The following is a 72089-nucleotide window of genomic DNA, read 5'->3' as shown; positions in this document are numbered from 1 at the left end:
AGCATTACCTTGCCTCTTCAAAGTTCACCGTGTACACGGATAACAACCCGTTGACACACCTGGACACTGCAAGACTTGGTGCCCTGGAGCAGAGATGGATGGCCCGCCTGTCCAACTATGAATTCACCATCAAATACCGGGCGGGACGCTCAAATGCCAACGCGGATGCCCTGTCCAGAATGCCAAAGTTACCGGACGTAGGGGAAGATCCAGAAGAACTGGAAGAAGTCGAACTCCCTGCGTTCCACCGTCATGGGATTACCCTGTATTCCCACCGTGTAAGGGACAAGCGCTCTGCTACGTTCAATCCCTTACCCCACTATAGCTGGGCGGAGACACAAGACCGTGATCCCGCAGTCCGTCTGGTGAAGGAAATGCTGACACAGGCTGATGCCCGTCTTGACCCAGATGCTCCGGAGGAGACCAAGCAACTGTGGAAGGAGAAAAGTAAACTGTTTCTTTACAAGGAGAAGCTGTGCCGGAGAATGGTCAACTCTAGAACACATGAGCTGACCTGGCAGGTAGTGGTCCCAAGACGAGACGCGGCTATGGTTCTGGAGGCATACCACGACAGAGCAGGACACTTCGGATGGAAGAAGCTGGAGTTCTTGTTGCGTGGACGGTTCTACTGGGTAGGCATGAGAGGAGCCACGAGAGGTGGTGCAGAGACTGTGGCCCGTGCAGCCTAAGGAGAAGAGACCATGCCAGCCAGAAGACTCCCCTGCAGCCCATCATCACCAGGCAGCCACTAGAACTGGTAGCCCTGGACCATGTGAAACTGGCTCCAAGCAAATCTGGGTACGTCTACGCCCTCACCATCGTAGATCACTACTCCCGGTTCCTGGTGGTGGTCCCTGTCAAGGACTTAACGGCTCAAACAGCAGCTAGAGCCTTCCAGCAGCACTTCTGCCGTCCACACGGGTATCCGGAGCAAGTGTTAACTGACCAAGGGCCAGCCTTCGAAGCGGAGGTCTTCCAAGAGTTCTGCAATCTGTATGGCTGCAGGAAGATAAGAACAACGCCCTATCACCCTCAGACCAACGGACTATGTGAGAAAATGAACCAGGTGGTGATAGACTTGCTAAAAACGTTGCCCCTGGAAGAATGCGGTCTGTGGCCTGAAAAACTGCCTGATCTGGTGGACTTGTATAACCACATCCCCGTAGGTTCTACCAACTGTACCCCGGCTTACCTAATAAGAGCAAGACCTGGTAAGCTGCCTGTTGATCTGGATATGGGAGTACTGACACCTGAGGACACCTCGCCAGAGGCAGACTGGGATACAGAACGGCAGCAGCAGTATCAGAAAGTACAGGAGAGCGTCGAGCAAAGTCTGTCTCAAGCAAGAGAAAGGCAAGAGAAGACTTATGACCAGCATGCTCCCGCTGTTCCCCTGGTACCTGGAGAGCAGGTCTTGAAGAGAAAGAGGCGGCTCCACAAGATGGACAACCAGTGGGAGAAGGACCCGTACACAGTACTGCCCTCAAGCCATGATAATCCAAAAGTCTGCATAATCAGTAAGGATGGAGGAGAAACCACAGCCATTGTTTCCAGAGACCACCTGAAAAAGTGTCCCGAGCAGCTGCAAAGAGCTGACGAAGATCAAGAGAACCCTCAACCCGCAGAGGAAAGAGAAGAAATGATCAGTACCGTACTCGGAGACTTTCCCCGGTCCTGGACTCAAATCAACAATGCAGTCGTGGTACCCGTCCTCACCTTTCTCCAGCCAGCCCCTCAAGGGCCTACAGAAGAACAGGGAGTGTCAGAAGAGCAGCCGGCCCAGGAGGCAGAAGAATCCATACCAGCAGCCCAGGAGAATCAACCCTCTGCTAGTAGTGAGCCTGCCGTGCCCCTAGTAAGCCAAAGAGTACGCAGAAAGCTGCCAGGCCTACCCGCAACACCTTCTACACCCTGTAGTGCAGAACCAGATAGTGGGTTACGTAGGTCCACCAGGAGCACTAGAGGACAGATGCCCGCTCGCTGGAGAATCTAAACTGTAATGTGAATTTACCTGTAAACTGCAAATGTTGAAAATGGTTTATGTTTGCTGCCTGTTTATTAATTATGTTTCTCTAGTTACCCTTCAGGTTTATTTGGACTGACAGGTTATGGACGCTGAATAACCGGAACTACATTGTAGATAGTTACACTTGGTGCTTCTTGCGAAAACGAAGAAAAACCTGTCTGGCGTGGCCTCCATGTGGCCCAAAGTAGTTAGCTTTGCCTTGCAGCCACGCCCAGGGCCAACGTTCGGGGTTTGCTTTGGACAGGTCCCCTACTCTATTCTAAAAAACTTCACCTTGGGTGATATGGACACCCGGTTACGGAAATGCCGTGACCATCAATACAAAATGTACTTTTCCTGTTATTGTTTTACCCTGTATTTGTGTTTTCTTAAAAATGTGTTTAGTACCGGAGTACTAAAATTTACTAGGGGGGAATGTGGCACCCCAGGGGTCTGGTTACCACAGTAATAGAAATATTACGTCTGAGAGCAAGTGGGAGGTTTCCTGGTCAGGAGCCCTTAAACATGCAACACCTCCTGTCCAGTCCTGGGAGGGGAGGAATCTGCCCTTATAAACTGGGTCTGGGGCGGGGTTAGGGAGAACAAGCAGACACAGGGAAAGTAACAGCAAGGAGCTCTGTAGGAGCAGGAGCTGAAGACCAGGGGCTGGAGCTGAGCAGAGCTCGCCCTGGCAGAAGAATCTAAGTACCGGACACCGGAGTCCGAGGCTGTAAGGATCTCTAAGTCCAACAGCAGAACCCAGCTGACAGGGGATTCCAGGTCCTCTGGCCATAGAAGCCCGGAGGCTCAGTCACAAGCAAGGGACCAGCACCGCCATCGAGGAGCGGAGGCTAACAGAAGGCCCCAAGTCACCAGCCATATGGGTGAGCACTACACGGTACACTCAGGGACGTGGGCTACTATCACCCGCTTATAGCAAGGTAGCCAGGAAGAGTGCAGACAGACGGGGAGGCCTACAACTCCACCTGGCCACGGGAGCTCCTGCTTGCTCACAGACTGACCAGGCCTCTTATGCTAGCCAGTACTCCCGGGAGGGTCTGCCTTATTATCATCAGTAAAGACCCTGAACTGCACTGCAAAGACTCTGAGTCGTTCCTGTTACGCTCGTGCACCATCACTCCCATCATCCACACTCATTGCCCTGAGGCTATACTCCTCCCGTGGGGAGTCATCCCATTCTCTGCTGCTCATACAACACCAGCCTCAGCGGTCTGCCTCGCAGCAGCGGTACACCCTGACCGCAATCCACGGGTGGCGTAGTCGGACAATTAACCTAAAACCTTACAAATAGACTGCCACTGGTTTGACCACCCTGAGCCACGGGACCGGGTCGCCGCCACGGTGACTACAACTCCCAGCATCCCACGAAAGGCCCAGTTCCGGGTTCCCCACTCGGCCCAGGGGGCGCGTCAACTTCAGAGGTGAAAATCTCACCAAATGCCAACTTGCTTTCTCTGGTGAACCTCTGTAACTGCATCTCTGCTGCTGTGTAATAGTCACAGGGCAGGGAGGAGTTAAACATCCAAGTATTTAATATCTATTGGAAATAAAGAGGTTTCCCCTTATTGATATCAGGTAAAACAAATGACCAACCACAATCCACTCTACCAAGATCAATATCAGGGCAATGAAAAACAAAAAAAGGGCTTTCGGTAAACTTAAACAAGAAGGCAGCGAGGAAGCGCTAATATCTTATAGGGAAAAAAACAAAATCTGTAAGAAACAAATAAGAATAGCAAAAGAGGAGACAGAGAGACTAATTGCGAAGGAAAGTAAAACGAATCCCAAACTGTTCTTTAACTATATAAACAGTAAAAGGATTAAAACTGATGGAGTTGGCCCATTGAAAAATAACCTGGGTAAAATCATAGAGGGCGATGAGGGTAAAGCAAACCTACTCAATAGCTTCTTCTCCACTGTTTTCACAAAAGAAAACAATTTATCGAAGGAAATGCAGAGTGATAAAGTAAACCCTCCGCTAAATATCACCCACCTAACCCAGGAGGAAGTTCAGAAACGCCTAAATAATATCAAAATAGACAAGTCACCAGGCCCAGATGACATACACCCCCGGGTACTAAAAGAATTAAGTAATGTGATAGACAGACCGCTGTATCTTATATTCAAGCACTCTTTATGGACAGGGACTGTCCCACTAGACTGGCGCCAAGCAAATGTGGTACCAATATTCAAAAAGGGGTCTAAAAGTGACCCTGGGAACTATAGACCAGTCAGCTTAACGTCTGTTGTGGGTAAATTGTTTGAAGGATTTCTTAGAGATGCTATTGTAGAATATCTTAATAATAATAACTGTCTAACTCCATATCAACATGGATTCATGAGGGATCGCTCCTGCCAAACAAACCTGATGGCCTTCTACGAGGAGGTGAGCTCACAGCTGGACCGGGGAGAGTCAGTGGATGTTGTAGACCTTGACTTCTCCAAAGCGTTTGATACCGTGCCACACAAAAGGTTGGTATATAAAATGAGAATGCTTGGTCTGGGGGATAATGTGTGCAAGTGGGTAAATAGCTGGCTGAGTGATAGAAAGCAGAGGGTGGTTATCAATGGAGTAAGCTCAGGGGGTGTCAGGGTTACTAGCGGGGTGCCTCAAGGGTCTGTCTTGGGCCCTATATTATTTAATATATTTATTAATGATCTAGTGGAAGGGTTGCATAGTAAAATAGCAATATTTGCAGATGATACTAAACTTTGTAAAGTAGTTAATACAGATGAGGATAGGGCACAGCTACAGGAGGATTTAGATAAATTGGGGAGTTAGGCCAAAAAATGGCAAATGGGGTTCAATGCCGATAAATGTAAGGTCATGCACATGGGAAAGAAAAACAGCAGTCACCCACACATATTAAATGGGAAACCGTTGGGGAAATCTGACATGGAGAAGGACCTGGGCGTCTTGGTTAATAGCAAATTAAATTGGAGTGCCCTGTGTCAGGCAGCAGCTGCGAAGGCAAATAGAGTCATGGCATGCATCAGAAGAGGAATAGGGGCATATGATGAGAACATTGTTCTTCCTCTGTATAAAGCGCTGGTAAGGCCGCACTTAGAATATTGTGCACAGTTCTGGGCTCCGGTGCTCAGGAAAGACATATTGGAGCTAGAGAGGGTACAAAGGAGGGCGACTAAGGTAATAAAGGGAATGGAGGGACTAGAATACCCAGAGAGGTTGTCAAAATTAGGCCTATTTACATTGGAAAAGAGAAGGCTTAGGGGAGACCCCATAAACATGTATAAATACATCAGGGGGCAGTACAGAGATCTTTCCCATGACCTGTTTATACCAAGGATGGTGACAAAGACGAGGGGGCACACTATGCGTCTGGAGGAAAGGAGGTTCCTGCACCAGCATAGAAGGGGATTCTTTACGGTCAGAGCCGTGAGACTCTGGAACTCTCTGGGAGAGGAAGTGGTGATGTCCAACTCACTTAATGAGTTCAAGAGAGGCCTGGACGCCTTTCTTGAGAACAATAAAATTACATCTTATGCTTAGTTAATTAATCCAGGGATTTAATCTGACTGCCAGATTAGTGTCGGGAAGTGAATTTTTCCTCAATGATGTAAACTGGCCTATACCGCATAGTTTTTTGTTGCCTTCCCCTGGATCAACGCTGCGGAATAGCTGCAGTGCACAAGAAATAGGCTGAACTGGATGGAAGCTTGTCTTTTTTCGGCCTTATAAACTATGTAACTATGTAATATTACCAGATAGAAGGAAGAAATACCACCACACCGTGACCAGATCACATATTACCACCACATAGTGCCCAAATAATGCCACATACAAGGCACAAATACCGCCACACCATGACCAAAGCACATAATACCACCACATAGTGATCAAATGCTACCAGATACAAGGTATAAATACTGACACACCATGAGACCACATATTACCACCACATAGTGACTGAATAATGCCACATACAAGGGACAAATATCGTCATGTCATGACCAAAGCACATAATGCTACCACATAGTGACAAATAATGCTAAAATAATAAAAATGTAAAAAAGCTCTGTATATTGGGTCAGTGTACAGGTTATACAGTGATCACCAGTGACATTATACACAGGAGCTCTGTATATAGTGTACAGGTTATACAGTCATCACCAGTGACATTATACACAGAAGCTCTGTATATAGTGTCAGTGTGTGTGTATAGGTAATACACATACTCACCAGTGATGTCTCTAGGTGAAGTTCTTTATCTGCCGCAGACCGATATATCACATCTTCTATGCAGGACTTATCTATGCAGAAAATAACATAGTTAGCTATAACTGATCACTTCCAGAGCACAATCCACACTTTTCCCAAGATTTCTACACTGCATGAAATGACAAAAAAGCAACATAGTGCCGCACTACACAGTAACAGTGCTCCAGTGTCATTCTGTGCCTGCTCATTTGTCAGCAGACATATTTGTCTGATGGCAAAGATGTAGCAGAGCTGAAGACAGAAGACCCATGGATTACGTCAGAGCGAGGATTTTTTTTTTATATTAAAGATAGAGTCCCTTAGGCTACGTTCCCACGCGGAGTAATAGCCGCATATTCCTGCTTTTATGCGGCGTTTTAGAGCGCTCGCGTAAAAGCAGTGCCAAAGAAAGCTGGAAACGGCTTCCAGCAAAAGCTATGGCTTTTACTTAAAAGCGTTCAGACGCCGCGTTTTGCCAGGTATTTTTGCGCGGGCGCTTTCACTGCAAAAGCGGCCGTGCAAAAAGAATTGACATGCCAATTCTTGGCGTTTTTTTCGGCACGATTTCCCCATAGGCTACATGTTAACATGGCTTTGGGAAAAGCACGCTGAGAAAAGCGCAACGTCGGCATGCAGTAGCGATTTTTTGCGCCGCGTATGAACGTAGCCTAAATGTGTTTTGTGTTTTATTTTTAATAAAAAAAAAATTTCTGTGTTTTTTTTCTGTTTACTAGAAATTCATGGTGGCCATGTCTAATTTGGCATGACAACATGAATTCCGGGCTTAGTATCAGCTGATAATACAAAGCTGGCCTGGCACTAACCCTATTATTACCCAGGGTACTCACCACCAGGGCCGCTAGAAGAGCCAGCTAAAGAGCCTGGAAATTTTCAAGGGTGGCTGCGGGCTGCGATTTTCAGCGTGGGGGGCCAAGAACACTTGGGCCTTACCATGCTGAGAATCCCAGCCCCCAGCTGCCTTGTTTTATCTGGCTGGCGATCAACATATGGCAGGAGCACACACCTTTTTCTAAAAAAAAATATTTAAAATAAGTTTAAAACAAATATTCGGCTTCTCTGTCTTTTGATCGCCAGCCAAGGTAAAGCCAGGCAGCTGGGGGTGGCAGGCCGTAGCTGTCCGCTTTACCTGCGGTGAGAATCAAAAATTCTGCAGAGTGCTACATCATGTTTTTAAAAATGATTTCTTTTCACACTTCTATATGTCACAGACCCAACAGCCAATCACAGATGCTGTCAAAGAGGATGGACGTCTGTGATTGGCTGTTCGAGTAATGTACAATCAGCCCATACATTCTAGTATGGTACTATGTATGGGCTGCTTTCAGGTTACTCAAGCAGCCAATCACAGACGCCCATTTTCTGTGTCAGCGTCTGTGATTAGCTGTTGGGCCTGTCACACATATAGAAGTGTGAAAATAAATAAATAATAAAGCAAAAATGACATAGCGCTCCGCAGAATTTTTGATTCTCAGCGCAGATAAAGCAGACAGCTACAGGCTGCCACTTCTAGCTGCCTGGCGATCAAAAGTCAGGAAAGCCCAATGTTTTTTTTTAATTATTTAAAAAAATAATTTAAAAAAAAATGCGTGGGCTCCCGCCATATTTTGATCGCCAGCCTGGTAAAAAAAACAGGCAGCTGGGGTGTGGGATTCTCAGCATGGTAAGGCCCAGCATTCTGGGCCCCCCACGCTGAAAACGGCAGCCCGCAGCCACCCCTGTAATTGGCGCATACATCGTAGCGCCATTTCCAGGCACTTTATCTGGCTCTTACAACGGCCCTGGTGGGGGGTGGCACGCTGGGTGATAATGGGGTCAGTACCAGCCTTGTATTATCAGCTGGCACTAAGCCTGAAATTCATGGCGTCACGCCAACCTAGACATGGCCACCATGAATTTCTAGTAAACAGAAAAAAAAACCACAAACACAGAAATTTTTTTTTAATAAAAATAAAACACAAAACACATGTAGGGACTCCATCTTTAATAAATAACAAAATCCTCGCCCTGACGTAATCCACGGATCTTCTGTCTCCAGCTCTGCAACATCTTTGCCATCAGATCAGACAAATATGCCTGTTGACAGAGATGAGCAGGCACAGAATGACACTAGAACACAGTTGTCAGAGAAGTGCTCAGCTGGCCTCCAGCCGCCGACCATGTTTTCCTGCGCGTTGCAAATAATGCATACTTTCAAATGCATGCCTATTTTTGCAATGCAAGTCTACGGTACATTGCGCCTGCGCTGATTTACAACGGATCCGTTTTAACGCACAGCATAAACGCAATGTTAACCCATCCTAACAGCAGCGAGAAGGGGAGACGGAGCCCTGGAGACCGCCTAGTCAGTCTACTGGTGGTACTATCATGCCCATTGCCCAGTATGTACTGCCAGCCTCTGTGGTACTAGCATTCAAGCTCACATGGCATGTCCTGCCAGCCAGCCACTGGTGTTAGTACTAGCATGATAGTACCACACCACCAGTGGCTGGGCAAGGGGCATGCATGATGGTACCACCAGTGGCTGGCAGGACAGGACATGCTGGGCATGATAGTACACAGAGGCTGGCAGGACATACTAAGCATGATTCATGCCTAGTATGTCCTGCAAGCCTCTGTGGTACTATCATGCCCACCCGGCATGTCCTGCCAGCCAGCCACTGGCGGTAGTAGTACTAGCATGATAGTACCACAAAGGGCCGGATCCAGGTTTTTCTGGGCCCCGGGCGAAAGAGTCTCAGTGGGCCCCTTTAACACATACCACGATTCATGATGCACAGATACTGCAGAGAGATAAAAGTATAGTACAATGCAAAGATTTCACTTCTTATATTATATGAGTGATATCTATTTTAAATTCTACAATAGCTCAGAAACCGGCGAATCGCTCCACACAGTGTACTGGCCCCCAAAAAATGCTCCATACAGGATATTGGCCCCCAAATAACGCTCCATACAGGATACTGGCCCCCAAAAAAATCCTCCATACAGGATACTGGTCCCCATATAACGCTCCATACAGGATACTGGCCCCCCAAAAATGCTCCATACAGGATACTGGCCCCCATATAACGCTCCATTCAGGATAATGGCCCCATATAACGCTCCACACAGTATACTAGCCCCCATAAAATGCTCCATACAGGATACTGGCCCCCCCATATAAGGCTCCATACAGGATACTGGCCCCCATATAAAGCTCCATGCAAGCTGTTCCCCCCACATAATGCCCTATGCAGGCTGTCCCATCCCCCCCTTATAATGCCCCATGCAGGCTGTTCCCCCCCCATATAATGTCCCATGCAGGATGTCACCCCCCATATAATGCCCCTTGCAGGATGCCACTTCCCCCCATATAATGCCCCATGCAGGATGCCACTTCCCCCCATATAATGCCCCATGCAGGATGCCACTTCCCCCCATATAATGCCCCATGCAGGATGTCACTCCCCCCCCCATATAATGCCCTATGCAGGATGTCCCTTCCCCCCCCATATAATAACCCATGTAGGATGTCCCTTCCCCTCCATATAATGCCCCATGCAGAATGTCACTCATCATATAATGCACCATGAAAGATGTCACTCCCCCACATATAATGCCCCATGCAGGATATCACTCCCCCCCATATAATGCCCCATGCAGGATGCCATTCCCCATATAATGCCTCATGCAGGATGTCACTTCTCCCCCCCATATAATGCCCCATGCAGGATGTCACCCCCCCTTATAATGCCTCATGTAGGATGTCCCTTCCCCCCATATAATGCCCCATGCAGGATGTCACCCCCATATAATGCCCCATGCATGCTGTCACCCCCACCCCATATAATGCCACATGCAGGCTGTCACCCCACCATATAATGCCCCATGAAGGGTGTCATCCCCCCATATAATGCCCCATGCAGGCTGTTACCCCCCCATATTATGCCCCATGCATGCTGTTACCCCCCCATATAAAGCCCCATGCAGGATGTCACCCGCCCCCAATATAATGCCCCATGCAGGCTGTCACCCCCGCCCATATAATGCCCCATGCCTCCATACATAAAAAAAAAAAAAAAATCAAATATTCACCTCCCTCCTCCTCACCTGCTGCCGCTGCTCAGGTCTATACTCCTGCGTTGCCGGCGTCTTCCCGCTCTGCGCTGCCTGTGATGGCTCAGGGGAGGACGCAGTGGAAAGTCGTCACCGCACCCTCTGACCTGAGACGTCACAGGGAGCGCAGACCAGGAAGACAGCGGATCTGCGAAGGCACGGGGAGAGGTAAGTATCCGGCTGCCGGGGCCCTGAGCAAGCGGGGGAGAAGGGCGGGCGCTGGCACTGCTCTCCTCCGCCCATAGCCCGGCGGGGAGCCCGACGGCAAGTGGACCTCCCGCCTGCTCAGGGCCCCGGCACTTGCCCGGGAGCTGACGCCAGCACTGACTACCACTCCACCAGCCTCCTTGGTACTATCATGCCCACCCAGCATGTCCTGCCAGCCCCTGGTGGTAGTACATGCTGCTAGGCATAGTACCAGTAACCAGAGGCTGGAAGCAAGACATGCTAGGCAATGGGCATGATGATAATCATGCCCACTGCCCAGTAGTATTTACTGCCAGCCTCGGCCAGGGGTCCTCCCAGTCACTCCCACCGATCCCTCCCCCCGTCCCGGCCCCTGCTTTTCATACTCACGCGTCGAGATGAGAGGCAGGCCTGCAGCCGCTGCCTGGAGCGACGCCGGGTCCGTCAGCGCGCACAGGAAGCAGTCCCAGGGCGATGACGTCATCACCCTGAGACTGACCTCCTGCGCACGCTCCGGCAGTGTCGCGCTGCGCACGGGAGGCAGAAGGCCACTGCGGCAGCAGGCAGAGCAGGGAGATCGCTCTCCAGAGGGCCCATCACTAATCATATCGGCAGTGCTCCGACATGATTAGCGAACCGGGGGGCCCTCTGTTCTCTGTACAGGGGGTGTAGGGGGCGGGGCTTGATGGAGACAATAGGGACAGAATGGAGGCAAAATGGAGACATGGGGGCCAGGATAGAGACATAGGAAGCGGGATGGAGACATGGGGGGCAGAATGGAGACATGGGGGGCAGGATGAAGACATGGGGGACAGGATGAAGACATGGGGGCATGATGGAGACATGGGGGAGAGGATGGGGGGCAAGCTTGAGACATTGGGGGCAGAATGGAGGCAAAATGGAGACATGGGGGGGGAATGGAGACATGGGGGACAGGATGAAGACCTTGTGAGGGGGGTCATGTTACTGTGCAAGGCGACACTAGGTTGCTTTATTTTCTTTATCTTGTGCAGTGTAGAAGCTGGGGAAAAATTGGGGAATGTGCTCTGGAAACTGTTCTTGATAACTGTGTTATCTTATGCAGAGATGAGTCCTGGCTGGAAGAAGTGATGGCAGTCTGCGCTGGATGAAGAGGAAAAGCAAAGATGAAGGACTTCAACTAGAAATGTCACCGGTGAGTCAATGTGTTATCTGTACATTTACACTATACACTGTGTACGTTGTACAGAGCTCCTGTGTATAATGGTACTTATGGTAATATTAGTTTTCTTTTTTTTATTAATAATCAGTATTGTAGTATTCGGTCACTATGTGGTGGTAATATGTGATCTGGTCATAATGTGGTGGTATTTGACCCTTGTATGTGGTATTATTCGGTCACTATGTGGTGGTATTATGTGATCTGGTCATGGTGTGATGGTATTTGTCCCTTATACGTGGTATTATTGGTCATTTTAAAAAATATATGTAACACATTCCCATAAATAAAAATATACCTAAAAAGAATATTGGATATTATAAGAAATTTTTAATAGGTTAGCGTAGAGTATGGCCCGGCCAGAAGAGTCTCCTTGCCGTGGTGGTGACTTAAAATATCTTTTGGCAAAAACAAAAGCTGCTGGCTATATATGTGATCTGCTGTTCAATGGGAAATGTTAATGTGTGATTGGTGAAGATGTGGTGCAGAAAGTAGAGTTTTTCCAGGAGTGGGCGGTGGGACTGTGGAACGTTTGAGGGATGGAGACAGAGCTGGGGTGGAGGTGGAGCTGGGATGGAGCCTGGCTGGAGTTTCAAGGGGGCCCAAAAATTTTGTCAGTATGGGGCCCCCAAATTACTGGTGGCAGCCCTGCATCTGATGGATGGCTCTAGGTTTGGTGAATGCCAGGAGAATGTGACCTGCCTGAATACATTGCAGGGCTGCCTCCAGGAATTTTAGGGCCCCATACAGCCAAAGTTTTTGGGCCCCCCTGAGACTTCACCCCAGGCTCCACACCAGCTGCACCCCTCGAACCTTCCACAGTGCCACCGCTCACTCTTGGAAAAACTCCACTTTCTGCACCACGTCCTCACCAATCACATAGTAACAGTTCCATCGAATACCAGATCACCTACATAGCCAGCAGCTTTTGTTTTGGCCAAAAGATTTTTTTAAGCTGCCACCACGACAAGGAGATTCTTCTGGCCGGGCCCTACTCTACTCTAACCTATTAAACATTTCTTATTTTACCTAAAACTCTTTTTAAGTACAGTATATAGGAGCTCTGTGTATAGTATGTAATGCATAGTGTAAATGTACAGGTAACACACTGACTCACCGGTAACGTCTCTAGTTGAAGTCCTTCATCTTCGCTTTTCCTCTTCATCCAGCACAGACTGCCATCACTTCTTCCAGCAAGGACTCGTCTCTGCAGAAAATAACACATAGTTATCTAGAGCAGTTTCCAGAGCACATTCCCTAATTTTTCACCAACTTCTACACTACACCAAATGAAGAAAAAAAGCGACATAGTGCCACCCTGCACAGGAACAGTGCCCCCTCCCCACTGAAAACAGCATTCTCAAAAATAAAATACATCACACTTGTAATAATGTCCTTTTATTAGCCCCTACAGTAATAATGTAATAATGTCCCACATCCTGCTTCCATATGTACTCCATTCTGGACCCCATATGTCTTCATCTTGCCCTGATATGTTCTCCCATCCTGGCCCCATGTGACTTCATTCTCCCTGCATATTTCTCCATTCTGGCCCCCATGTGTTAGCTCGCATTCTGCCCTGCATGTGTCAGTTCCCATTTTGCCCCCCCATGTCTCAGCTTCCATTCTGAACCCAATTCTCAGCTTCCATTCTGCCCCCCAGGTCTCAGCTCCCATTCTGCAACAATGTATCATCTCCCATTCTGCCCCCCATTTCTCAGCTTCCATTCTGCCCCCCAATGTGTCAGCTCCCATTCTGCCCCCCAATGTGTCAGCTCCCATTCTGCCCCCAATGTGTCAACTCCCATTCTGCCCACCATGTCTCATCTCCCATTTTGCCCCCCGTGTCTCAGCTTCCATTCTGCCCCCCATGTGTCATTTACCATTCTGCCCCCATGTCTCAGCTTCCATTCTGCCTTCATTTCTCAGCTTCCATTCTGCCCCCCATGTCTCAGCTCCCATTCTGCAACCATGTGTCATCTCCTATTCTGCCTCCCCCCATGTGTTAGCTCTCATTCTGCCTACCCCCATGTGTTAGCTCTCATTCTGCCCCCCTTGTCTCATATTCCATTCTGCCCCCCTTGTCTCATATTCCATTCTGTCCCCCATGTGTCATCTCCCATTCTGCCCCCCATGTGTCATCTCCCATTCTGCCCCCCATGTGTCATCTCCCATTCTGCCCCCCATGTGTCATCTCCCATTCTGCCCCCCATGTGTCATCTCCCATTCTGCCCCCCATGTGTCATCTCCCATTCTGCCCCCCATGTGTCATCTCCCATTCTGCCCCCCATGTGTCATCTCCCATTCTGCCCCCCATGTGTCATCTCCCATTCTGCCCCCCATGTGTCATCTCCCATTCTGCCCCCCATGTGTCATCTCCCATTCTGCCCCCCATGTGTCATCTCCCATTCTGCCCCCCATGTCTCAGCTTCCATTTTGAACCCAATTCTCAGCTTCCATTCTGCCCCCATTTCTCAGCTCCCATTCTGCCCCCCATTTCTCAGCTCCCATTCTGCCCCCCATGTGTCAGCTCCCATTCTGCCCCCCATATGTCAGCTCCCATTCTGCCCCCCATATGTCAGCTCCCATTCTGCCCCCCATATGTCAGCTCCCATTCTGCCCCCCATATGTCAGCTCCCATTCTGCCCCCCATGTGTCAGCTCCCATTCTGCCCCCCATGTGTCAGCTCCCATTCTGCCCCCCATGTCTTATCTCCCATTCTGCCTCCATGTCTCCTCTACATTCTGCCCCCATTTTTTTGCTCCATCCAGCCTCCATGTGTCTCCTCTCCATTTTGCCCCATGTGTTATCTCCCATTCTGCCCCCCATGTATCATCATCCATTCTGCTTCCATGCCTCATCTCCCATTCTTCCCCCTGTCTCAGCTTCCATTCTGCCCCCCCCCCCCCCCCCCATGTGTTAGCTCCCATTCTGACCCCCATGTGTTAGCTCCCATTCTGACCTTCTTGTCTCATCTCCCATTCTGCCCCCATGTCTCATCTCCCATTCTGGCTCCCATGTCTCATCTCCCAGATTTCCAGTGTGTAGTCCCAGTCAATGTATAGCAGTCATCACCAGACAATGCAGATCAGGCTCTAGAATAGCTTACAGCCGTTGATCTTTGGGGATACAGTATATCACAAAAGTGAGTACACCCCTCACATTTTTGTAAATATTTCATTATATATTTTCATGGGACAACACTGAAGATATGACACTTTGATACAATGTAAAATAGTCAGTGTACAGCTTGTAAATTTGGTGTGCCCTCTAAATAACTCACACAACCATTAATGTCTAAGCCACTGGCAACAAAAGTGAGTACACCCCTACTTGAAAATGGCCAAATTGTGCTCATAGTGTCAAAACTTTGTGTGGCCACCATTATTTTCGTTTTGATTTAAATTATTTATTTATCATGAATCAAAAAAGTAAAGACAAATCAGAGATACAACAATGGTGGAACAACATCTGGAAATAAGATATTACAGGAAGATCAAAAATTAGAAATCAAACAGAAGTGCCAGTTGAGTAGAGCTAAAGGTGAGGATTAGTTCCGACAAGAGGAAGAGAATTAAATAGATGATTCGTGGCCACCATTATTTTCAAGCAGTGCCTTAACTCTCTTGGGCATGCAGGTCACTAGAGCTTCACAGGTTGCCACTGGAATCCTCTTCCACTCCTCCATGATGACATCACGGAGCTGGTGGATGTTAGAGACTTTGCACTCCTCCACCTTCTGTTTGAGGATGCCCCACAAATGTTCAACAGGGTTTCGGTCTGGACACATGCTTGGCTAGTCCAGCACCTTTACCGTCAGTTTCTTTAGCAAGGCAGTGGTCATCTTGGAAGTATGTTTGGGGTCATTATCATGTTGGAATACTGCGCTTTGGCCCAGCTTCCGAAGTGAGGGAATCATGCTCTGCTTCAGGATGTCACAGTACATTTTGGCATTCATGGTTCCCTTAATGAACTGTAGCTCACCACAGCCGGCAGCACTCATGTATCCCCAACCATGACACTCCCACCAGCAGGCTTGACTGTAGGGAAGACACACTTGTCTTTGTACTCCTCACCTGCTCGCTACCTAACACACTTTACACAATATGAACCAAATAACTTTATTTTGGTTTCATCAGACCACAGGACATGGTGCCAGTAATTCATGTCCTTAGTATGCTTGTCTTCAGCAAAGTGTTTGCGGGCTTTCTTGTGCAGCATCTTTAGAAGAGGCTTTCTTCTGTGACGACAGCCATGCAATAAAAATTTGATTGCAAAGTATGGTCTGAGTACTGACAGGCTGACCCCCCACGCCTTTAACCTCCGAAGCAATGCTGGCAGCACTTTTACACCTCTTTTGAAAAGACAGCCTCTGGATATGACGGTGAGCACGTGTACTCAACTTCTTTGTTCGACCATGGCGAGGCCAGTTCTGAGTGGAACCTATCTTGTTAAACCACTGTATGGTCTTGGCCAGCATGTTGAAGCTCAGTTTCACAGTGTTGGTGTTATGATCTGCTACAAGAACTAAGGAAAGATAGGAAAACTGTCCCTACAATAGGACTAAGCTGATTCCCTACGATGCAGCGGGCAACCTGTTCCTTGTGAACAGACCCGCCTTCATCCTCAGCTAGTCTGAACACAGGGAGGGGTCCCTAAAAGTACTAAGGACTGGGACAAAATTGGACACCTCCTAGCAGAAGTTGTAGCGGAGCAAAAAGACAAACAGACAGAAATACTCAGAGGTCCAAGGACCAAGCAAACTATAGAGATAGGTACAAAGCACCTGGCTAGATTAAGAGTCAAAGTAACACTGAAGTCCAGCAAAGCCAGAAGGGCGGAGCTTGAATAAATAGGCAGCAGGTCACGTGACCACAAAATAGAAAAAAAACTAACAGGAGGGTTCTAACAGTACCCCCTCTTCTATGAGGATCCTCCGGATCCTCCAGGCCCAGGCCTATCAGGAAACCTCCTGTGAAACGCTCTGATAAGTCTAGGAGCAGAGACATCATCTGCCCTTACCCAGGAGTTATCCTTAGGACCGAAACCTTTCCAAGCGACGAGATACTGCAATCTCCCTCTATGCCCTCTGGAATTCAGGATACGAGAAATTTCATATTCACCGTCTTCCACCACCGGAGGAACTGTGACAGTGGCGTCCCTATCCCATACATCAGCTTTTTTCAACAAGGAAACATGAAACACCGGATTAATCTTCCAGGAGGAGGGAACCTCCAACCTAACAGCAGACTGGTTAACCACCTGAAGCACTTTAAATGGTCCCACAAACTTCGGACCCAATTTCTTAGAAGGAATCCTCAACCGCAGATTCTTTGAGGACAACCAAACCATGTCACCAACCGTAAACAAAACCTCTTGACGTTTCCTGTTAAAATACTTCTTAGACTTTTTGTTAGCCTCTTGAAGGTTACAACGTACATCAGTCCAAACTCTCTCCAAATCACCGGAAAAATTCTCCTCCTCCGGCACAGCCGACACCAATTTGGAGAACGAACCACCGACGGATGTCTCCCAGTACAACAAAAAAACAGAGAACACCCAGCAGAAGAGGATGTATGGTTGTTAAGAGCAAATTCAGCAAGTGGCAGAAACTCAGACCACACCTCTTGATTGTCTGCGACAAAACAATGCAAAAACTGCTCAACATCCTGGTTCTTTCTTTCTGTCTGTCCATTAGACTCAGGATGATACCCAGATGAAAATGACAAATGGACTCCCAACCTGTCACAAAAATCACGCCAAAAATGAGCCACAAACTGAGGTCCCCTATCAGAAACAATGTCGGTGGGAACGCCATGGAGTCTGACAATTTCCTTGACAAAAGCCTTAGCGAGTGTCTTAGCACAGGGTAGTTTAATGAAAAGAACCAAGTGACACATCTTGCTAAAACGGTCCACGACCACCCAGATGTCAGTGAAACCCTCGGACACAGGAAGGTCAGTAATAAAATCCATTGCAAGATGCGTCCAAGGTGCACTAGGAACCTCCAGAGGGCAAAGCAACCCCGCAGCAGGAGCGTGTGAAGCCTTTGATCTGGCACACACAGTACATTGACGCACCCATTTAATGATTTCCTTCTGCCACCCAGGCCACCAAAAACTGCGACCTACCAGTCTCTTAGTCTCCGAAATTCCTGGATGACCTGCCAACCGAGACTCATGGTACTCCACAAACAACTCTCTCCTAAAGGTTCTAGGTACAAACAACCTCCCATGGGGAGTGTTAGATGGGGCATCCTCCTGGGCTTTCAGAATCCCATCTTCCAAAACGGAGTCCAATGCTGCTATCACAACGCCTTCCTGTAAAATGCTCTCCTCCTCCTCGGTACCAACCATGGGAGAAAAGCTGCAAGATAAAGCATCAGCTTTAACATTCTTAGTACCCGGGATGTAAGTAACAGAAAAATTAAACTGTGAAAAAAAAAGAGCCCACCTAGCCTGACAGGCATTCAAGCGCTTGGCAGCATCTAGATAGATCAGATTCTTATGATCAGTGAAAACCTGAATGGAAAATTTAGCACCTTCCAAGAAATGACGCCAATGTTCAAATGCGAGTTTGATAGCCAGCAATTCCCGATTACCAACATCGTAATTAAGTTCGGTTTCAGAAAATTTTTTCGAACAAAAAGCACAGGGATGTACTCCATCCTTGTTCTCCTGAGACAAAACCGCACCGACCCCCACCGAAGAAGCATCAACCTCGACCAAAAAAGGCTTGGTCTCATCAGGCTGCATAAGGATGGGGGCAGAACTGAACCTCTCCTTGAGATACACAAAAGCTTCAATGGCCTCAGTAGTCCACTGGACCGTATTCGCACCTTTCCTGGTGAGATCGGTCAGCGGCTTAACAATTATAGAAAAATTCTTAATGAATTTTCTGTAATAATTGGCGAAACCCAAAAATCTCTGTATCGATTTTAAACCAATAGGCCTAGGCCATTCTTGCACAGCCTGAACCTTCACCGGGTCCATCTCAAAGCCCTCGCTGGAGATAATGTAGCCCATAAAACGAATTCTCTGCACAGCGAACTCGCATTTCTCCAGCTTAGCAAAAAGTGAATTGTCACTTAATAACTGCAATAACTCACGTACACTCTGCCAATGAGACTCCAGATCTGGCGAATAAATCAAAATGTCATCCAAATACACCACCACATTCTTACCAATGAAAGGTCTCAGGATGTCATTAATAAGATTCTGAAAAAACGCTGGTGCAATGGTAAGACCAAAAGGCATAACCAGATTCTCAAAATGACCCACCGGGGTGTTAAAAGCAGTCTTCCATTCATCACCCTCCTTCATTCGCAACAAATTGTATGCCCCCCGGAGATCAATTTTAGAGAACCACTTGGCCCCCACTAACTGGTTAAACAAGTCAGGAATTAACGGCAGTGGGTAGGAATTCCGTACGGTAATTTTATTAATTTCGCGAAAGTCCAGACATGGACGTAAACCGCCGTCCTTTTTTTTTACAAAAAATAATCCAACAGCCACAGGTGACTTAGAAGGTCTAATGTGACCAGCAGCCAAGTTCGTCTGTATGTATTCCTCCAAGGCCTATCTTTCAGGGATAGTAAGATTAAATAAGCGACTCTTGGGAAGAGTAGCTCCAGGAACAAACTCAATGGTGCAATCATAGTCCCTATGAGGAGGTAGAATTTGTGACTCCTCCTCTGAAAAAAACTTCCAAAAATCCTGAATAGATACAGGTAATTCCCCTCTTTCCACAGCAGCAATGCGACCGTTACAACATTTATCATAACACTTAGGACTCCAAGACTTAATCTCATTAGTAGACCAGTCCAGTAAAGGATTGTGCAGTTTTAACCAAGGCAAACCTAAAACTACTGGAGAAGGTAAATTATTTAATACCACTAAATCCAAATTCTCTTGGTCAATACCATTAATAGTGAGGGGAAATTCAAAAACCTTGTGAGTAACACATTTCAAAGGAGTGTTATCAACAGCAACCACAGAAATAGGAGATGACAAAGGTTTGGGTTCCAATTTAAGTTTTTCCAAAAATCCCTTATCAATCACATTCAGTGTAGAACCACAATCCACAAATACTTGAAATTCAATCAATTCCTCCTGCAATGAGGTACTCCCTGCAAGAAATACTCCCTTAGTGTTTAAACAAGCAATACGGCGTAACTGACCTTTTTTTTTGTTTAACAGAAGCGCACAGTTCTTAACAAAATGGTCAGATTTACCACAATAAAAACACAATCCCTTGGAAAACCTGCGGTCTTTTTCCTGAGAGCGGAGTGGCATCGCCCCAATCTCCATCGGTTCTCCGTCGTCCGAGCAGACCCCCTGATGACTAGGAGCTGCCATAGCAGGAGTTTTCTCCTCATTAACCCTGGCACGCAGTCTCCTGTCCACCTGAATAGCTAATTGCATGGCTTCTTGCAAGTTTCCAGGTGCAGGGAAAGCAATCAGCAGATCCTTAACCCTTTCACTTAAACCAGCAAGAAACAAACATTTTAACGCCGAATCATTCCATCTCACTTCAGAAGACCACCTTCTGAAGTGTGTACAATAATTTTCAACATCACCTGACCCCTGCTTTAAACGTCTCAGTTGTGTCTCAGCAGAAGAGACTCGACCAGGATCGTCATACAACAACCCCATAGCAGAAAAAAAATCTTCCACCGATCTAAACCACGGATCATTAGGTTGGAGAGAAAAGGCCCATCCCTGTGGTTCCTTGCGCAAAAGTGACATGATAAACCCAATGCAATGTGATTCATTCCCAGAGGACCTGGGTCTCAAACAAAAATATAATAAACAAGCATTTTTAAAGGAAAAAAAATCTTGTTGTTTACCATAAAAAAAAATCAGGCAGTCCTACCTTCGGTTCAACAAAATGCACTCCAGGACAGCTACTCACGTGTTGCTGGAGCTCGGCCACCTCAAGAGACAATCCCAGCAGGCGTTGAGCCAATTTCTGAACAGACACCATGCTGATCTCCGGATCTCTTTCCTTAGGATTTTTTATTTTATTTTGGGCTGGACTTACTGTTATGATCTGCTACAAGAGCTAAGCAAAGATAGGAAAACTGTCCCTACAATAGGACTAAGCTGATTCCCTATGATGCAGCGGGCAACCTGTTCCTTGTGAACAGACCCGCCTTCGTCCTCAGCTAGTCTGAACGCAGACCTATAGATATAAGGGAGGGGTCCCTAAAAGTACTAAGGACTGGGACAAAATTGGACACCTCCTAGCAGAAGTTGTAGCGGAGCAAAAAGACAAACAGACAGAAATACTTAGAGGTCCAAGGACCAAGCAAACTATAGAGATAGGTACAAAGCACCTGGCTAGATTAAGAGTCAAAGTAACACTGAAGTCCAGCAAAGCCAGAAGGGCGGAGCTTGAATAAATAGGCAGCAGGTCACGTGACCACAAAATAGAAAAAAAACTAACAGGAGGGTTCTAACAGTACCCCCTCTTCTATGAGGATCCTCCGGATCCTCCAGGCCTATCAGGAAACCTCCTGTGAAGCGCTCTGATAAGTCTAGGAACAGAGACATCATCTGCCCTTACCCAGGAGTTATCCTAAGGAACGAAATCTTTCCAAGCGACGAGATACTGCAATCTCCCTCTATGCCCTCTGGAATTCAGGATACGAGAAATTCATATTCACCGTCTTCCACCACCGGAGGAACTGTGACAGTGGCATCCCTATCCGATACATCAGCTTTTTTCAACAAGGAAACATGAAACACCGGATTAATCTTCCAGGAGGAGGGAACCTCCAACCTAACAGCAGACTGGTTAACCACCTGAAGCACCTTAAATGGTCCCACAAACTTCGGACCCAATTTTTTAGAAGGAATCCTCAACCGCAGATTCTTTGAGGACAACCAAACCATGTCACCAACCGTAAACAAAACCTCTTGACGTTTCCTGTTAAAATACTTCTTAAACTTTTTGTTAGCCTCTTGAAGGTTACAACGTACATCAGTCCAAACTCTCTCCAAATCACCGGAAAAATTCTCCTCCTCCGGCACAGCAGACACCAATTTGGAGAACGAACCAAACGACGGATGTCTCCCAGTACAACAAAAAACGGAGAACACCCAGCAGAGGAGGATGTATGGTTGTTAAGAGCAAATTCAGCAAGTGGCAGAAACTCAGACCACACCTCTTGATTGTCTGCCACAAAACAACGCAAAAACTGCTCAACATCCTGGTTCTTTCTTTCTGTCTGTCCATTAGACTCAGGATGATAGACGTTGTAGTGGAGCAAAAAGACAAACACACAGAAATACTTAGAGGTCCAAGGACCAAGCAAACTATAGAGAGAGGTACAAAGCAACTGGCTAGATTAAGAGTCAAAGTAACACTGAAGTCCAGCAAAGCCAGAAGGGCGGAGCTTAAATAGGCAGCAGGTCACGTGACCACAAAATAGGAAAAAAACTAACAGGAGGGTTCTAACAGTTGGCAATATTCTTATAGCCTAGGCCAGGGGTCATCAAACTTTTTAAACAGGGGGCCAGTTCACGGTCCCTCAGACCATTGGAGGGCCGGAATATAGTTTTTTAAAAAAACTATGAACAAATTACTATGCACACTGCACATATCTTATTTTGTAGTAAAAAAAAACAATACAGGAACAAATACAATATTTAAAATGAAGAACAAGTAAAGTTAAATCAACCGGTATTTCAATAGGTAGGTAACTGTACCCAATAGGAAGCATAGGTCCTCAATAGGCAGTTAAATATCCCCAATAGGCAGCATAGGTCCTCAATAGGCAGTTAAATATCCCCAATAGGCAGGTAAATGTCCCCAATAGGCAGCATACGTCCCCAATAGGCAGGTAAATGTTCCCAATAGGCAGCATAGGTCCCCAATAGGCAGGTAAATGTCCCCAATAGGCAGGTAAATGACCCAATAGGCAGCATAGGTTCCTAATAGGCAAGTAAATGTCCCCAATAGGCAGGTAAATGTACCCAATAGGCAGCATAGGTTCCTAATAGGCAAGTAAATGTCCCAAATAGGCAGGTAAATATCCCCAATAGGCAGCATAGTTCCCCAATAGGCAGGTAAATATCCCCAATAGGCAGCATAGGTTCCTAATAGGCAAGTAAATGTCCCCAAGAGGCAGGTAAATGTTCCCAATAGGCAGCATAGGTCCCCAATAGGCAGGTAAATGTCCCAAATAGGCAGCATAGGTCCCTAATAGGCAGGTAAATATCCCGAATAGGCAAGTAAATATCCCCAATAGGCAGGCTGTTTCCCCCTTATAATGCCCTATGCAGGCTGTTCCCTCCTTATTATGCCCCATGCAGGATTTCCCTTTCTCCCACCATATAATGCCCCATACAAGATATCACTCCCCTGTCTTTATAATGCCCCATTCAGGATGTCACCCCCCCCATATAATGCCCCATTCAGGATGTCACCCCCCCCATATAATGACCCATGCAGGATATCACTCCCCCATATAATGCCCCATTCAGGAAGTCACCCCCCCATATAATGCCACATGCAGGATGTCACCCCTAATATTATGTCCCATGCCTCCATACATTAAAAAAAAATATAAAAATCCAATACTCACCTCCCTCCTTGCCTGCTGCCGCTGCTCAGGTCCGGACTCCAGCGTCGCGGCGTCGTCGTCCCTCTCTGCGCTGCCTGTGATGGCTCAGGGGAGGGCGCGGTGTAAAGACGTCACCGCACCCTCTGACCTGAGACGTCACAGGGAGCGCAGACCAGGAAGACAGTGGATCTGCGAAGGCACGGGAAGAGGTAAGTATCGGGCTACCGGGGCTCTGAGAAAGCGGGGAAGAAGGGTGGGCGCTGGCACAGCTCCCCTCTGCCCACAGCCCGGCGGGCCGGATAAAAATCCTCCACGGGCTGCATGTGGCCCGCGGGCCGTAGTTTGAGGACCCCTGGCCTAGGCCATCTTTACATAGAGCAACAATTCTTTTTTTCAGATCCTCAGAGAGTTTTTTTTGCCATGAGGTGCCATGTTGAATTTCTAGTGAGCAGTGTGAGAGCGATAACACCAAATTTAATGCTCCTGCTCCAAATTCACATCTATGACTTTGTAACGTTAATGAGCCACATGAAATCGGTGAAGGAAAGTACCTAATTGAGCACAATTTGGCCATTTTCACTTAGGGGTGTACTCCCTTTTGTTGTAAGTGGTTTAGACATTAATGGCTGTGTGTTGAGTTACTTAGAGAGCACACCAAATGTACACAGTTATACAAGATGTTCACTGACTACTTTTGTGACTTTAATGCGCTTTAACAATATTATTTGTTATATCTCCAATCTATATAGGATACCACCGATACCACCACCTGCCTTGATACCACCACCTGGCTTGATACCACCACCAGCCTTGATACCACCGATACCACCACCTGCCTTGATACCAACGATACCACCACCTGCCTTGATACCACCACCTGGCTTGATACCACCGATACCACCACCTGCCTTGATACCACCACCTGCCTTGATACCACCGATGCCACCACCTGCCTTGATACCACCGATACCACGACCTGCCTTGATAACACCGATACCGCCACCTGCCTTGATACCACCGATACCACCACCTGCCTTGATACCACCGATACCACCACATGCCTTGATACCACCACCTGCCTTGATACCACCACCTGCCTTAATACCACCGATACCACCGCCTGCCTTGATACCACCGATACCACCTCCTGCCTTGATAGATACCACCACCTGCCTTGATAGATACCACTTTTTTATTTTTTTACTGGCAATTTTGGATGACAGCCCAATAAACTTTGTTTTTGATTTCTACCTTTCATTACTCCTGAATTTCTTTTTATTTGCTGCACCCTGTTTACATGCTGCTCTCCAGACTAGGTTGTGCTCCCTGTGCTTTTTTTTGTAGACTCAGAACCAGAGCTAGCACTGCCTGGCTCAATTGTCCAGCACTTGCTTCTACCCGCCCAATACTCACTCATTGGCTGTTAGTAATCCGCCCCAGCACTGACCTCATTCATTCCAGCATTGGAACTGACTGAGCAGTGATCCTGTGCTTTTATCTGTGGCAGTGCAGCACCGATCACTTCATCTCACACCCCATCCACAATGATGTCAGTATCATCCCATGTCCCCTACATTACCCAGGGGCATAATGATTGCGGTCTCATAAAGTGCAACTGGACCCATATGACTACTTCAGTCGGATGTGCACCTCAGGACTGAAGTGTGTTGCGGTGCAGAGAATCGGAGTCCCTGGACTACAATACACGCTGCCGGCCAATCAGAGGGCAGCAGCTGACGTTGATGTGCCAGGGATTGGCGTTTCATGGCAGTGACGTTAGCCCACACACATGGTCTAGCCTATGCTTGGGTGACACGAAGTTTGGTCACAACATAGGTCAAGCTGCCAAACTTCGTTCTATGCCGCTGCTGCATGGTAGCGTGATGCAGGTGAGTAGGGTCACATTGCGACTCCTGCGGTGACAAGCTTTAGTCTGAATACCAGCCGAAGAAGTTTTACAATAGATCCTGCCGATTTTCTCGAGTCCGTATATTCTACTCTAATATATATGAGGACAAATCTATGCAGTTTTTGTTTTACATATAAAAATGTAACCATATAACTAGAGATTCATATAGATATTTATTTATAGTGAAATACAGCAAGAAAATGGCAGCACTCCATCTGCGAGATAGTAAAAACACTGATCTTTATTCACCCGTGTAGGTGCGACATTTCAGCTCTTTATACTGTGAGCCTTTCTCAAGCCATGAACATTCACAGTGCATAAACAAGGTATATATAAGATCTACTCCATAATCAGTGATTAATCACTGTACATCAGGAAATCATACTGCAATAATATTCATCTCCTCATATAACAATAATTCATTTTTATTCTGTACCACTTCACATGTATTTGCATATAGTGATAAAAAGCCTTAATTGCATCAGAATGATAATGTGCCAACACTTGTGTTATAATTAAAAACTGCTCACCCAACTGCTGAAGTATAAGTAATATACATAGTATGGCGTCCCAGGGACGGCCTTGCATGTGCTCTAGGCTCAGCTGTGATGTCAGGGACCCCAGCTACTCACTGCACCAGGGGCGGACATATGTCTGATGCAGCTGGAGGGGGCCCGCCGATACCAGCGACTATTTCAGCTTGATGTGCATCATCGTACACACATTCAGCTGAAATGTATTACGGTGCAGGGGACCCGCCGAGTCCCTGCGCTGCAATACATGCCGGCAGCCAATCAGTGCGTGACTGGAGACACAGGTCCTCTGTTGTTGTATTATGTTTTGCATATACACATACATTCATATACAGTTAGGTCCATATATATTTGGACAGAGACAACATTTTTCTAATTTTGGTTCTAGATATTACCACAATGAATTTTAAACAAAACAATTCAGATGCAGTTGAAGTTCAGACTTTCAGCTTTCATTTGAGGGTATCCACATTAAAATTGGATGAAGGGTTTAGGAGTTTCAGCTCCTTAACATGTGCCACCCTGTTTTTAAAGGGACCAAAAGTAATTGGACTGATTAAATAATTGCAAATAAAATGTTCATTTCTAGCACTTGGTTGAAAACCCTTTGTTGGCAATGACTGCCTAAAGTCTTGAACTCATGGACATCACCAGACGCTGTGTTTCCTCCTTTTTGATGCTCTGCCTGGCCTTCACTGCGGTGGTTTTCAGTTGCTGTTTGTTTGTGGGCCTTTCTGTCTGAAGTTTAGTCTTTAACAAGTGAAATGCAATTGGGTTGAGATCAGGTGACTGACTTGGCCATTCAAGAATATTCCACTTCTTTGCTTTAATAAACTCCTGGGTTGCTTTGGCTTTATGTTTTGGGTCATTGTCCATCTGTAGTATGAAACGACGACCAATCAGTTTGGCTGCATTTGGGTGGATCTGAGCACACAGTATGGCTCTGAATACATCAGAATTCATTCGGCTGCTTCTGTCCTGTGTCACATCATCAATAAACACTAGTGACCCAGTGCCACTGGCAGCCATGTATGCCCAAGCCATCACACTGCCTCCGCCGTGTTTTATAGATGATGTGGTATGCTTTGGATCATGAGCTGTACCACGCCTTCGCCATACTTTTCTCTTTCCATCATTCTGGTAGAGGTTGATCTTGGTTTCATCTGTCCAAAGAATGTTCTTCCAGAACTGTGCTGGCTGTTTTAGATGTTTTTTAGCAAAGTCCAGTCTAGCCTTTTTATTCTTGATTCTTATGAGTGGCTTGCACCGTGCAGTGAACCCTCTGTATTTACTTTCATGCAGTCTTCTCTTTATGGTAGATTTGGATATTGATACGCCTACCTCCTGGAGAGTGTTGTTCACTTGGTTGGCTGTTGTGAAGGGGTTTCTCTTCACCATGGAGATTATTCTGCAATCATCCACCACTGTTGTCTTCCGTGGGCGCCCAGGTCTTTTTGCATTGATGAGTTCACCAGTGCTTTCTTTCTTTCTCAGGATGTACCAAACTGTAGATTTTGCCACTCCTAATATTGTAGCAATTTCTCGGATGGGTTTTTTCTGTTTTTGCAGCTTAAGCATGGCTTGTTTCACCTGCATGGAGAGCTCTTTTGACCGCATGTTTACTTCACAGAAAAACCTTCCAAATGCAAGCACCACAGCTCAAATCAACTCCAAGCCTTTTATCGGCTTAATTGAGAATGAAATAATGAAGGGATTGCCCACACCTGTCCATGAAATAGCCTTGGAGTCAATTGTCCAATTACTTTTGGTCCCTTTAAAAACAGGGTGGTACATGTTAAAGAGCTGAAACTCCTAAACCCTTCATCCAATTTTAATGTGGATACCCTTAAATGAAAGCTGAAAGTCTGAACTTCAACTGCATCTGAATTGTTTTGTTTAAAATTTACTGTGGTAATGTCTAGAACCAAAATTAGAAAAATGTTGTCTCTGTCCAAATATATATGGACCTAACTGTATATACCACCGTCCAAGGGCGGACACTAAAAGGTTGGGGCCCCTGTTTAAGAAATGTGTCTGGGCCCCCATCCTTTTGTGGTGACAAAGCTATATACACGTAATATAATTTTATATAGTGTCCTCTCTTGTCCTTTACATGTCAAATTCTCAATATTTTGGTGCCCTGTCCTTATTTCATTGCGTTCACTCTTGTTAGAAATAAATTAAAATGACGGCTGATGGAGCATGGGAAAGCTTTTTTTCTAATGGAGGCGGATGATGGACTGGTCTCCTGGTCAGATGCTGCTTCATCAGCAGTCATTATATATCTAACAAGTGAGAACCATGTGATAAAGAGAGGGCGCAGTGATTATCAAAACTAACAAGAATATGCTATGTAAGGGACGGTGCTATACATAATAAGATGCAGGGATTGCCTAACAAACAGGCAATCCCTGCATGTGTTGCAGCTGTGTAACAGCCGCGACACATGCAGCCGTAGCGACTCGAACATAGTTGTTGAGCACTCCGAAAATTCTCGGTCAGTATCCGAGCGTGCTCGGTGAAAGGGTTAACTGAGCGAGCTCGCTCATCACTAGTTACGACCACTAACAGCTGACTAACAGTCACTATGTGTGTGGCCATTTGCTAATATTACTACACTTACTACATATTAGGATAGGAACTTAGAGATGGGAATACTCCTTTAATGACTGTGCTATACATAATAAGGGAGTACACTATACAATAAGGGACGGTGCTGTATATAGTAAGGCTACATTTCTGTATCAGTGTGCTGCTCAATTTTCTTTTTCTCTCGAACAGCACACAGACCCACTGAGTAAGTCCTATTCTGATCTTCAAAATCAGATCAGAAACAGGACATGCCCCGAGTCTCGCAGACCTCATTCTCGGATCCATGATTTTTACTGATAAGTGAATGGATCTATGAAACCCTGAGTCCATGTGCCAACCAATAAAAAAATCTGGCAGCTCACAGACATTTCACACAAATGTGAGAAGTGGCCTAAGGAATTTTACAAAGAACAGTATTACTCCAAGTCATACACATCAGAATAAATACTTACATCTCGTCTGATTAGAGCCATTTTCTGTTGTTTCTTCTCAATCTGGTCAGACCTTCATGTCGACATCTTCCACCCACGACGCGTCTTGTCACACTGATCACCGCAGCCCTGAAAATAATAAGGTCACATATATCATATGTATATATATACACACACACACACACACACACAAACGTCTCCATCACATTGCTCCTTAAAAATATAAACTGATAAGTAATCTAGCTCTGTGCCCCCCACCCCACATTAACTATAATTTTCGAAGCCCAATAAATAAATATTAGTCAGTGTCTAACATTCCCCCAACTAATTTCAAGGCTATGTGCACATGTTGCATCAAATACGCATCATTTTACTGTATCAGCAAATTGAATGAGAATCCTGAAGTCATGCACACGCTGCCTATTTTTTCCTTACAGATTTGCAGCAGATTCAAATCTGCATAATGTCAATTCTTGCAGCATATTTCACCCATTCCAATGAGTGGAGAAAAATCTGCAACAAAATCGCCTTTTAAAAGCACAGCAAAAAAGCGTATTTTATGCAACGTTTTTCCTGCCAACACATTAGGATTTGCAGTAGAATTTTCTGCTGGAAATCCTGAATGTGTGCACATAGTCTTAGTCCCTGCCCTGCATCCATCCCCCCATTCATTATACATACTGTTCAAAATAATAGCAGTTTAATATGACTAACCAGATTAATCACTGTTTTTGATATAAATTATATTACCACATATCAAACAATTTACCAGTTGGTGCAATAGATTCTAAGAAAACCAACAGACTCAGCATTCATGATCTGCATGTTTTTGAGTCTGTGTATTTGAATAATTGAAAGGGGGTGTGTTCAAAATAATAGCAGTGTGGAGTTCAATTAGTGAGGTCAATCATTCTGTGAAGAAAAGGTGTGAATCAGTTGGCCCTTATTTAAGGATGAAGCCAGCACTTGTTGTACATGCATTTCTCCTTGAAAGCCTGAGAAATATGGGTTGTTCTAGACATTGTTCAGAAGAACAGAGTACTTTGATTAAAAAGTTGATTGGAGAGGGTAAAACTTCTAAAGAAGTGCAGACAATGATAGGCTGTTCAGCTAAAATGATCTCCAATGGTTTAAAATGGATCGAAGAATAGCCATAATGGCAAAGGTACAGCCAATGATCAGCTCCAGGATGATCAAAGACAGTCTCAAGTTATCTGTGAGTAGACACAAAAGACAATTTTCAAAGTCATGAAAATACATAAAAATCTTTAAATGAGAAAGTGTGTCCAAACTTTTGGTCTGTACTGTATATGTGATCCGTGTGACGGAGAAAACAGAGTTTTAAATACCTGGCCTGTAGGTAACTAGTTTGAACAGCAAACTGGTGTGAATTGCTTCACTGACACACTGAAGGAAATTTTTAATGGAGTCCAGAAATGGCAGTGTTTTCTGACAACGTATATGTGATCCGTGTGACGGAGAAAACAAAGTTTTAAATACCTGGCCTGTAGGTAACTAGTTTGAACAGCAAACTGGTGTCAAAAACTTTGCTGACACAGTGAAAAAAAATTGGAATGGAGGCCAAAAATGGCAGTATTTTCTGAATACGTATATGTGATCCATGTGACGGAGAAAACACGGTTTTAACTAGCTGGATTTCTAGCGCTGTAATATGGAAAGGACCTGACTGTATTCTGCAGTGCCAACAAGCTAATGGCGCAGAAAAAAATGGTGTTCTCTGGATTGCTTTTTAAGCAAATAATGAGGATTTAAAAAAAAAAAAAGTATTCCTGGCCCCTGAGACCTGGGCCTTTGTATAGAAATATCTAACAGCAGCAGAAGGCAGAATTGGAATGGAGCCTCTTGTGCTATATGCACTGCAGTCTGCTATATACACTGCCTGCCAGCCTATGTACACTGCCTGCCTGATATCTCTGCATATGGATTAGTCAGTGCTCAAAATGACTGTTTGTTAAGATGGATAAGTGTAATGTACGGTTTTTCTCCCTACACTACCTAATACACAAGCAAATCTCTCCCTGAAGCAGCAGCACCTCTCCCTACTCTGCCTGACTCCGGAGTGACTGTGACGAGCACAGCGGCGCCAGGTCTGATATAGACCTGATGACGCTGTGCGGCCATCCAACCACTGTAATGCCACAACCACCATGGCTGCGGCATTACAATGAGTGGCAGGCAATCCCTGCATGTTGATTGGCGCTCTAAAGAGCGCCAAACATGCAGGGAGGGGACCCGAGCAACCCCGGGAATACTTGGCGAGCGCCGAGCATCTCGAGCAGTGAGATGCTCGGGCGAGCACCGAGCAGTAGCGAGCATGCTCACTCATCACTAATAAAAAACAGACTCGACAATACAACCTCAATGTAATCACATTGTTCAGCTCCTGCACCTCCTCCTTCTCATCCTCCTCCTGTTCGGCCTCCATTTCCAAAATGATCAGTCACAAGCTGGAAGCACTGCAGCACTTCCTTGGCCAAGCGGCAACAGGCTGTGCCAAAGATAATATGCTTATGTTTAGGTGACAAACCACACACCGCTGCAGAGTTGTTGAAAGCTGTAACACAGCAGGCAGATCTGTGGCTTTCACCGCTGAACATGCAGCCAGACATGGTCGTGTGTGACAATGTCCGGAACCTGGTGGTGGAGAAATGACAACCGGAGTGGATAAGGTTTCCCTGTATTCCAGTCCTTTCATCTGACCTAAAGAATATGGATGTGGTGAAATACAACTCTCTCCTAGAAGCAGCCCTGGCTAAGAAAAGTATGTGTGAAGGTTTCCGGACACTCTATGGCTGCTTTTTTTTACTGTGGATTGGACGTGCTTATGCACGTTATTTCTCAAAACGCATTGCAGATCAGGCCATTGCCCAACTCTGTAGTCATGAAATTCAAGTCACAAAGAAAGATCTTTGTATGTTGAAGCACCACCCAGAAGTGGTAGCTGATGTTGGACGGGCTGCCATTGCTTATGCAACAAGCTGCATTAGAGGACTTCCTGGGAGAAATGACAGCTGGAGTAGATACGGTTTCCCTCTATACCAGTCCTTTCACAGAGCTAAAGAATATGGCTGTGGTGAAATACAACTCTCACCGTGAAGCAGTGTGAGACTGAAGAACATTGGGCCCACCAGAGGATTTGATTCTCTGAGGGTCCACCTTTCTCTCTCGCTCAAGAGCCCCATAGCAGCTGTAAGGTTTGCACTATGAACTATTCAGAAGGAGAAGCCAGGGCCCACCGGAGGAGTCTCTGATTCTCTGGTGGGCATGTCCAACCCTTCTGAGAAGCAGCCCTGGCTAATAAAAGTCTGTGTGAAGGTTCCCAGACACTCTATGGCTGCTTTTTTTTTTTTTACTGTGGACTGGCTCCAGCAATCTATAAGATTGCAATCTATAAGATCCCTTCACTGGCTCCCAATTGCCCAGCATAACCAGTTCAAACTACTAACACTGACCTACAAAGCCATCCACAACCTTTCTCCTCCGTACATCTCTGAACTACACTGTGTTCCAAATAATTATGCAAATAATATTTTCTCAGATTTTCCCAAATTACCTACAGTACAGACCAAAAGTTTGGACACACCTTCTCAGTTAAAGATTTTTCTGTATGCTCATGACTATGAAAATTGTACATTCACACTGAAGGCATCAAAACTATGAATTAACACAAGTGGAATTATATACTTAACAAAAAAGTGTGAAACAACTGAAAATATGTCTTATATTCTAGGTTCCTCAAAGTAGCCACCTTTTGCTTTGATGACTGCTTTGCACACTCTTGGCATTCTCTTGATGAGCTTCAAGAGGTAGTCACCGGAAATGGTTTTCACTTCACAGGTGTGCCCTGTCAGGTTTAATAAGTGGGATTTCTTGCCTTATAAATGGGGTTGGGACCATCAGTTGTGTTGTGCAGAAGTCAGGTGGATACACAGCTGATAGTCCTACTGAATAGACTGTTAGAATTTGTATTATTGCAAGAAAAAGCAGCTAAGTAAAGAAAAACGAGTGGCCATCATTACTTTAAGAAATGAAGGTCAGTCAGTCCGAAAAAATTGGGCAAACTTTGAAAGTGTTCCCAAGTGCAGTTGCAAAAACCATCAAGCGCTACAAAGAAACTGTCTCACATGAGGACCTCCCCAGGAAAGGAAGACCAAGAGTCACCTCTGCTTCTGAGGATAAGTTTATCCAAGTCACCAGCCTCAGAAATCGCAGGTTAACAGCAGTTCAGATTAGAGACCAGGTCAATGCCACACAGAGTTCTAGCAGCAGACACATCTCTACAACAACTGTTAAGACGAGACTTTGTGCAGCAGGCCTTCATGGTAAAATAGCTGCTATGAAACCACTGCTAAGGACAAGCAACAAGCAGAAGAGACTTGTTTGGGCTAAAGAACACAAGGAATGGACATTAGACCAGTGGAAATCTGTGCTTTGGTCTGATGAGTCCAAATTTGAGATCTTTGGTTCCAACCATCGTGTCTTTGTGCGACGAAGAAAAGGTGAACGGATGGATTCTACATGCCTGGTTCCCACCGTGAAGCATGGAGGAGGAGGTGTGATGGTGTGGGGGGGCTTTGCTGGTGACACTGTTGGGGATTTATTCAAAATTGAAGGCATACTGAGCCAGCATGGCTACCACAGCATCTTGCAGCGGCATGCTATTCCATCCGGTTTGCTTTTAGTTGGACCATCATTTATTTTTCAACAGGACAATGACCCCAAACACACCTCCAGGCTGTGTAAGGGCTATTTGACCAAGAAGGAGAGTGATGGGGTGCTACGCCAGATGACCTGGCCTCCACAGTCACCAGACCTGAACCCAATCGAGATGGTTTGGGGTGAGCTGGACCGCAGAGTGAAGGCAAAAGGGCCAACAAGTGCTAAGCATCTCTGGGAACTCCTTCAAGATTGTTGGAAGACCATTTCCGGTGACTACCTCTTGAAGCTCATCAAGAGAATGCCAAGAGTGTGCAAAGCAGTCATCAAAGCGAAAGGTGGCTACTTTGAAGAACCTAATATAAGACATATTTTCAGTTGTTTCACACTTTTTTGTTAAGTATATAATTCCACATGTGTTAATTCATAGTTTTGATGCCTTCAGTGTGAATGTACAATTTTCATAGTTATGAAAATACAGAAAAATCTTTAAATGAGAAGGTGTGTCCAAACTTTTGGTCTGTACTGTATATGAATTGCAGTCATTGTAATTTTCCAGTCAAATAACTATTAGAGTACAATTGAAAGGTTTTTGTACAAACTGCCTATGATAACAGTATATTTTTTAAAAAATAAAACACTCGAACTGCACTCAAAATGCATGTTCCAAATTATTATGCACAGCAGAATTTTAAACCTTTTCATTTTAATAAAGAACAAAAAAATGGTCATTTTTGAAATTATAAGCATTAGCAGGTTATTACAAACTAAAATCAAACAGTTTTCAACTCAAAACTTTATTCTAGGTGATGTTACATTTGCACATAGGACCCCTTGTTCGAAAGGAGCTTCTGAACTCTCTCATTCATTGAATTTGTCAGGTTTTGGATGGTTTCTGCTTCAATTGTTTTGCATGAGGACAGAATACCCTCCCAGAGCTGTTGCTTAGATGTGAACTGCCTCCCGCCATCATAGACACTCCTTTTGATGATGCTCCAGAGGTTCTCAATGGGGTTGAGGTCAGGGGAGCATGGGGGCCACACCATAAGTTTGTCCCCTTTTATGCCCACAGCAGCCAGAGATGCAGATGTGTTATGTGCAGCATGAGACGGGGCATTATCATGCATGAAAATGATCTTGCTGCGGAATGCACGGTTCTTCTTCTTGAACCATGGCAGGAAGTACTGTTTGAGAAACTCAACATACATTATGGAGTTCATCTTTACCCCTTCAGGGATCCTAAAAGGGCCGACAATCTCTCTCCCCATGATTCCAGTCCAAAACATTACTCCACCTCCTCCTTGTTGGCGCCGTAGCCGTGTTTGCATGGGGTGTCCATCAACCAGCCATCCTCCACTCCATCCATCTGGACCATCGAGATCATTTCATGCATGATATTGCCCCGTCTCATGCTGCACATAACACATCTGCATCTCTGGCTGCTATGGGCATAAAAGGGGACAAACTTATGGTGTGGCCCCCATGCTCCCCTGACCTCAACCCCATTGAGAACCTCTGGAGTATCATCAAAAGGAGTGTCTATGATGGTGGGAGGCAGTTCACATCTAAGCAACAGCTCTGGGAGGGTATTCTGTCCTCATGCAAAACAATTGAAGCAGAAACCATCCAAAACCTGACAAATTCAATGAATGAGAGAGTTCAGAAGCTCCTTTCACCTAGAATAAAGTTTTGAGTTGAAAACTGTTTGATTTCAGTTTGTAATAACCTGCTAATGCTTATAATTTAAAAAATGACCATTTTTTTTGTTCTTTATTAAAATGAAAAGGTTGCAAGGTTGAAAACTCTGCTATGCATAATAATTTGGAACATGCATTTTGAGTGCAGTTTGAGTGTTTTATTTTTTTTTAAAAATATACTGTTATCATAGGCAGTTTGTACAAAAACCTTTCAATTGTACTCTAATAGTTATTTGACTGGAAAATTACAATGACTGCAATTCATATAGGTAATTTGGGAAAATCTGAGAAAATATTATTTGCATAATAATTTGGAACACAGTGTAATCTCTCCTGATATATTCCCTTACGTAATCTCCGGTCTAACATACTGAAGAAACTTGCCACTCAGTATCTTCAGCTCCTTTATGAAAAACAAATGTATTTGGCCAGCTACTCATTCTACCAAATAAAATTCCTGAGAAGGAAATTGTGGATGGCTTCGCTACTGGTACTGGGGGCAGTGCTAATACCATGGCGTCGTGCCATAATTCACTGAAAATATTTCAGGCTGGTTGGAGCCAAGCTGATTCCTGCAGAAAAGTACCACCAGCAAGCTAAGGAGATAGTGGCCTCTATCATAGGCGCATTATAATGAAGGCAATCTGGGCTACCGCCCGGGGTCCGGAGCTCCGGAGGGGCCCTTGGCCAGATCGCCCTCATTATAATGTGTGCGCAGCTGATGTGGCGCACATATCCCGGTGGGTAGGGGCGAGCTGGACGGCGAGGAAGGGGGAGGCGTGCCACTCCCCCAGCAGCTGCGCAGGGCCCCTGCTTCTTCTTTCGGCCGGGCCAGCACTGCACCTGTAAACTTTCTTGTGTGCTGGACCGGCCGCGTCATAGCTAGGAGACACGGCCCTGTGACGTCAGGCAGTGCGCCTTGCACTGCTGCACCGGAGAGGAGTTGGATGACAGGAGCCGAGCAGAGGGATGGTGAGTGACGTGTGTGTTTGTGCGCATGTATGATTGTGTTTATGTACATAGGCTACAACACATATTAATGAAATGAATCTTCATTTATTAAAAAAAAATAATGATAACAGGCAATGGAAGAAAAAGTGCACAGTGCAAATCGCTATGTGAATAAAGGACGCGCAGCCGTGGAGACATAATTCATGGTAATATCAATAGAACAATATCTACTATATAATTGTCTTATCCCGTCTGTCTGTCTGTCTGTCTGTCTATCTGTCCAGGAAATCCCGCGTTGCTCATTGGTCCGGCAGCCAATCAGCGCCGCGGGATTTCAGAAAAAAAAATGGCAGCCGTTAGCAGCTCATCTGCGGGACGGAGCTCAGCGGCGTTGCAGCCGGGAGATGAGCGCCGCGAGGCGCTCATCTCCCGGCCGGTACCAGCAGAAGGACCCCGACCGTCGGACCCATCTGCGGGACGGAGATGCAGCCGGGAGATGAGCGGCGGGAGGCGCTCATGTCCCGGCCGGTAGCAGCGGAAGGACCGCCGGCGTCGCTGACATCCATGCGGAAGGGAGGACCGAGGAGCGGCGCTGCGGGTCGGGATACTTCTGCTGCGAGCGCCCGCTCATGTCCCGGGTTCTCGCAGCGGAAGTAGCCGCACAGGCAGCGCCGCTCCCCGGTCCTCACCAAGACGATTCGATGATTGGTCACGGTCTTCGGACCCGACCAATCACTGATCTTAGCGCAAAAGTTAAATACCGCTGTGCTGATTGGTCGCGGACGCTGCCCGCGACCAATCACCGATTTGGGCGCCACATTTAAATAGCGGCCGCGACCAATCACCGATCTTGCCGCCACATTTAAACACTGCTGTGCTAATTGGTCGCGGACGCCAGCCGCGACCAATCAGCGAGCTTGGCGCCAAATTTAAACAACGCTCTGCTGATTGATCGCGGTCGCTGGCTGAGATCAATCAGCAGCATTGGCGCAAAATTTAAACAACGCTCTGATGATTGGTCGCGGCCTAACGCGATCAATCAGCGATTTGGGCGCCAAATTTAAACGCCGCTCTGCTAATTGTGCCCCGTCGGCCGCATACCTATTCTAGAATACCCGATGCGTTCGAATCGGGCCACCATCTAGTATACATATATGTGTTTATCCCCTTCATATCATGAAAATTATGACCATGCTAATACACAATAATGCAGCACATGTATACATATACCTGCATGTCACCCCTATCAAAAATATTGTTATATTATTATTACCATGAGTTATGTCTCCAGGGCTGCGCATCCTTTATTCACATTTGTAGTGTGCACTTTTCTTCCATTGCCTGTTTATTATTATTACTAGATGGTGGCCCGATTCAAACGCATCGGGTATTCTAGAATAGGTATGCGGCCGACGGGGAGCAATTAGCAGAGCGGCGTTTAAATTTGGCGCCCAAATCGCTGATTGGTCGCGTTAGGCAACCGCGACCAATCAGCAAAGCGGTGTTTAAATTTGGCGACAATATCGGTGATTGGTCGCAGGCGGCGGCCGCGACCAATCGGCGAAAAGTGTTAGTGAGGAATGGAGAGCGTGTTTAAATTTGGCACCAAAATCGCTGATTAGTCGCGACCGCGACCAATCAGCAAAGAGGTGTTTAAATTTGGCGACAATACTGCTGACTGGTCGCGGCCGGCGACCAATCAGCAGAGCGTTGTTTAAATTTTGCGCCAATACTGCTGATTGATCTCGGCCAGCGACCGCGATCAGTCAGCAGAGCGTTGTTTAAATTTGGCGCCAAGCTCGCTGATTGGTCGCGCTCTCCGCACGCGACCAATCAGCGAATCGTATTGGTGAGGAGCGGGGAGCGGAATCGTATTAGTGAGGACCGGGGAGCGCCGCTGCCTGTGCGGCTACTTCCACTGCGAGGACCCGGGACATGAGCGACTGCTCGCAGCAGAAGTATCCCGACCCGCAGCGCCGCTCCCCGGTCTTCCCTTCACACCCTAGCCGCTGATGTCCCCACAGTATCCGCATGGTGTTACAAAGGTCCAGACATTTGTGTTAAAAATCGCTGATATTGGCTCCACGTTTAAACACCGCTGTGCTGATTGGTCGCCGACGCTGGGCGCGACCAATCAACGATTTTGGCGCCACATTTAAATAGCGTCCGCGACCAATCAGTACAGCGGTGTTTAAATGTGGAGCCAAGATCGGTGATTGGTCGCGGCCGATATTTAAATTTGGCGCCCAAGTCGGTGATTGGTCGCGGGCAGCGCCAGCGACCAATCAGCGATTTTTAACACAAATGTCCGGACCTTTGTAACACCATGCTGATACTGTGGGGACATCAGCGGCTAGGGTGAGAAGGGAGGACCGGGGAGCGGCTCTGCGGGTCAGGATACTTCTGCTGCGAGCGCCCGCTCATGTCCCTGGTTCTCGCAGCGGAACTATCCGCACAGGCAGCGCCGCTCCCTGGTCCTCCCTTCACACCCTAGCCGCTGATGTCCCCACAGTATCCGCATGGTGTTACAAAGGTCCGGACATTTGTGTTAAAAATCGCTGATTGGTCGCTGGCGCTGCCCGCGACCAATCACCGATTTGGGCGCCAAATTTAAATATCGGACGCGACTGACTCGCCCCCTGGGCCTGCGCTGTGCAGGGGATACCCGGAGCCGGATCGCTGGGGGTTGTAGTCTCCGTGTGGCGGTGACCCGGTCCGTGCCCAGGGTGGTCAAACCAGTGGCAGTCTATTGGTGTTATAATAAGTGTCCGACTACGCCACCCGTGGATTGCGGTCAGTGGGGACCGCCGCTGCAAGGCAGACCGCTGGGGCTGATGGTATACGCAGCTTAGGTAGTGTGACTCCCCACGGGAAGAGTGCAGCCCCAGGGCAGTTAGTGTGCGAGATGATGGGAGTGATGGTGCGAGCGTCCCAGTACTAATGGTGCTGGTGCGGCGATGAAACACAGAGACGTGCGGTTGCAGTTTCCAATGCTTTACTCACAGTTGTTATTCGTGTCAATGCTGCAGGCGATGACTGCCCAAGCCGTGCTGCGTCCACCAGGTGAGGGACTCGGTCAACTCCCAGGCAATTCCAGAGTGTGGCACAGAACTCCCTTCTCTTCCCTTCTCTGGCCGTCCCCACCAGTGACCCACCTTTGTCCAGCTTCCTCGGGCCTTCTGTTGGCGAAAACTCTCTCCGGTTTCCCTGACCCTATGTGGTATGCTTTCCTGGTGGATGTAGTGAGGGGTCGCACCAAGATGTGGTCACAACCTCCGGTTTTGGCTGAGGATTAGTCGCCTCCACCAATTTGGGTTCCGGTACCCTGCTCTGCCAACCCTTCACCCGTTATCTCGTGGGTTCTTAAGGTTCCTACTTCACTCATGTCTCTGGGCCTTTCTCTGTGTTCCTGTTCCTTGCTTACTGTCCTTTCTGTTCCTTCTCCTTTCTCTCTCTCTCAGGCTCCAGCCTCCGGACAAGGCCAGCCTGCGGAGCAGAGCCCATGCAGAGGCTCTGCTTCCTGTCTTCCCCTCTGACTCAACTCACTACTGTCCTAAGATGGTGCCCACCTTATATACCTCCTTCTAACACCCGAGCCCAGGTGACTAGCAACCAATGGGCCCCTACCTATGCCCAGAGACCCACCCCTATCTGCTCCTACACCACTGGGTGCACTCCCCCCCCCCCCCACTCCAGCCAGGGACAGATGCTGTCGTGCCTGCACTTCTGTCTAGTGGGAGCACCGTTGAGCTGTCCCTCGGAAATGGGGTGTATGTGGTGCATGCAGCCTACCGAGTCCTGGTCCACACTCCATCCTTACCCGGGAGTGGAATACCACACCTCTGGTTTGAGGTGCAATACCCCTGTAGCAGCCGAGCCCTCGGGGTGCTACACGACCAATCACCGATCTTGGCTCCAGATTTAAACACCGCTGTGCTGATTGGTCGCGGCCGATATTTAAATTTGGCGCCCAAATCGGTAATTGGTCGCGGGCAGCTCCAGCGACCAATCAGCAATTTTTAACACAAATGTCCGGATCTTTGTAACACCATGCGGATACTGTGGGGACATCAGCGGCTAGGGTGTGAAGAGAGGACCGGGGAGCGGCGCTGACATCTAATTGGTCGCGGCCGCTATTTAAATGTGCCGCACAAATCAGTGATTGGTCGCGGTCTTGGCCCGCGACCAATCACTGATCTTGCGGCTAAAGTTAACCACTACTGTGCTGATTGGTCGCGGCCGATATTTAAATTTGGCGCCCAAATCGGTGATTGGTCGCGCGCAGCGTCCGCGACCAATCAGCACAGCGGTATTTAACTTTTGCGCTACGATCAGTGATTGGTCGCGGTCTTCGGACCCGACCAATCATCGAATCGTCTTGGTGAGGACCAGGAAGCGGCGCTGCCTGTTCGGCTACTTCCGCTGCGAGAACCCGGGACATGAGCGGGTGCTCGCAGCAGAAGTATCCCGACCCGCAGTGCCGCTCACCGTTCCTCTCTTCTGCATGGAGGTCAGCGACGCCGGCGGTCCTTCCGCTGCTACCGGCCGGGACATGAGCGCCTCGCGCCGCTCATCTCCCGGCTGCATCTCCGTCCCGCAGATGGGTCCGGCGGTCGGGGTCCTTCTGCTGGTACCGGCCGGGAGATGAGCGCCTCGCGGCGCTCATCTCCCGGCTGCAACGCCGCTGAGCTCTGTCCCGCTAACGGCCGCCATCTTTTTTCTGAAATCCCGCGGCGCTGATTGGCCGCTGCCGGACCAATGAGCGACGCGGGATTTCCTGGACAGACAGACGGGATAAGACAATTATATAGTAGATTATTATTTATTATTATGATCTGCCTGTATTTTTCAGCATTAAGGACTCCATCATACAATTCCATCAGGGAGGCGTCTGATTGCCTCCAACATTATTCTGCAGCAGCAAAACGACCACAAATATACAGCCAATGTCATTAAGAACTGTAAATGGCATAAAGAAGAAAAAGGAGTCCTGGAAGTGATGATATGTCCCCACAGAGCCCTGATCTCAACATCAAGTTTGTCTGGGATTACATGAAGAGACAGAAGGTTTTGCGAAAGCCTACATAGGATCTGTGGTTAGATCTCCAAGATGTTCGGAACAATCTCCCTGTCGAGTTCCTTCAAAACTGTGTAAGTGCATCCAGAAGAATTGATGCTTTGATGATGTATTGTGTTCATTCACTTTGTATTTTGTTAATTGATAAAAATAGACACTTCTACATTTTAAACCATTTTCACTGTGCAGCATTTCTCCACACCTGCCTGTCTAGTTGATTGGAGGGGTTTCGGTCCTGAGGAAAGGTCTTGGGAGCCTGCCGACAACATCGTTCTCCCCCCTCTTCCCCCCTGCGATTTTTGAGCAGTTTCTCCGTCGGGTTGGCCTAAAGAACAGTGGGGCGTCAGGGGGGTGCTGTCACAGCAGTAACTCACGTGCCTCCTCAGCGTCGTCCTACTCTCCATCGTCAGCGTTCGGCGTCTCCTCCCATCAGGGCGGCTCGCTGAGGTTTGCCTCTTGCAGCTCTCCTCTGCACAGCTGCAACAGCATGGTGTTTTCCATTTGGCCTTAGGGGGCGTGGCCGGTCTCTGCAGGAATTTAACCCTGCTTTGTCCTGCAGAGATCAGGAGTGGTACCTGGCGAATACCTGTGGCCAAGACTATCCTCGCCACCAGAGGCTCTAGTGAAAACCAGTTAGTTGCTTAGTCACGCCACTCCAGGGTCAGCCCGGCCCCAGGAGCAGTGGGTCCACACCCAGCCGTGTTACAGGAAGTTTCATCAGTTTTTATTTTAAGTACATTAAGACAACTTTTTCTGTTGAACAACTTCCTTTGTAGAGAAGCTGTCACTTGACATAAATGTGTAATTTTTTCCGTTCTTATGAATCTGCGTCATTTAGTTTTTCTTTCCTGTGCCCCTTCGTTTCTAAAAGATGGCACTTTACGCCTTGTGTAAAGTAGTCTTTTTAGCCAACTCGGAGTGGTCTTTAACCCCTTACTGGCCAGGGGCGTATTAGTACACCCCAGGCCATCACCCCTGGTTCAGCGCTGGCTCTGGCGCTGAGCCCGCACTGAACCAGGCACATGTCAGCTGATTCTTACAGCTGACATGTGGCTGCAACAGCCGTTGGTGGAATTGCGATGCACCCGCAGCTGTTAACCACTTAAATGCCGCTGTCAATCTGCAACAGCGGCATTAGCCCCGCCCATCGGTGACCTGTCACGTGATCGCGGGTTACCGATGCGTGGGCATGGCAACCCGGGGTCTGCAGCAGACCCTTGTGGTTGTCATGTCTTGCTTGCTATGAGCGCCACCTAGTGGTTGGCGCTCATAGCACATGAGCATTTCTGCTACATAGAGGCAATCTGCTCATCGCCTTTCTGAAGCCGAGCCGATCAGGTAACTGCAGCTTCTGGTCTCCTGTGGAGACTATTGAAGAGGCAGAAAGTGGAAAAAAATGTTTTTAAAAATATGAAAAAGATAAAACAATATATAAAAGTTTAATTCGCCCCCTTTCGCCCCATTCAAAATAAAATAATAATAAAGTAAAAACACATATTTGGTATTGCTGCGTTCAGAATCGCCCATTCTATCAATATAAAAAAAAGAATTAATCCGATCAGTAAGCGGTGTAACGAGAAAATTCTAGACGCCAGAATTATGTTTTTTGGTCGTCACAACATTGAAATAAAATGAAATAACGGGCGATCAGCTCGACACGCAAAAAATAAGCCCTCACTTGGCCCCAGATCCCGAAAAATGGGGACTCTACGGGTCTCGGAAAATGGCGCCATTTTTAGCAAACTTTGGATTTTTTTTTCACCACTTAAATAAAAAAGAACCTATACATGTTTGGTGTCTACAAACTCGTAATGACCTGGAGAATCATAATTGCAGGTCAGTTATAGCATTCAGTGAACGTGGTAAAAACAAAACAACCGTGGAATTGCATTTTTTTTGCAATTTCACCGCACTTGGAATTTTTTTCCCCGTTCTCCAGTACATGATATGGTAAAACCAGTGATGACGTTTAAAAGTACAACTTGTCCCGCAAAAAATAAGCCCTCACATGGCAATATTGACCTAAAAATAAAAAGGCTATGGGTCTGGGAAGAAGGGGAGCAAACAATGAAAATGCAAAAATGGAAAATGCTCCGGTCATTAGGGGGTTAAAAAGCCTCCCATGTAGAGGAGTTTTGTATCACTACCACTTAGCTAAAGGGACAAGATTAATATATAAGTAAGAGGAGTGGAGTGGCCGATGGAAAAGGGAATAAAACCAACCCCAGATTCAGAAGAACAGCGGCATTTACACCAAATAAATGTTACAGATTTATGACAAGTGACAGATCCTATTTAATGTGATTGTTTCTGTGACAAAACAGACATTTTCTGATGTTCTATAACTCCTTTCCATATAAATGTATTGTGGGCTGTAGATGGCACCGTGTATGCTATCATTGTAATCTCCATTACTGGATAGAATTAGAGAAGAAAGACTAAGGCCAGAAGCTGTGACAAAAAATTATCAAAAGTGACTGCAGATTTTATTTGTATTTTTTTTAGGCAAAAGGAGTTAATAACAGCGACCACCTGACTGGGGTCTTACATCTTCAAGCAACTATTCCCAATCATCCGGGGAATCTACAAGAAGAAATGTCTTGTTTGCAGCCACTGATTTCTCTGCCTCCATTCAGTCCACAGTTGTGGATTTGTCCGGCTGAATCTTCCATGAGGCTTTTCCTCTCCATCACTGACTGCGAGGATCCATCACATAACTGCCATAGATTCAGCTTATGTGCTCAGACATCACTGGGAGCCCCCCAGCAATGTATACATGACACTGCCAGAACAGACCACCCCACTGTATCCCCAGCTGATCACTCCGTACTAGGACCCTGTAATAGAAGTGGACGGCCTCCACACACAGGGGGCAGCTGTGGACGTGGTCCTGTGCCGGCTTCATTAGGGCAAGGTATATAGAGGATCTCATCTGTACCGAGAAGCCGGACGAGCAGTCCTGCAGCAGAAGTGACCGAACACTGCGAGGGTCAGTACCTAGGACCACCTCTTGGGAGGAGGAGGATGTTTTAATGAAGTATAAAAACTTAGGACACTATAGTCCTGATTGATCAATGCAATTATGCCAGAATACTGGTGTAAATCACTTTGAAAAGTCACAATTTTTGTTCATTGTTGAGTTGATCAAAAATGTTGTGACGTTTGGTGTTTTCACGTCAGTTTTGCCCAGCTTCACCAAAATGGGCAGAGTTGGGGCAGGATGGAAGTGTGGCACCACAGCTTGTCTAATTCATAGCGAACTGTGGCTTCCCTTACACCAGAAATCTTACTCCAGTCCGTGACTGGAGTAAGATTTGTGGCAAGGTGCACGCACCACTTGTCAGAAGCGCATAATTCATGCGCCACTTAATGAATCTGGACCGTCTGACTCCAGCACGCTCCCTCATCAAGAGCAGCTTGAATATGGCCAGTCTTAATGAATCCGTGTCCTAAGTGCTTTATTAGTTAAAGAATAACCGTTGTTTTAATTTTTGTTTTGTAAATTAATATTACACATGAAAATAAGTAATTTTATAATCTTATCAGAGAAGTCTTCTTTTTCCTGCTGGATTGATCTTTCAGTCTCAATTCACGGTAACATCTGTAAAATCTGTATTCAGTGAAGACAAACTTTCCTATTAGTGAGATAGATGACAGTTAGTGCTATTAATACTCTTTAAAGAAGGAAGGGGAGGAGCTAGCGGAAGGGGGAGGAGCTAGCGGAAGGCACAGACCTTCTGCTGCAAGTTCTCCTGAAACCACAGTTACTTCTCCATGGAAGATTGCAGCTGGTGTTTATACATAGAATCCTAGAACATTAGAATTGGAGGAACCTCCAGGGTCCTAGTGTCCAACCCCTGCTCAATGCAGGATTCACTAAACCATCTCAGACAAATGTCTGTCCAGCCTCTGTTTGAAGACTTCCATTGAAGGAGAATTCACCACCTCTCGTGGCAGCCTGTTCCATTGAAGAACGCACCAAATCTGCAGCGTGTGCACACAGCCTTGTTGTTCTTTTGGTCACAGGCAGGTCTTTGCACAGTCCTGAATGATAAGTACAGCACATACACGCTAAGGCTATGTGCCCACGTAGCAGATTTGATGCAGAGCGTTTTTGCCTCTCTCTGGCAGATTTACATGCAGATTTACATGCATTTTGTCTGCCAGAGAGAAGTGTTTTTTCAGCGTTTTTTCAAGCACTTTTCCAAGTGATTTTGAGCATAACTTGGAAAAGTGCTTGACAAGTTGGTCACACAATATAAATCCATGCAACCGGCATGGATTTATATTGTGTGACCAACTTAGATGCTTTAAATGCTGCATCTATAGTAAAAAAGTTAAAAGTAAAAACAAACCTGTATACTCACCTCTCCAGTCTCCTCCCGGCGGCGTTCTCTCTCTTCAGCGTCGCGCGGTGTACTGGCAGGATCTGCGGTGACGTCATTTAGTCAGCTGATGGTCACGTGACCATCACCTGACCGCTGACGTCAGCGGTCGCGTGACCATCTGCTGACTAGATGACGTCACCGCAGGTCCTGCAAGTACACCGCTGGACGGCGAGGAGAGAGGATCGCCGCCGGGAGCAGACCGGAGAGGTGAGTATACAGGGTTTTTTATTTTTAACTTATTTATTTCTTTTTTTCACCGCTTGGTAGCCGGGATGAAGAGGAGTTGTAGTCTCTTCTTCATCCTGGGTACCACACGCACCCCGATTACGCTGCAAATTCTCGGCCATTGAATTTAATTGAAAAGCAGCAAATCCACATATACCTGCGGGGTTGCTGCTTTCCAATGGCCGCGAATTTGCGGCGTAATCGCGGTAGAAATGGTCATGCTGCGTTTTGCAACGCAATGCGAATTTGGCGCTCTAATTAGCGCATCATGTGCACAGCACATCCCAATTCACATTGCTTTGCATGGCAGACGGTTTTACAAGCGTTTTCATGGGCACATAGCCTAAGAGCGGGGAGCGGCTCTAGTGTCACCTGCTGGGATGGCACAATCACTGTCACCAGGATACAGGGGACATTATCAGAAAGGAGGAGATGACGTCTCTTCCCTCTCGCCTATCAGAGAATAGATTGCTGTATACGGGGGGCCTTATCCTCCTCTATTACACATCACTCAGTTCCTAAAGGGAATGATTTGACCATAATACAATATATTTGAGTGGGGCCAGTGCTCCAGTTTTACGTTCATCATGTTGAATGGAGATTGATCAGTTCCAGTGTGTCTGAACAGGGTCCGAGCCCACATCTCCTGAGCTCAGGCTTTACACTGAGCATCACTGTCACGGACGTCAGATTAGAAGGGCATGGAGCACGATGTGGATGGTTGCCTCCGTATCCGCCATTACCTGGACTGCTAGCTTTACCTGGACACTCTGGATCAGCTCCTCCGTCTTGTCGAGACCTCTAAGGGCCTGTTCACACAAGCAGATAAAATATCATTCAGAGTTTCATCCAGAAAAGTGGGAGAATTCTTTTCTCACTTGTCGTCCATGTGCAGTCCAGATCTAATCTGGCTTTTTAACCATTTACAGTTTCCAGGGCTACAGGATTGCAATGTATCTGTATAAAGCAGATTTTTTTCTGTACCCATAGACTTGAATGGGTGAATCTTGTCTGACGGATGAAACGAGGACATGCTGCCATTTTCTCTATTTATTTTTTGCTCACACACAGATTCGATCAGTGACAAAAAAAAAATGACTCCTCTGCACTTTCCCATTGAATAGCATTGGTCTGAGTGCTGTCCATTTGTTCCACAGACAACTTTCCTACTGAAAATACATTCGTGTGAACGAGTCCTAAGAAAGACATTGTAATTGGTTATTAGATGTTGACTGAAGTTTGGCTCTGAAAATGCAGGGCTCTTAAAGACGTTCTCTAATACTTTAATGCAGATGATTTATGCATAAAATAGGTCGTCTATATCAGATGGTTGTAGGTCCGACTCTTGGCTCCCCACCAATAAGTTGTTTATAGCTCTGGCAACGGCCGGATGTAACTTGTGCACAGAGCGCACCCCAGTGGCCACTGCCTGATGCTGCAGATCACCTCCGGTACTCCTCAATAGCTGGTCTGCACCCGGCAGCGGCCGCAGTGTACGGAGCGGTTTTGTCAGAGGTGATGGCGGCTGATCATCGGGGGGCCGATGGTTGGACCCCCACCTATCTTATATTAATGACCTATCCAGTGGAGTATAAAAGTGTTTGATAACTCCTTTTAAAATCTTGTTTCCATACCATTGTCTTATACAGCGTGTATCTGTGTTCTTGCTGTAACCAGATCGGCCTGACCTCTGATGGTTCTTCTAGGCCTCTATTACAGCTCTTACAGCCCCAGCATGCATCATTTGTGCTGGAGAGGAATATGAAGATGCAGGAGCAAATAGAAGAACAATTAGGAAAGCTTGGATTATTAGAAGAGCAAAAAATGCTCATAGTGGAGGTGAGCCTATTATTATTATTTTTTTTTTTTTTAACTTTCATTTTTATATTTTTTTATTTTTAGGACATTTGTTTCCTCTCTTCAGGAAATAACAGTAGATAAGATTGATTAAAGCTTCTGGAAAGGTGTTCAATAACGTCTGATCAGGTGGCTGGTTTGTAATGGTTGTCCCATCTTACCAATCCCTCTCTCCTGCGGTGAATGTGACATTGTGGGATGAATATATATATATGTATATGTGTATGTGTGAAAAGTTATTTGCCCCTTCCTGATTTCTCATTCTTTTGCATGCTTGTCATACTTAAATATTTCAGATCTCAAAACAAATTTTAATATTAGACAAAGATAACACAAGTAAACACAAAATGCAGTTTTTAAATGAAGATCCTAATTATTAAGGGAAAAAGAAATCCAAACCTACAGGGCCCTGTGTGAAAAAGTGATTGCCCTCTAAACCTAATAACTGGTTGAAGCACCCTCAGCAACAACAACTACAATCAAGTGTTTGGGATAATTGGCAATGAATCTTTTACAACACTCTGGAGGAATTTTTGCCCACTCATCTTTGCAAAATTGTTGTAATTTAGCCACATTGGAGGGTTTCCGAGCATGAACCGCTTTCTTAAGGTCAGGACTTTGACTAAACCACTGCAAAGTCTTAATTTTGTTTTCCTTAAGCCATTCAGAGGTGGACTTACTCCTGTGTTTTGGATCATTGTCCTGCTGCATAACCCAAGTGCACTTCAGCTTGAGGTCATGAACAGATGGCCAGACATTCTCTTTCAGGATTTTTTGGTTAACCAGCAGAATTCATGGTTCCATTTACCACAGCAAGTCTTCCAGGTCCTGAAGCAGCATAACAGTCCCAGACAATCACGCTACTGCCACCATATTTTACGGTTGGTATGATGTTCCTTTTTTGAAATGCAGTGTTACTTCTACGCCAGATGTAATGGGACATACACCTTCCAAAAAGTTCAACTTTTGTCTTGTCAGTCCACAGAGTATTCTCCCAAAAGTCTTGGCGATCATCAAGATGTTTTCTGCCAAAACTGACATGAGCCTTTGTTCTTATTGCTCAGCAGTGGTTTTCATCTTGGAACTCTGCTATGCGTGTCATTTTTGCCCAGTCTCTTTCTTATGGTGTAGTCATGAACACTGTCCTTAACTGAGGCAAGTGAGACCTGCAGTTCACTGGATGTTGTTGTGGGGTCTTTTGTGACCTCTTGGATGAGTCGTTGCTGTGCTCTTGGGGTAATTTTGATCAGCCGGCCACGCCTAGGAAAGTTCACCATTGTTCCATATTTTCGCCTATTGTGGATAATGACTCCCACTGTGGTTCGCTGGAGTCCCAAATCTTTAGAAATGGCTTTAGAACGTTTTCCAGACTGATAGATCTCAATTACTTTGTTTCTCATTTGGTCCTGAATTTCTTTGGATCGCAGCATGATCTCTAGCTTTAGAGGATCTTTTGTTCTACTTCACTTTGTCAGGCATGTCCTATTTAAGTGATTTCTTGATTGAGAACACGTGTGGCAGTAAACAGGGCTGTGTGGGGCTACGGAAATTGAACTCAGCTTCCCAAAGATGTGACAAATCACAGTTAATTTATGTTTTAAGGAGGGAGGGGCATCACTTTTTTCACACAGGGCCCTGTAGGTTTGGGTTTCCTTTTCCCTTAATCATAAAAACCTTCCTTTTAAAAACTGCATTTTGTGTATACTTGTGCTATCTTTGTCTAATAGGAGTCTGCTGCTGACATTGGTATTGGGGTAATGTCCCCTAATTCTGTTAATATCCTCCATCCTGGTATGTATGGTCCCTCCTTCCTGGTATATGTGGCCCCCATCCCATCTTGGTATACGTGGCCCTCATCCCCATCCTGGAATGCATGGCACCCATTGATCCCCCATCCTGGTATTCATGGCACCCCTTTGATCTACCATCCTGGTATGCATGGCACCCCCTGATCCCCATCCTAGTTTTCATGGCACCCCTTGATCCCCCATCCTGGTATGCATGGCACCCCTTGATCCCCCATCCTGGTATGCATGGCATCCCTTGATCACCCATCCTGGTATGCATGACACCCCTTGATCCCCCATTCTGGTATGTATGGCACCCCTTGATCACACATCCTGGATATATACAGTAACAGACCAAAAGTTTGGACACACCTTCTCATTTAAAGATTTTTCTGTATTTTCAATGACTATGAAAATTGTACATTCACACTGAAGGCATCAAAACTATGAATTAACACATGTGGAATTATATACTTAACAAAAAAGTGTGAAACAACTGAAAATATGTCTTATATTATAGGTTCTTCAAAGTAGCCACCTTTTGCTTTGATGACTGCTTTGCACACTCTTGGCATTCTCTTGATGAGCTTCAAGAGGTAGTCACCGGAAATGGTTTTCACTTCACAGGTGTGCCCTGTCAGGTTTAATAAGTGGGATTTCTTGCCTTATAAATGGGGTTGGGACCATCAGTTGTGTTGTGCAGAAGTCTGGTGGATACACAGCTGATAGTCCTACTGAATAGAATTTGTACTATGGCAAGAAAAAAAGCAGAAAAACACGTCCCCAGCATGAGACACCCATTCAGGGCCAGCGTAAGGGCAGGCAGACTAGGCATCTGCCTGGGGCCTCCAGCCCGTGGCGTGCCGCTATAGGGCCCGTGAGTTCGTCCCCCCACATCGCGCATTGAACTGTATCGGTAGCGGGGGAATGACTGTGCCTGCAGAGTGGAGCTGCTGAGACGCTCTGCAGAGCATGGAGCAGCTGGAGAACGAGGAGAGGTGAGTATTGTATGTATTTGTTTTTTATACGTGGTGACCATAATACTGCAGAACTGGGGGGCTGCATTATACTCTATGGTTGGGGCCGAATTATACTTTATCGAGGACTATGGGTTGCATTATATTATATGTACTATATGTTTGGCTGCATTATACTATAGGGAGGCTGCATTATACTCTATTAAGGACTGAGGAGAATGCATTATACTATATGAAGGACTATGGGGAGTGCATTATACACTATGAAGGACTATGGAGAGTGCATTATACTAAAGGGAGGGCTATGGGGAGTGCATTATACTATAGGGAGGGCTATGGGGCAGTGTATTATACTATATGGAGGGCTGTGGGGCAGTGTATTATACTATACACAGGGCTATGGGAAGTGTATTATACTATATGGAGGACTATGGGGAATGTATTATACTATATTGAGGAATATGGGCCACATCATACAATATGGAGGGCTGTGGGCCACATTATACTATATGGAGGACTATTGGGAGTGCATTATACTATATGGAGGACTATGGGCCGTATATTATACTATATGGAGGACTTTGGGGAGTGCATTATACTATTTAGAGGGGTATGGGGAGTGTATTATACTATATGGAGGACTATGAAGTGCATTTTACTATATGGAGGGCTATGGGGAGTGCATTATACTATATGGAGGGCTATGGGGAGTGCATTATACTATATGGAGGGCTATGGGTAGTGTATTATACTATATGGCGGACTATGAGGTTCATTATACTATATGGAGGACTATGAGGTGCATTATACTATGTGGAGGGCTACGGGGATTGTATTATACTATTTGGAGGAATATGGGTCACATTATACAATATGGAGCGCTGTGGGTCACATTATACAATATGGAGCTCTGTGGGGCACATTATACAATATTGAAGACTTTGGGGAGTGCGTTATACTATAGGGAGTATATTATACTATATGGAGGGCTATGAGGTGCATTATACTATATGGAGGGCTATGAGGTGCATTATACTACACTGTGTTCCAAATTATTATGCAAATAATATTTTCTCAGATTTTCCCAAATTGCCTATATGAATGGCAGTCATTGTAATTTTCCAGTCAAATAACTATTAGAGTACAATTGAAAGGTTTTTGTACAATCTGCCTATGATAACAGTATATTTTTAAAAAAATAAAACACTCAAACTGCACTCGAAATGCATGTTCCAAATTATTATGCACAGCAGAGTTTTCAACCTTTTCATTTTAATAAAGAACAAAAAAATGGTCATTTTTTAAATTATAAGCATTAGCAGGTTATTACAAACTGAAATCAAACAGTTTTCAACTCAAAACTTTATTCTAGGTGATGTTACATTTGCACATAGGACCCCTTGTTCGAAAGGAGCTTCTGAACTCTCTCATTCATTGAATTTGTCAGGTTTTGGATGGTTTCTGCTTCAATTGTTTTGCATGAGGACAGAATACCCTCCCAGAACTGTTGCTTAGATGTGAACTGCCTCCCGCCATCATAGACACTCCTTTTGATGATGCTCCAGAGGTTTTCAATGGGGTTGAGGTCAGGGGAGCATGGGGGCCACACTATAAGTTTGTCCCGTTTTATGCCCACAGCAGCCAGAGATGCAGATGTGTTATGTGCAGCATGAGACGGGGCATTATCATGCATGAAATGATCTCGATGGTCCAGATGGATGGAATGGAGGATGGCTGGTTGATGGACACCCCATGCAAACACGGCTACGGCGCCAACAAGGAGGAGACGGAGTAATGTTTTGTGCTGGAATCATGGGGAGAGAGATTGTCGGCCCTTTTAGGATCCCTGAAGGGGTAAAGATGAACTCCATAATGTATGTTGAGTTTCTCAAACAGTACTTCCTGCCATGGTTCAAGAAGAAGAACCGTGCATTCCGCAGCAAGATCATTTTCATGCATGATAATGCCCCGTCTCATGCTGCACATAACACATCTGCATCTCTGGCTGCTGTGGGTATAAAACGGGACAAACTTATTCAATGAATGAGAGAGTTCAGAAGCTCCTTTCGAACAAGGGGTCCTATGTGCAAATATTACATCACCTAGAATAAAGTTTTGAGTTGAAAACTGTTTGAGTTCAGTTTGTAATAACCTGCTAATGCTTATAATTTCAAAAATGACCATTTTTTTGTTCTTTATTAAAATGAAAAGGTTGAAAACTCTGCTGTGCATAATAATTTGGAACATGCATTTTGAGTGCAGTTTGAGTGTTTTATTTTTTTCAAAATATACTGTTATCATAGGCAGTTTGTACAAAAACCTTTCAATTGTACTCTAATAGTTATTTGACTGGAAAATTACAATGACTGCAATTCATATAGGTAATTTGGGAAAATCTGAGAAAATATTATTTGCATAATAATTTGGAACACAGTGTATATGGAGGACTATGAGGTGCATTATACTATATGGAGAACTATGAGGTGCATTATACTATATAGAGAGATATGGGGAGTGTATTATACTATTTGGAGGAATATGGGCCACATTATACAATATGGAGGACTGTGGGGCACATTATACAATATGGAGGACTATGGGGAGTATATTATACTATATAGAGGGTTATGGGGAGTGCATTATACTATATGGAGGGCTATCGGGAGTGTATTATACTATTTGGAGGACTATGGGCCTCACTATACAATATGGGGGGCTGTGGGGCACATTATACAATATGGAGGGCTATGGGGAGTGCATTATACTATATGGAGGGCTATCGGGAGTGTATTATACTATATGGAGGACTATGGGCCTCATTATACAATATTGGGGGCTGTGGGGCACATTATAAAATATGGAGGACTATGGCATGTATTATACTAAACACGCAAAATGCTGCCTATTCATCGAGTAATTGGATTGTTTATGCCAGAACAAAAATCCTTGTTCTCAGCAGCACATCGGCCGGTGTAACCTGCTGATAACATTATGCTGTATGGGGACAGATTGATCTATTAGTGATTGTTCTGTATCCATCATTCTTCCTCAGCTGGTGTAAAGAGGTCGGGAAACAAGCGTCGAACGGCTTCAGTATTGTGGATTGCGCTCGTTTAGCGGCCTGATCTCAGCGCATGTAAATACAAGCTAAATGTTTGTGTGGTGCTGTATGTCAGCATTTGGGACCCCACTTTAAACTTTTCCCCAGGGCCCCACTTTATCTAAAATCGGCCCTGCACCCATTTAAATGGTTCCCGTCCGCTGCACAGACTGGGAGAGAGAGGGGAGACTATTTGTGGCTTATGTAGTGGCGCTCAGTTTTGTGGACATCGGAGGGAAAGTTTTCTTTTAATTTATGAAATTCAATTCATGTGCTAAATTTAAAAAAATAATATTAGTAACAATTCAACTTTATTTTAATCCTTAGGTTATGGGTGAGGATCTTTTGGCAGAAAGAACAGAGGAAGGACAAACGGACACAAAAACCACTCAGACATTGGCCTCTTACATAATGCCGTCTGACGCCGAGTTCAGAGTCAAATGGTTTCAGAAAGCGACCACTTTCCTAATGAGCAGCGAGTAAAGATGATCAGCTCTCCGCCATCACTGACTGTCTGCCAACTGGAGCTTGTCCATCTCTAATCATTCCTGCTCAATGGGGGCCACAATATTTTTACTTCACAGTAATCCCTGACATCTTTTCGGAGTATATTGTATACATAGTGATCTTTATACGGCTGGAGCACTTAGCAAATCAGATGGCGTGCAGGTAGCGTTGTGCGAGATCCAGTATGCCGTCCTGCTTCTATCATTAGAGGGTCCTGCTAGAGAACAGCGGCCACACTATTATACTGTGTCCAGAGTTACAGGAGTCTGTCAGATGTGGACTGCTACGTTGCAAAAAATACTTAATAAGTTATTTTTTTTCAAACTGGATTGATATGCAAAATATTTTTAATAAAATCATTTTCTTATACTTGCAGGGTTTCTGTTTATTCAGTAATGTTGTAGCTGTTTTCTCTCACGCTGTGGATGATTGTAAATGAATACAGTTTCCTACATAATCATTGCAGCGGATCAGTTAAAAACGGGTGCCGTATGTGTTGTACCCAGGGCCGGCATCACCACCCGGGCAAGAGCCTGGGCCCTGAGCGAGCAGGGGGCCCACTCACCCTCTGGGACACCAGCGTGCTATGGGGCCCATGAGTCGGCGGGGCCTGATGCCAGCGAATGGGCACTTGCACTGGGCCTTCCCCAGTACTTTAAACTGTTTGCAATACTTACCTCTCCCTGTTCCTCTGCTGCTCCTCTGTCTTCTGCGTCTTCTTACTCTGTGACATCTCAGGGCAGAGGGCGCGATGACGTCACTACAGAGCGCCCTCTGCTGAGCAGTCCCAGTGCAGAGAGTCGGAAGACGCTGATGAGACAGGCCTGCTTCCAGCAAGGAGCGGTGAGTATTTGATTTTTTTTTTTATGTAAGGAGTATTATATGGAGCTCATTATGTATGGAGTATTATATGGGGCTCATTATATATTGAACAATATATGGGGCCCATTATGTATGGAGTATTATATAGGGCCCATTATCTATGGAGCATTATATGGGGCCTATTCTTTATGGAGCAATATATTGGGCCCACTATTTATGGAGCAATATAAAGGGCCCATACTGTGTGGAGCAATATATGGGGCCCATACTGTATGGAGCAATATTTGGGCTCCATTATTCTGTATGGAGCATTATATGGTACCCATTATGTATGGAGCAATATATGGGGCTCATTTTACTTTATGGAGCAATATATGGGGTCCATTATACTGAATGGAGCAATATATGGGGATCATACTGTATGGAGCATTATATGCGGTCCATTATTCTGTATGGAGCAATATATGGTGCCCATAGTACTGGATGCAGGACCATGTGCTGCCCATAATACTATATGGAGGACCATGTGGTGTCCATAATACTGTATGGAGGACCATGTGGTGTCCATAATACTGTATAGAGGACCATGTGGTGTCCATAATACTGTATGGAGGACCATGTGGTGTCCACAATACTGTATAGAGGACCATGTGGTGTCCATAATACTGTATGGAGGACCATGTGGTGCCCATAATACTGTGTGGAGGACCATGTGGTGCCCATAATACTGTATATGGAGGACCATGTGGTGCCCATAATACTGTATATGGAGGACCATGTGGTGCCCATAATACTGTATATGGAGGACCATGTGGTGCCCATAATACTGTATATGGAGGACCATGTGGTGTCCATAATACTGTATATGGAGGACTACGTGGGGCCCATAATACTATATATGGAGGACCACGTGGTGCCCATAATACTGTATATGGAGGACTACGTGGGGCCCATAATACTGTATAGAGGACTATATTGTCTGCACTGTGCGCTGGGAGGATTCGCCGGTTTCTGAGCTCTTGTAGACTTTACAATAGATATCACTCATGTAATGTGAGAAGTCAGTGAAATCTTTAGCATTGTACTATAGCTATATTTCTGTGCATCATGAATCGTGGTAGGTGTGAAAGGGGCCCACTGAGACTTTTGCCCGGGGCCCATGAAATCCTGGAGCCGGCCCTGGTTGTGGCATCTATTTCTTTTTGTACTGTATGCATGAGTTTTAATGGCAAATTTCTTTCAAAAAACAGTGGGATAAACAGTCATCTGAACTTGTCCCTTAACTTACATTGGTCTGTGAGGTGATCTGAAAGAAGAGAATCCAATGCTGACTTCTAGAACATTTGGGGTAACTTTCCCGCATTGGTCTCTACATAATCTGTGAATTCAGGGAACTGCTAGATCTGCAGCAGATAAAAGAGGGATTATATCAAAATGCCATCATGCAGACCAGCAAGTGACACATCGCTGGCATAAGGTCCTCTGCCCCGACTTGTTGCTTTTAGATTACATAGCAAAAACCTGATGACCGTTTCCCTGTAATAAAATATCAGAGCTTCTCACATGGGAAATACAGCGGGTGGCAGATACTGGCCTGGAATCCTGCAAATACACAGTACTGCCGTCGCCTATACAGTGCATTGTGAAAGGATTTGGCCCCCTTAAACTTTTCTACCTTTTGCCACATTTCTGGCTTCAAACATCTACTATATAATTGTCTTATCCCGTCTGTCTGTCTGTCTGTCCGTTCTGGAAATCCCGCGTCGCTCATTGGTCCGGCAGCGGCCAATCAGCGCCGCGGGATTTCTGAAAAAAGATGGCGGCCGTTAGCGGCTCATCTGGCGGACGGAGGTCAGCGGCGATGCAGCGGGGAGATGAGCGGCGCTAGCAGCACAACTACCCCGACCGGCGCCGCTGACCTCCATGCGGCTAACGTCGGAAGATCAGCGGCTCGGCCCGCTGATCTCCCGACAGCAAGTGTGAACGGAGGACCGGGGAGCGGCGCCGCCGGTCGGGATGCTTCTGCTGCGAGCAGCCGCTCATCTCCCGGCTTCTCGCAGCAGAAGGAGCCGCACAAGCAGCGCCGCTCCCGGGCCTACACTAATACGACGCTGTTGGTCGCGGTGGCCGGCCGCGACCAATCAGCGAGATGGGCGGCAAATTTAAACGCCGCTCTGCTGATTGGTAGCGTTGGCCGACCGCGACCAATCAGCGAGATGGGCGGCAAATTTAAACGCCGCTGTGCTGATTGGTCGCGGTGGCCGACTGCGACCAATCAGCGAGATGGGCTGCAAATTTAAACGCCGCTCTGCTGATTGGTCGCGGTGGCCGACCGCGACCAATCAGCGAGATGGGTGGCAAATTTAAACGCCGCTCTGCTGATTGATCGCGGCCAGCCACCGCGACCAATGAGCGAGATGGGCGGCAAATTTAAACGCCGCTGTGCTGATTAATCGCAGCCGGCCACCGCGACCAATCAGCGATATCGGCGGCAAATTTAAACGCCGCTCTGCTCATTGGTCGCGGTGGCCGGCCGCGACCAATCAGCGAGATGGGCGGCAAATGTAAACACCGCTGTGCTGATTCGTCGTGGCCGACAGCCGCGACCAATCAGCGAGATTGGCGCCAAACTTAAACAACGCTCTGCGGATTGGTCGCGGCCGCCGGCGACTGCTACCAATCAGCGATTTTGGCGCCAAATTTAAACACCGCTCTGCTCATTGGTCCCGGCCGCCGGCCGGCCAAGACCAATCAGCGAGATTGCCGGAAAATTTAAACAACGCTCTGCTGATTGGTCTATTTTATCGCCAAATTTAAACAAGCTCTCCCGTCCTCACTAACACAGTTCGCTGATTGGTCGCGGCCGCCACCCATGACCAATCACCGATATTGCCGCCAAATTTAAACACCGTTTTGCTGATTAGTCGCGGTTGCCGGCCGCGACCAATCAGCGATTTTGGCGCCAAATTTAAACAACGTTCTGCTGATTGCGCCCGGTCGGCCGCATACATATTCTAGAATACCCGATGCGTTAGAATCGGGCCACCATCTAGTAAAGATATAAAATTCTATTTTTCTGGGGAAGAATCAACAACAAGTGGGACACAATCGTGAAGTGGAACGAAATTTATTTGCTATTTTAAACTTTTTTAACAAATTGAAAAGTGGGGCGTGCAATATTGTTCGGCCCCCTTGAGTTAATACTTTTATAGTGCCACCTTTTGCTGCGATTACAGCTGCAAGTCGCTTGGGGTATGTCTCTATCAGTTTTGCACATCGAGAGGCTGAAATTCTTGCCCATTCTTCCTTGCAAAACAGCTCGAGCTCATTGAGGTTGGATGGAGGGCGTTTGTGAACAGCAGTTTTCAGCTCTTTCCACTGATTCTCGATTGGATTCAGGTCTGGACTTTGACTTGGCCATTCTAACACCTGGATACGTTTATTTTCTAACCATTCCATTGTAGAGTTTGCTTTATGTTTGGGATCATTGTCTTGTTGGAAGATAAATCTTCTTCCCAGTCTCAGGTCTTTTGCAGACTCCAACAGGTTTTCTTCCAGAATGGTCCTGTATTTGGCTCCATCCATCTTCCCATCAATTTTAACCATCTTCTCTGTCCCTGCTGAAGATAAGCAGGCCCAAACCATGATGCTGCCACCACCATGTTCGACAGTGGGGATGGTGTTTTGAGGGTGATGAGCTGTGTTGCTTTTACGCCAAACATATCATTTTGCATTGTGACCAAAAAGTTCGATTTTGGTTTAATCTGACCAGAGCACCTTATTCTACATGTTTGGTGTGTCTCCTAGGTGGCTTGTGGCAAACTTCAAACGAGACTGTTTATGGATATCTTTGAGAAATGGCTTTCTTCTTGCCATTCTTCCATAAAGCCCAGATTTGTGCAGTGTACAACTGATTGTTGTCCTATGGACAGACTATCCCACCTCAGCTCTAGATCTCTGCAGTTCATCCAGAGTGATCATGGGCCTTTTGGCTGCATCTCTGATCAGTCTTCTCCTTGTTCGAGATGAAAGTTTAGAGCAGTGTTTCCCATACTCCAGTCCTCACAGACCCCACAGGTCATGTTTTCAGGATTTCCATAGTATTGCACAGGTGAGAGAATTCCTGATGCCTTGATGATACTTCCATCACCTATGCAATACTAAGGGAATACTGAAAACATGACCTGTGGGGGTCCGTGAGGACTGGAGTTTGGGAAAAACTGGTTTAGAGGGACGGCCGGGTCTTGGTAGATTTGCATTGGTCTGATACTCCTTCCATTTCAATATTATCGCTTGCACAGTGCTCCTTGAGATGTTTAAAACTTGGGAAATCTTTTTGTATCCAAATCCGGCTTTGAACTTCGCCACAACAGTATCTCGGACCTGCCTGGTGTGTTCCTTGGTCTTCATGATGCTCTCTGCACTTGAAACAGAACCCTGAGACTATCACACAGCAGGTGCATTTATACAGAGACTTGATTACACACAGGTGGATTCTAGTTATCGTTACCAGTCATTTAGGACAACATTGGATCAGTGGATTCTCGTTATCGTTACCAGTCATTTAGGACAACATTGGATCATTCAGAGATCCTCACTGAACTTCTGGAGTGAGTTTGCTGAACTGAAAGTAAAGGGGCCGAATAATATTGCTCGTCCCACTTTTCATTTTTTATTTTTTTTAAAAAGTTTAAAATATCCAATAGATTTCATTCCCACTTGTTGATTCTTCCCAAAAAAATTTGAATTTTATATCTTTATGTTTGAAGCCAGAAATGTGGCAAAAGGTAGAAAAGTTCAAGGGGGCCAAATCCTTTCACAATGCGCTGTATGTACCACTCGCCGACCTCCCTCTGTGAGAAGCTGATGGTTATTAATTATGGAATACAATGTTTTATTATAGCGGTGAGCAGAGTCGGACTGGGGTGCCCAGGGCCCACCAGGGGAACTGACTCTAGGGGCCCACACTACAGCCCACCATAAACGGTTTTATTACTTGTTATGCTTTTCTATAATGCACTATAGTTACATGATTGGCCACGCTGTGAAGCACTGAGCGGCAGGACTTTGTTCGAACAGTCATTCCGTACTGTCAGAGTCCCTTTAATGGTAACTTGTCACCTTGAAAAACGCTATTTATCTGCAGATATAGGGGTAATCTGCAGGTAAATAGGGTTTAAAGCCTGGTTAGACAGCTTAATGGAAAAGCGTTGGCTACACAGAGAAAATTACGTTTTATTCTCCCTGCCGCAACTCGCTTCCTGTTATAAGGTCGGTGCAAGGAGGGAGACATTACAGTCACCGCGAACTACAAAGTGAGGGTGCTGCAATAACGTCCGACACCTTGATTGTGACACTTCCATGGAGCCCAGCCTCAGGCTGAGCTTCATTGAACGACTAACATGGCAGCAGCATCTGGCAACTAGTGCTGAGCGAGCATGGTCGGATAAGGTGTGATCCCAGCATGCTCGGGTGTTATCCAGGTATCTTGTAATGTTCTGCTAATATGCTCGAGTCCCCAGGGTAGCATGTTTTGCAGGCAGACGCAACACATGCAGGAATTGCCTGTTTGTTAGGTAATCACTGCATGTGTTGCTTCTGTCTACCGCCGCAAAACATGTTACCGCAGGGACTCGAGCATATTAGCAGAGCACTACAAGATACTCAGATAACACCCGAACATGCTGAGATAACACCTTGTCCGACCACGCTCACTCAGCACTACTGGCAACCCACCAGCAACCTGCAACTGCGTCACAGGGGGCTGAAGGGAGCAGGTGACTGCATGCACCGGCCATCGTGCTATCTAAATGCCGCTGTCAGTGATTGACAAGGGCACTTAAATACTCAGAACAGCAGCAATCAAGGCGAACTCTGATCACTGCTGTTACAGGCAGACGCCGGCTATGTAACACAGCCGACATCCGCCTGGTATGGAGCAGGCTCAGCTCCTGAACCCGCTCCATACAAGTACAACCCTATGGTTATGACAAGGTTAGCAAATTTCACTTGTCTGTTCCTAAATGTGGAAAGACAAATGGAATTCCCTAACACATGTGAGCAAGTCCTAATAGATTTAGTAAAGGTGCCCCAAGCATATGAATGTTATTACACACCACAATGGACTCTTACATACACGCATCTTACAAAAATACATATTATTCCAGATACGTAGACACATACAAACACACAGACGCGCACAAACACATTAGTACAAGAATACATCATCTGAACCACCATCATTTGTAATGTCAGGTCAGCCCCATATATCTTTGTATCGCATAAACCTACAACTCCCAGTATGTAATTAACAATAGAGATACTGGGAGTTGTTATCAGTCATCATCAGACTGTGGACCATACAGGAACCACAGTACTGATGAGACACAGGCAGGATCACAAATGAACATTTACATCCAGGTGTCTTACCTGAGACGTCTTCTCTGATTAGAGTCGTTCTCTCTCTTTTCGTCTCCCTCTTGTCCAGTCTCCATGATGACTTTTCTCATCCACAGCTCGTCTCTGCAGACTTCCATCTTCTCCGGTCTTCTGCAGCACATCCCGACACGATGCCCTTAAAGATAGCAGTGTCATTATAATGCTCCCGAATAAAAATATCTACACTGAGCCCCTGAATAAACCTAACTCTTACAATGCTCCCTGCACAAAACATGACATACACTCTACCCCTCTTATGGTACCTGCTCTCCACACTGCCCCCTCCTTACCATACTGGGCCCCCTCTTCACATTGTCCTCTCACACGGTGTCCCCCCTATACTGCCCAGTCTCTATACTGTGCCCCTTCATCACACTCCCCCCTCCTCAGCATACTGTTCCCTCCTTGCTGTGCCCTCACACTGTTCCCCCCATACTGCCGCATCTCTATACCTTCCCCCACACTACCTAGTCTCTGTGCTGTGTCACCTCACACTTTTCTCCCTCCATACTGTCTCCTCACACTATTCCCCCACTCTCCATACTGTCTTATACATCCCTTCCCCATTCTGTTCCCGCACCCATTCCCACCCCTCCCCTAGTTCACCATACTGTTTCTTCACACATCTCCCCATTCTGTCTCCTAGAATTTCTCTCCCATCTCTCTCCAAATATAATAAATCTTCGGAAGAGCACACAGACATGCAGAAGCACGCTTACACACACGAAAACAAGCGCACACGGACACATACTAAGGGCTCTTTCACACGTCAGTACATGCGGTGACCGTTTCCACACGTACCAGAGACACTGACACACGTAGACCCATTCACATGAATGCGTATGTGCACATGTCAGTGTGTTTCCACTTTACACAGACCATGTGGTGTCCGTGGGCAAAACACGCTGACATGTCTGTTTTTTACCTGATGTCCAGACCGCAAAATGTCCCGCACACTGATGACAGTTAGCACCCGGTGCTTGGGAAGAGCGCTGAGCGCTGCCCTCATCATAGATCCCTGCCGGCTCTGCGATCAGCACCCCAGGGTCAATGATGAGAGTAATAGTCTATACCCGCTGTGTCCAACTGTAAAAAGAATAAAATAAAAAAATCCTTATACTAACCTCTACTAAGTGTCACCCGCTGTAATCCGTGCGAGCGCTCACGCCGAGGAGAATGTCTCCTGCAGCGAGTGGGCTCCGGAGCTGCGCTCAACAAGCGGTGCCCTGTGATTCAATAAGCGCAGCTCTGGAGCAAGCTCGCTGCAGAAGTCATTCTCCTTGGCGTGAGCGCTCGCACGGATTACAGCAGGTGACACTTAGGAGAGGTGAGTATAAGGATTTTTTTATTTTATTCTTATTTTTACAGTTGGACACGGACACAGTGGGAGTAGACTACTACTCTCATCATTGACCCCGCTGCTGCTGATCACAGCGCCTGCAGGGATCTATGATGAGGGCAGCGCTCAGCACCCGGCTCTTGGGAACAGCGCTAACTGTACACTGATTCCCAAGCGCCAGTATGTGTCACTTGGATGACACACAGGTGGACACGGATATCTCCAGTCCCGTAAATATCAGGACATGTGAAAGAGCCCTAATATACACACGCAGATACACATACTCACAGAAATGGGGACAAGTACACACACAGGCAAGCACACACAGAAATGCACAGACACACTCAGACAATCACACACAAAAATGCAGACACGCAGGGAAGCACACACACACGTATGTGTGAAGACACATACACACAGGCATACACAATGTACACATACAGGCATATACACACATACGCACACGCACACAGGCATATACACACACACACACACATACAGGCATATATACACACACAGGCATATACACACACACACGCACGCACAGGCATATACACAAACGCACAGGCATATAAACACACACTGTACACACACACAGGCACACACACAGGCATATACACACACTGTACACACACACAGGCATATACACACAGGCATATACACACACTGTACACACACAGGCATATACACACACTGTACACACACACAGGCATATACACACACTGTACACACACAGGCATATACACACAGGCATATACACACACAGGCATATACACACACTGTACACACACAGGCATATACACACACTGTACACACACACAGGCATATACACACAGGCATATACACACACTGTACACACACAGGCATATACACACACTGTACACACACAGGCATATACACACACTGTACACACACAGGCATATACACACAGGCATATACACACACAGGCATATACACACACTGTACACACACAGGCATATACACACACTGTACACACACACAGGCATATACACACAGGCATATACACACACTGTACACACACAGGCATATACACACACTGTACACACACAGGCATATACACACACTGTACACACACACAAGCATATACGCACACTGTACACACACAGGCATATACACACACATGCAGGCATATACACACACTGTACACACACAGGCATATACACACACTGTACACACACAGGCATATACACACACTGTACACACAGGCATATACACACACTGTACACACACAGGCATATACACACACACAGGCATATACACACTGTACACACACAGGCATATACACACACTGTACACACACACTGTATACACACAGGCATATACACACACTGTACACACAGGCATATACACACACTGTACACACACACTGTACACACACAGGCATATACACACACTGTACACACACAGGCATATACACACACAGGCATATACACACACTGTACACACACAGGCATATACACACACAGGCATATACACACACTGTACACACACAGGCATATACACACACTGTACACACACAAGCATATACACACACTGTACACACACAGGCATATACACACACATGCAGGCATATACACACACTGTACACACACAGGCATATACACACACTGTACACACACAGGCATATACACACACTGTACACACAGGCATATACACACACTGTACACACGCAGGCATATACACATGTAGCACCCTGAGGATTCGGCTGCTACAGGGGTATTGCACCTCAACCCAGAGGTGTGATATTCCACTCCCGGGTAAGGATGGAGTGTGGACCTGAGCTCGGTAGGCTGCATGCACTACACACATCCCATTTCCGAGGAGCAGACCGACGGTACTCCCACTTAGAAATGTGCAGGTACGACCGAGTCTGTTCCTGGCTGGAGTGGGAGGGGGGTGGAACATCCCAAGTAGTGTAGGGGCAGATAGGGGGAGCAGCCTGGGTAAAGATAGGAGCTCATTGGGTGCTGGTCACCTGAGCTCACACATAGAGGGTGTATATAAGGTGGGCACCATCAAAGAACAGGGTCAGTCTGTCAGAGCAGAGCAGAGGAAGAGGAGCAGAGAAGCCCCAGAGAGAGAGAGGAGAAAGCAAGAGAGACCCAGAGGGGGAAACAGAAGAGAGGACTCTGAGACCCCAAATCCAATCCACGGGTGAAGAGTCGGCATCAGGGTACCGGAACCCAAGCTGGTGGGGGCAAAAACACACCCCAGCCAGAGACCGGAGGCCGTGGGCAGCGTCTGCCACGGCCACCCACCACATCCACCCCGAAGGCATACCACGTGGAGGGTCAGGGAACCCAAGGCCAAGGGTCTCCCAACAGAAGGCCCGAGGGAGCTGGACCTGGGTGGATCACTAGTGGGGACGGCCAGAGAAAGGACAGAAGGAGAGCTCAGGGTCACGCTCCGGACTCGCTTGGGGGTTGGCTGGATCCAGGACCTGGTGGATGCAGCACGGCTCGGGAGGTCACTTGAAGCTGGAGTGACCGGAACATCAGCAGTGAGTAAACACCCTAAACTGCACAACCCGACTCTGTCTTCATTTAACACCTATGCTGCACCACCACAACCCCCATCCTCTGCACCTGACCCCCTGAGGCTATACCCCACCCGTTGGGGGTTATACCATCACAAGCTGCACCTACACCATCAGCCTCAGCGGACCCTGCTGCAGCGGCAGCCATAGTGACCGCAATACAACGGGTGGCGTAGTCGACATTAAGAACTTAATAACATCTGTAGGACTGCCACATACAACTGAGTTTGACACCCTGGGCACGGACCGGGTCATAGCCACTCGGAAGACTACAACTCCCATCTGATCCGGCTCCGGGTATTCCCCTAAGGAATATGGCCCAGGGGGCGCGTCAACTTTGGCGTAGTCGGCAGGATTACGTGCCCACAACAACCGGGTACTGCGTGCCTGAAGAAAAGTGCAAGTTTACCTCAAAAAGAAGTCTCCTGCCGGTTCCGGAGGGTCCCCGCCATCGGACCCCATCACCAGTCGATTCCCGCCGGTTGTCCGCCATTAACAGCGTTTTCCCGCCATCTGCAGAGTTTCCCGCCACTGGGAAGCGATTCCCGCCATTTCCAAAGGTTTCCCGCCTTGGAAGAGCGGACGCCATTATGGGCGTGCCAGAGGGTGGCAGGAGGCCACCTCCCATCGTGGGCCAGGACCGAAAATGGCGCCAAAAGTGGAAACCGCCCCCACCAACAGAGACTGTGATGCTAGAGGTGTCTGTCAGCGTGAAAGAACAGCCCCTGGAGCTGACAGTCACCAAGTGGCCCCGGGACCGCCCTCGAGGGGGGAGGAGACGAAAGGAGAGAACAAAGATGGGTGCCGCTTGGAGCAGTCTGGAGAGAGCGCACCCGGAGGCAAGAAGCCTGGAGAAGAGTATCGGAGGAGCTTACCCGGAGATGGCGAGAAAGCAGAGCAGCACCGGCCCGTTGGCCAGGAGCCTGCTAGAAACCGAGGAGGGAGAGCAGAGCAGCACCGGCCCGCTGGCCAGGAGCCTGCTGGAGACGACTGTAGGAGAGCAGAGCAGCACCGACCCGTTGGTCAGGAGCCTGCTGGAAACAACGACCCCACTAGGACTAGTGGAGGTCCTAGCACAGCTCCCCCGAGACCGGGAGTGTGCACAGACCGCTCTGGAGGGCCTCGCAAGGAGGATGGCCCGGGTGCAGCGAGAGACGTTAGCAGAATGGAGCCGTGAGATGGCCCAGCAGACCGAGACCTGTCAGCGGAGCACGCCACCCGAGATGAGGAGACAGACCGCCTCTGAGGATGGCGCAGGAGGACTGAAGGCCGGAGACGGCGCCGAGAAGGGAGCCGAACGAGTGGAGGCAGGTAAAGGGGACGTCTATACCCCAAACCGGGAAACCGCGCACCTGCCCCAGCTCCCCGTCGCAGAGCCCGAAGTCTATCCTGCCGTGCCCGTCGCTGCAACATCACCGCCGCAGACTAGGCCTCAAACGGGAGCCGCGACCCCTGTGACGTCACACGCCTCGACCCCGAGCGTGACCAAGCAGGAAGTACCACCAGCCTGGTCGCAAGGCCTAGTACCCCCGGGCGCCGCAATACCAACAGCGCCCCGTACCTCCGCGGAGCCCCCGGCCTGGTCGCAGGGCCAAGTAGCCCAGGGCGCCGCCGTCCTTACGGTGCCCTTCACCTTCCAGATACCCCAGGCCTGGCCGCAAGGCCCGGGCAACCCGGGCGCTAACACCACCGCGCCCATAAGACCAAGAGTGCCGCATCTGGGAGAGGACCTGTACGCCCAGCACACGTGCCCGGATGGGCAGCCATTTATATGGCCACCGGAGTTCCACCATCCCCGACTCCGGAGAGAGAGACCCCTGGATGAACCCCTGATCCCGGCTCCAAAGCCCGTAAAGAGGATCTCGCCCCCGCTAGCAGAAGCGCAGTTTGAGTAGGACCCCACCGGAGAAGACCTCATGGGGTTCACTCAAGAGACTCGGGCAGCTGCAGCGGAGCGTGCTGAGTGCTGCCGCCAACAGCTCGAGGACTTCGAGAGGGAGCGGAGAGAGAGGCGGGTCCGGGAACAACAAGCCCAAATAAAGAGCGCGGAGCAGAAGAGCCGGGCCAGGAGAGACCCCCGTGCAGCGCATAGTCCCCGCACCACCGGGACTGTGATAAAGTTTAACCTGCAGCATGGGTGGGGCTTCATCCGAGACCACCACACCCTAGGCGACGTCTTCGTAACCAGGAGAGACGTTGAGTCCCACCTACCGGAGGGACACAGAGGTCGTGACCTTTACATCGGGGACGAGGTCACCTTCACCCGGCACAAGTGTGCCAAAGGTCCCTACGCCCTCCATGTGCATCGCCTGACGGAGGAAGAGCTGCGGTGTGAGGAGGAAGAACAAGAGGACCCGGACGGGTCTGAAGCCAAAGGTAACCATAAAGCAAGAGCAGGAGGACGCCGTCGTTAAGTACAGCGAAGCAGAAGCTGTATATAGTTGCCCGTCGGGGCACCGTGAACTGAAACTGTTACTGTTGCTAATATAGTCCCCGTTGGGACCAGCAAGTGTGAACTGTTTACCCGTTTAACCCCTAAATCCCACTGACCGAGGACTGAGAGCGGTCATTCCTCCCTAATACCTGGCCGAGGACTGAGAGCGGCCACTACCCCTTGTAAATAGTTGCGCGTCCTAAAGCGCCCCCTACCGGTTTTATAGGAAAGCCACGAGTTCCAAAGACTGTCGCACTTTACCCGGTCACACGTTGCACAGTGACCGGAGGAGGAGCCAGAGGCGACGAGAATGTTTTATAAGAATGTTTTGCTGCTAATGTATGTTATTTTATATGTTTATACGATGTTGTTGATATGAAAAAAATTGTATGTTTTGGTGTTGTTTATGTCTTACAGCCCGAGGACGTGCTGTGATTTACCAGGGGGGAATGTAGCACCCTGAGGATTCGGCTGCTACAGGGGTATTGCACCTCAACCCAGAGGTGTGATATTCCACTCCCGGGTAAGGATGGAGTGTGGACCTGAGCTCGGTAGGCTGCATGCACTACACACATCCCATTTCCGAGGAGCAGACCGACGGTACTCCCACTTAGAAATGTGCAGGTACGACCGAGTCTGTTCCTGGCTGGAGTGGGAGGGGGGTGGAACATCCCAAGTAGTGTAGGGGCAGATAGGGGGAGCAGCCTGGGTAAAGATAGGAGCTCATTGGGTGCTGGTCACCTGAGCTCACACATAGAGGGTGTATATAAGGTGGGCACCATCAAAGAACAGGGTCAGTCTGTCAGAGCAGAGCAGAGGAAGAGGAGCAGAGAAGCCCCAGAGAGAGAGAGGAGAAAGCAAGAGAGACCCAGAGGGGGAAACAGAAGAGAGGACTCTGAGACCCCAAATCCAATCCACGGGTGAAGAGTCGGCATCAGGGTACCGGAACCCAAGCTGGTGGGGGCAAAAACACACCCCAGCCAGAGACCGGAGGCCGTGGGCAGCGTCTGCCACGGCCACCCACCACATCCACCCCGAAGGCATACCACGTGGAGGGTCAGGGAACCCAAGGCCAAGGGTCTCCCAACAGAAGGCCCGAGGGAGCTGGACCTGGGTGGATCACTAGTGGGGACGGCCAGAGAAAGGACAGAAGGAGAGCTCAGGGTCACGCTCCGGACTCGCTTGGGGGTTGGCTGGATCCAGGACCTGGTGGATGCAGCACGGCTCGGGAGGTCACTTGAAGCTGGAGTGACCGGAACATCAGCAGTGAGTAAACACCCTAAACTGCACAACCCGACTCTGTCTTCATTTAACACCTATGCTGCACCACCACAACCCCCATCCTCTGCACCTGACCCCCTGAGGCTATACCCCACCCGTTGGGGGTTATACCATCACAAGCTGCACCTACACCATCAGCCTCAGCGGACCCTGCTGCAGCGGCGGCCATAGTGACCGCAATACAACGGGTGGCGTAGTCGACATTAAGAACTTAATAACATCTGTAGGACTGCCACATACAACTGAGCTTGACACCCTGGGCACGGACCGGGTCATAGCCACTCGGAAGACTACAACTCCCATCTGATCCGGCTCCGGGTATTCCCCTAAGGAATATGGCCCAGGGGGCGCGTCACACACACTGTACACACAGGCATATACACACACTGTACACACGCAGGCATATACACACACAGGCATATACACACACTGTACACACAGGCATATACACACACTGTACACACACAGGCATATACACACACTGTACACACACAAGCATATACACACACTGTACACACACAGGCATATACACACACATGCAGGCATATACACACACTGTACACACACAGGCATATACACACACTGTACACACACACTGTACACACACAGGCATATACACACACTGTACACACAGGCATATACACACACTGTACACACGCAGGCATATACACACACAGGCATATACACACACTGTACACACACACATGCAGGCAGCATATACATAAAAATCCATACAAACACACAAATATTACAGTACCTTGGCTTGTCTACAGCCCATACAGTGTACAGACGCGCCCCTAATGCGGGAGACTGCAGTGCAGGGCGCGCTGTGACGTCACTTTTAGCAGACGTACGGCCCTGTCTGCTGAATGTGACGCTGCAGCGCAGCCCCTGCCCTGCTCTCCTGCTCCCAGGCCCCTCCCGCTACTGTACTGGGCATCGCGTCGGTGAAAGTGCTTGCGTGCGCCCTCGACCACTTTTTTTTTTTTTATTCTCCTGTTCCCTCTGCAAGGGGCCCGGGGCCCACCGGGAAATTTCCCGGCGCCCCGCCAGGCCAGACCGAGCCTGACTACAATGATAAATAAGTGCTACAGCTCATAAGTCTAATAGATGAGATACAAGGGCGGCAGTAGAAGCATTTACCTCACTGCCCACTAATGAATGAAACCAAATATTGCCGAATAAGGCTCATTTGGATATGAAAAGGTATCTATTGTGATCCAAATAGTTTTCTATCTATAGAGACTGGAGAGACGGCTGAACACCGGGATGAGCAGTGTAGTTGTACATAGAAGCAGTTTTCTCTTGCTACGTATAGCATAATCCCTTTTATCCAATTTCCTGATAAATAAGCCCTCATAATAAAGTGAATAGTGTATACCGAGTAGGATTATATTGAGGACTCACTATTGGTGGTGATTTATTCTGAAGAATAATATATTAGACAAATAAGCCCTCGATACACAACTGCCATAACAGAAGCACAAGCACTTTAATAGTTATGGCTCATAGAACCCAGCGCTGAATTATCAGAAACATCCAGTACTGTGTGATTTTAAGTGTGTGTTATCTTTTCCGTTATTACAGTTATATGAAAAAGTTTGGGCACCCTTATTAATCTTAAGCTTAATGTTTTATAAAAATTGGTGTTTTTGCAACAGCTATTTCAGTTTGATATATGTAATAACTGTTGGATACAGAAATGTTTCTGCCTTGAAATGAGGTTTATTGTACTAACAGAAAATGTGCAATCTGCATTCAAACAAAATTTGACAGGTGCATAAGTGTGGGCACCCTTATCATTTTCTTGTTTTAAATACTCCTACCTACTTTTTACTGACTTACTAAAGCACTTTTTTTGGTTTTGTAACCTCATTGAGCTTTGAACTTCATAGCCAGGTGTATGCAATCATGAGAAAAGCTACTTAAAGTGGCCACTTGCAAGTTGTTCTCCTGTTTGAATCTCCTCTGAAGAGTGGCATCATGGGCTCCTCAAAACAACTGTCAAATGATCTGAAAACAAAGATTATTCAACATAGTTGTTCAGGGGATGGATAGAAAAAGCTGTCTCAGAGATTTAACCTGTCAGTTTCCACTGTGAGGAACATAGTAAGGAAATGGAAGAACACAGGGACAGTTCTTGTTAAGGCCAGAAGTGGCAGGCCAAGAAAAACATCAGAAAGGCAGAGAAGAAGAATGGTGAGATCAGTCAAAGACAATCCTCAGACCACCTCCAGAGAGCTGCAGCATCAACTTGCTGCAGATGGTGTCACTGTGCATCGGTCAACTATACAACGCACTTTGCACAAGGAGAAGCTGTATGGGAGAGTGATGCAAAAGAAGCCGTTTCTGCAAGCACGCCACAAACAGAGTCGGCTGAGGTATGCAAAAGCACATTTGGAGAAGCCAATTTCTTTTTGGAAGAAGGTACTGTGGACTGATGAAACCAAGATTGAGTTGTTTGGTCATACAAAAAGGTGATATGCATGGCGGCAAAAAAACACAGCATTCCAAGAAAAACACTTGCTACCCACAGTAAAATTTGGTGGAGGTTCCATCATGCTTTGGGGCTGTGTGGCCAATGCCGGCACCGGGAATCTTGTTAAAGTTGAGGGACGCATGGATTCCACTCAGTATCATCAGATTCTTGACAATAATGTTCAAGAATCAGTGACAAAGTTGAAGTTACGCAGGGGATGGATCTTTCAGCAAGACAATGATCCAAAACTCCGCTCCAAATCTATTCAGGCATTCATGCAGAGGAACAATTACAATGTTCTGGAATGGCCATCCCAGTCCCCAGACCTGAATATCATTGAACATCTGTGGGATCATTTGAAGAGGGCTGTCCATGCTCGGCGACCATCAAACTTAACTGAACTGGAATTGTTTTGTAAAGAGGAATGGTCAAAAATACCTTCATCCAGGATCCAGGAAATCATTAAAAGCTACAGGAAGCGACTAGAGGCTGTTATTTTTGCAAAAGGAGGATCTACTAAATATTAATGTCATTTTTCTGGTGAGGTGCCCATACTTATGCACCTGTCAAATTTTGTTTGAATGCAGATTGCACATTTCCTGTTAGTACAATAAACCTCATTTCACGGCAGAAACATTACTGTGTCCAACAGTTATTACATATATCAAACTGAAATAGCTGTTGCAAAAACACCAATTTTTATAAAACATTAAGCTT

At 47.0% G+C, this 72089-nt stretch overlaps 1 long non-coding RNA gene across 1 annotated transcript; it reads right to left on the bottom strand.

The window, feature by feature from the left end:
* Window positions 1–28811: 28811 nt before the first annotated feature.
* Window positions 28812–69807, bottom strand: LOC141156565 (uncharacterized). Its single transcript, XR_012247680.1, has 3 exons — window positions 69651–69807; window positions 61274–61418; window positions 28812–28908 (listed from the first exon to the last, which is right to left on the bottom strand). It is a non-coding gene; the product is annotated as an uncharacterized lncRNA (long non-coding RNA).
* Between the last annotated feature and the right edge of the window lie 2282 nt (window positions 69808–72089).

The sequence above is a fragment of the Phyllobates terribilis genome, unplaced genomic scaffold, assembly GCF_046119375.1.
Source record: "Phyllobates terribilis strain yellow unplaced genomic scaffold, ASM4611937v1 Scaffold_8__6_contigs__length_399053987, whole genome shotgun sequence".
In the NCBI taxonomy this organism is placed as follows: Eukaryota; Metazoa; Chordata; class Amphibia; order Anura; family Dendrobatidae; genus Phyllobates; species Phyllobates terribilis.
The sequence above is the reverse complement of the archived record's forward strand: the minus strand, read 5'-3'. Positions and strand labels throughout refer to the sequence as shown.